Source organism: Dama dama, chromosome 22, assembly GCF_033118175.1.
Source record: "Dama dama isolate Ldn47 chromosome 22, ASM3311817v1, whole genome shotgun sequence".
NCBI classification, from domain to species: domain Eukaryota; kingdom Metazoa; phylum Chordata; class Mammalia; order Artiodactyla; family Cervidae; genus Dama; species Dama dama.
The window spans coordinates 18,734,522-18,795,469 of record NC_083702.1 but is presented as its reverse complement, the minus strand read 5'-3'; the positions used below and the strand labels follow the sequence as shown (position 1 = coordinate 18,795,469).

At 41.9% G+C, this 60,948-nt stretch overlaps 3 protein-coding genes across 3 annotated transcripts; 2 read left to right on the top strand and 1 right to left on the bottom strand.

The window, feature by feature from the left end:
• Positions 1 to 12,250: 12,250 nt before the first annotated feature.
• LOC133043257 (DNA-directed RNA polymerases I and III subunit RPAC2-like) lies at positions 12,251 to 12,757 on the top strand. The gene has a single exon (XM_061124087.1). The coding sequence runs from the start codon at positions 12,339 to 12,341 to the stop codon at positions 12,738 to 12,740; it is 402 nt and encodes a 133-aa protein (XP_060980070.1). The 5' UTR covers positions 12,251 to 12,338; the 3' UTR covers positions 12,741 to 12,757.
• A 10,776-nt stretch (positions 12,758 to 23,533) lies between these two features.
• On the top strand, positions 23,534 to 28,177 carry NANOG (Nanog homeobox). The gene is made up of 4 exons (XM_061124085.1): positions 23,534 to 23,669; positions 25,949 to 26,211; positions 27,530 to 27,616; positions 27,764 to 28,177. The coding sequence occupies exons 1-4, from the start codon at positions 23,534 to 23,536 to the stop codon at positions 28,175 to 28,177; spliced, it is 900 nt and encodes a 299-aa protein (XP_060980068.1).
• Positions 28,178 to 47,255: 19,078 nt separating this feature from the next.
• SLC2A3 (solute carrier family 2 member 3) lies at positions 47,256 to 60,121 on the bottom strand. Its single transcript, XM_061124875.1, has 10 exons — positions 59,943 to 60,121; positions 57,879 to 57,971; positions 57,167 to 57,327; positions 56,381 to 56,621; positions 55,535 to 55,697; positions 55,077 to 55,264; positions 51,983 to 52,087; positions 51,531 to 51,632; positions 50,752 to 50,955; positions 47,256 to 49,968 (listed from the first exon to the last, which is right to left on the bottom strand). Exons 1-10 carry the CDS (start codon positions 59,955 to 59,957, stop codon positions 49,756 to 49,758), a joined length of 1,485 nt encoding a protein of 494 aa, XP_060980858.1. The 5' UTR covers positions 59,958 to 60,121; the 3' UTR covers positions 47,256 to 49,755.
• Positions 60,122 to 60,948: the final 827 nt, after the last annotated feature.

Genomic DNA, 60,948 nt, shown 5'->3' with positions numbered 1-60,948 from the left:
ACAGAGTCCCTGGTGTACAACTCTTACCCATATAAACCATTATCCTTATTTCTGGATGAATCACCTCCCAACCCTTTTTTTTTCTTTTTTTTTGCAGATAAATCGATGGTTTTGTACAAAGAGGAAGATATACAAAAAAGAAATACACTGGAGGGCATACAAAACAAAACAGAAGAGGTAAGGATGTCTGACATGTAGAACATAAAATGGAAAAAATACATTGACCTCTGGAGACACATTGTGTTCCCACAGTTGTTGAATATCCCATCAACTTTCTGTCCTATTTTTCAGTCCCCTCGACACACATAAATACACCTGTGGTCATGCCACCATTTATCATGTAATCACATTACCAGACACAGAATGGCAGCCATTGGATTTTTATTGACTAAGTAATTTTGTCTTTTCTTTGTTTCTTAGACGTTGAATACATTTGGTGCTCGTCTTTCCTCTCTGTTGTTTGGAAAAAATCTCATGTGATGGGAAGGAAGATAAAGATAAAAACAACATCAACACTTTTAAAATTGTTGGGAAAGAATGTGAGGACTTTCTGGATGGTGCAGTGGATAAGAACCCACCTGCTAATGCAGGGGAAAAGGGTCCATCGCTGGTCTGGGAGGATTCCACATGCCAGGGAGCAACTAAGCCGGTGAGCCACAACTACTGAGCCAGGACTCTAGAGCCTGACCGTTGCAACTACTGAGCCCGGGCACCACAAGGACTGAAGCCTGCCCACCTTAGAGCCAGTACATCGCAACTACTGAGGCTGCGTGCTGCAACCACTGAAGTCTGTGCGCCTGGAGCTTTGCCCTGAAACAAGAGAAGCCACTGCAATAAGAAGCCCGGGCACCACAGCGAGAGCAGCCCTGCTCTCCAAACCCAGGGAAAGCCTGCCGGCAGCATCGAAGACCCAGTGCAATTGAAAACAATTAAACTTTTTAATTAAAAATAAAAAATGTGATTTCATCAACAAGTACCAGTTCCTAAATGTCTGAGCCTGAATTTGTACTTTCATCTCTCTGGTAGAAATGCTGTGTTTTAACATTTTACCTGATCACAAGTTCAAACAACATTTCCCAGAACCTTCCATTAACCCTCAAGCTCTAAATCACAAATTCGAATGGTTTTCTCAGGTACAGATTTAAATCTTACTTCTGGACACTGCCTTGTCAACAAATATATTTAGAGAAAAATGGGAGGAAGGTGAGAAAAATTATCTGATAGAAAACAAACTTATAGTTACCAAATGGTAAAGTGGGTGGGAGCTTGGAATTAGCAGATGCAAACTACTAGAAATGAAATGAATAAATGAGAAGGTCCTGCTGTAGAGTACAGGGAACTATATTATATCCAGTATTATAGGTTATATTCAGTCACCTATAATAAACCATAGTAGAGGAGTATGAAAAAGTGTATATATATATAAACATATTCAGCTGTATAGCTATATGATTCTGCTATACATACACACATATGTATAACTGAATCACTTTGCTGTACAACAGAAACACAACAATGTAAATCAACTATATTTCAATTTAAAAAATACTTTTGGAAAATAAGTCTTGGGAATTCGCTGGCAGTCTAGGGGTTAGAACTCAGCACTTGCACTGCCGGGCCGGGGTTCAATCTCCCAGCAGGGAACTGAGATCCTGCAAGCCATGGCGCATGACCAAATAAAACAAAAAAGAAGGAAAAAAGAAAAAAGACTCTTGTTTTTATATGGAAATATAAATTTCTAGGCACAGCAAACAGCAAATGCAAAGGCTGAAACTGCAACCATGCTAGGTTCATTTACTGAAAAGCAAGCCAAGCAGAAGGGATGGAGGTAAATGAGAAGGGAAGGGTTAAGACATAAGAAATGGAGCAAGGGGCCAAATCCTTTAGAAGTTTACAAATCTCTGGCTTTTCCTCTGTAAGATATTGAAAGCCACTGTCAAGGTTTCAGTCATGGCATGATATTGTGTAATCTACATTTTAAAAGAACTACTCTGCTCGATTGGAAATAGACCATGGGATGGGAAGATGAGATAGAACCAGACACCAGGAAATCTTTCTAGTTTAGAGGTAAAGGTGGTCAGAAGTTGAAGAATTTGGGGTATATTTTGAAGAAAGCAAAGTAGATTTTCTGACAGATTGAGTTTAGACTAGAAGAAAAAGAGAGGCATCCCAGATGCCAAGATTTCTGACCCCATCAACTGGACGAATGGATCTGGCTTTAGTAAAATGGGAAGGACTTACAGGGTCAGGGGTCAGGAGGGCATCAGGGTTGAGGTAGGGAGTTTCATGTTTGACTTAAAATACCTGATAGACATCCAATCAGAGATACTGAATGGGAAATTTGGATATATAACTCTGGAGATTCAAATCCTAACCTAATCACTGTGTGGGTGGTAACAAAATCATTATGATTAGATTTTTGTGCCTGGACAATATACATAGGAACTCAGAGATATAGAGATGTAGTTTTGAGATACACAGTAGGTCCTCAGTCAGGAGATACACAGTAGGTCCTCAGTCAGAGATAGGGAGAGAGGAGTAATAAGAATCAAAGAAAACTTGGAATGTGCATCGACACAGAAAGAATCTCAGAAAAGGATTGTGTCCTGGGAGCCCTGAGAAGAAGGCCTTTCAAGGTGGACAGAGCTTTATTGATTATGATTTATGGAAATTCTGTGTTATAGATACCAAAAATTTGTCATTTTATGTTACATGCATTTTCTGTAGATTTATGGCTTTTCTTTCCATGAAATCTTTGAATAGCAGTTCTCAATTTTTATATAAATTTTATCAATCTTTTCTAGCAGCATTTATTAAATAACTCATTACTTCCCCCTCTGATCTTTAATTCTCCATTCTCTCGCTCTCTCTCTCTCACACACACACACACACACACTCTTATATACATTCACTTAATACTTATTAAGATATTTACTGAACTTCTTTCTATATAATTGACATGATTCTAGGTGCCAGATGAGCGAAGTGGACAAAAGTCTTGCTATCATGGCATTTTCATGATTGAGGTGTCCATGGGGAATATGTAAATCATTTGTCCAGTTTCTTAATTTTCAAGTTATCCTGGGCAATTATTATTTATCCCTATATTTTGGTGTCATATTAGCAACCTACGTTAGAATAAGTGGTCAGCACAGAAAATCAAGCCATAAAAAATGTTATACTGCTTTTGGAGTCTTCATTTTCCTGTGAAGAATCCCATATGTAAAATCATTAATAAAGTGAAATACTTTTCTCTTTTTAATCTGTTTTGTGTCAGCTTAATTCTTGAGCCCAGTCAGGGACCACATAAGAGTAGAGGTGAAGTTTTGCATTCCCTACAGCTCCTTTACAGATAAAAGAACTAGAAAATCAGGTTAAATGAACTTGGCCACGATCTAAATGGCTCTGGGATTCAAACCCTGGTCTGGTTAACCTCAAAGCTAAAACTTGCCTTTCCAAGTTCCCCCAAGCCATACCACACTGTCTATAATTTGCCGAAGCAAGGATGGAAGAATGAAATGAAGCTGAATTTAGCAAAATCCTAAAAATGCTAGCTATCTACTGTGACCATAGAATCGTCATCTTTTTTAGCTATAACCTTTGACATTTTGGAGAACACCCTGCCATTCTTAAGATTTTTAAAAATCTTAAAGGAAGATAATGCCTTTAAAAGCAGTGAGTATGAAACAAATCACGTGTTCAAAGAGTAGGTATAAAATACAAAAAAAAAAAAAAAAAGAGTAGGTATAAAATACAAGTAGAGAAAAAAAATACAAGGGGGAAAAAGGGGTAGGAAAAAGGGAAGCAATCTAGAACAGATGAGAACATGGGTGAAATGGGCATCCTTAAAATGAAATAGACCAACTGTGACAATCAAGAGCAGCCTTGGGAGGCATTATGACCAAATGTAACGTGGTATCCTGGGCAGTATTCTGGAAGAAAAAAGAAAATAGAGGTGAGCCCTCCTGACCCTGAGATCGGGCAACAGAAAGTCGGAACCTAGACGCTGGAAGCCCTGCTTCCTGCCCACGGTGGCCGGTGAGATACCAGCATGGTGCACCGCTCTGCCGGGCTCAGAGGAGCCTGCAATTCAGAGCCCATGCAGAGCTGCCTGCCCTGGTATGGAGGCTGCGTCTTTGCCTAGATGGCGTTAGCTCCTGAGGACGGATGGATGGGCACCTACCTTGAAAGTGAAAGTTGCTGAGTGGCGTCTGACTCTTTGCGACCCCATGGTCTATACAGCCCATGGAATTCTCCAGACCAGAATACTGGAGTGGGTAACCTTTCCCTTCTCCAGCACCTACCTTAAGTACTTAAAAGTGATGGATTTAGATACAGGAGATGCCACTCAAGAGTATAGCATTCTTTGTTTTCCAGGGACTCATAGAGAACAACACTGGCATAGTTTGCCAACCTCTGGTCTAAGGAAATAACCCAAAAATATAAATATATAGCCAATGAATGGTATGTTATGTATTCATTAAAAGTTCTAGGAAAATAAATAAATAAATAAAAGTTCTAGGAATCAGTGAACTAAAATGGACTGGAATGGGTAAATTTAACTCAGATGACAATTATATCTACTACTATGGGCAGGAATCCCTTAGAAGAAATGGAGTAGCCATCATAGTCAAGAAAAGAGTCCAAAATGCAGTACTTGGATACAATCTCAAAACCAACTGAATGATCTCTGTTCATTTCCAAGGCAAACCATTCAATATCACAGTAATCCAAGTCTATGCCCCAACCAGTAACGGAGAAGAAGCTGAAGTTGAACGGTTTTATGAAGGTTTACAAGACCTTTTAGAAATAACACCCCCCCAAAAAAATGTCCTTTTCATTATAGGGGACTGGGATGCAAACGTAGGAGGTCAAGAAACACCTGGAGTAACAGGCAAATTTGGCCTTGGAATACAGAATGAAGCAGGTCAAAGGCTAATAGAGTTTTTCCAAGAGATCTCACTGGTCATAGCAAACACCTTCTTCCAACAACACAAGAGAAGACTTTACACAGGGACATCACCAGATGGTCAACACCGAAATCAGATTGATTATATTCTTTGCAGCCAAAAATGGAGAAGCTCCATACAGTCAGCAAAAACAAGACCAGGAGCTGTGACTCAGATCATGAACTCCTTATTGCCAAATTCAGACTTAAATTGAAGAAAGTGGGGAAAACCACTAGACCATTAACATATGACCTAAATCAAATCCCTTATGACTATACAGTGGAAGTGAGAAATAGATTTAAGGGACTAGATCTGATAGACAGAGTGCCTGATGAACTATGCACAGAGGTTCATGACATTGTACAGGAGACATGGATCAAGACCATTCCCAAGAAAAAGAAATGCAAAAAAGCAAAATGGCTGTCTGAGGAGGCCTTAGAAATAGCTGTGAAAAGAAGAGAAGTGAAAAGGAAAGGAGAAAAGGGAAGATATACCCATCTGAATCCAGAGTTCCAGAGAATAGCAATGAGAGATAAGAAAGCCTTCCTCAGTGATCAATGCAAAGAAATAGAGGAAAACAATAGAATGGGAAAGACTAGAGACCTCTTCAAGAAAATTAGAAATACCAAGGGAACATTTCATGCAAAGATAGGCTCAACAGAAATGGTAGGGACCTAACAGAAGCAGAAGATACTAAGAAGAGGTGGCAAGAATACACAGAAGAACTGTACAAAAAAGATCTTCATGATCCAGATAATCATAGTGGTGTGATCACTCACCTAGAGCCAGACATCCTGAAATGTGAAGTCAAGTGGGCTTAGGAACCATCACTATGAACAAAGCTAGAGGAGGTGATGGAATTTCAGTTGAGCTATTTCAAATCCTAAAAGATGATGCTGTGAAAGTGCTGCACTCAGTATGCCAGCAAATTTGGAAAACTCAGCAGTGGCCACAGGACTGGAAAAGGTCAGTTTTCATTCCAATTCCAAAGAAAGGCAATGCCAAAGAATGCTCAAACTACCACACAACTGCACTCATCTCACATGCTAGTAAAGTAGTGCTCCAAATTCTCCAAGCCAGGCTTCAGCAATACATAAACCGTGAACTTCCAAATGTTCAAGCTGGATTCAGAAAAGGCAGAAGAACCAGAGATCAAATTGCCAACATCCACTGGATCATTGAAAAAGCAAGAGAGTTCCAGAAAAAACATCTATTTCTGCTTTATTGACTATGCCAAAGCCTTTGACTATGTGGATCACAATAAGCTGTGGAAAATTCTGAAAGAGATGGGCATACCAGACCACCTGACCTGCCTCTTGAGAAACCTATATGCAGATCAGGAAGCAACAGTTAGAACTGGACATGGAACAACAGACTGGTTCCAAATAGGAAAAGGAGTACGTCAAGGCTGTGTATTGTCACCCTGCTTGTTTAACTCATATGCAGAGTACATCATGAGAAACACTGGGCTGAAGGAAGCACAAGCTGGAATCAAGATTGCTGGAAGAAATATCAATAACCTCAGATATGCAGATGACACCACCCTTAGGGCAGAAAGTGAAGAAAAACTAAAGAGCCTCTTGATGAAAGTGAAAGAAGAGAGTCAAAAAGTTGGCTTAAAAAAAAAAAGTTGGCTTAAAGTTCAACATTCATAAAACTAAGATCACAGCATCTGGTCCCATCACTTCATGGGACATAGATGGGGAAACAGTGGCTGACTTTATTTTTTGGGGCTCCAAAATCACTGCAGATGGTGATTGCAGCCATGAAATTAAAAGACCCTTACTCCTTGGAAGGAAATTTATGACGAATCTAGACAGCGTATTAAAAAGCAAAGACATTACTTTGTCAACAAATGTCCGTCTAGTCAAGGCTATGATTTTTCCAGTGGTCATGTATGGATGTGAGAATTGGACTATAAAGAAAGAAAGCTGAGCACCAAAGAATTGATGCTTTTTAACCGTGGTGTTAGAGAAGACTCTTGAGAGTCCCTTGGACTGCAAGGAGATCCAATCAGTCCATCCGAAAGGAGATCAGTCCTGGGTGTTCATTGGAAGGACTGATGTTGAAGCTGAAACTCCAATACTTTGGCCACCTGATAGGAAGAGCTGACTCATTGGAAAAGATCCTGAAATGCTGGGAAAGATTGAGGGCAGGAGGGGAAGGGGACGACAAAGGATGAGATGATTGGATGGCATCACCGACTCAATGGACATGAGTTTGGGTAAACTCTGGGAGTTGGTGATGGACAGGGAGGCCTGGTGTGCTGCGGTTCATGGGGTCACAAAGAGTTGGACACGACTGAACGTCTGAAGTGAACTGAACTGAATGAGTATAATGAAAGACCTGAGAAAATGCTATATTAAATTTAAAAAATAAAGCAAGACACAGAATGTATGAGTGGTATGATCACAGCTGTAAATAACATGCCAAGTATATAATAAAAAGATAAAATAAATTACTAACTATGGCAGGGACGTAAATGAATGACTTTGTCTCTCTTCAATATTTCAATTTACTACTTTAAATTGCATTTATAATAAATGCTTATATTACATTTATAATAAAATGTCTTAAAATGAAAAAGAAAGGGGAATTCCCTGGCAGTCCAGTGGTTAGGACTCTGAGCTCTCACTCCCAAGGGCTCTGGTTGGATCTCTGGTGTGGGAAATAAGATCCCACAGCTGCAGGGCACAGTTCCCCACCCCACCCCACCCCAAAGGTAAAATTTTTAAAAATATGAAGTATGGGTTTTTGTTAATGACAGTGTACCAATGTCAGTTCATTAGTTATGACAATTATACCATACTAATCTAAGATTTAATATTAGGGGGAATTAGATATGGAGTATATGAGAATAATCTGTACCATTTACTTTTCTGTAAATCTTAAACTATTCTATTTAATAAAATAGTTTATTTTTTAAATGTACCCCCAAATAAATAAAATATACCTTGCAAAGTTTTTTATGTTTTTATCAATGTATGTTTGCCTATATCACTCAATATCAAAAGCGAGTTTTTAATGTATTTTTTTTTTAATCAAGAAATAACTTATATAGGCCAGATGAAAGTGAAAATCACTCAGTTGTGTCTGACTCAGGGCAGAATACTGGAGTGGGTAGACTTTCCCTTCTCCAGGGGATCTTCCAGACCAGGGATTGAACCCAGGTCTCCCATATTGCTGGTGGATTCTTTACCAGCTGAGCCACAAGGGAAGCCCATATAGGCCAGATGAAAAGAACTTTGTTAATAATGAACACCAAATTAAACAAACCAAATATGTTAACTGCCACTTTCAACACCTAGGTATTAACTTTGACTTTATTCATAGGTAATATACAAAACAGCTAAATCAATCCAGACTTTACCATAGAAACAGAATCAGTAGGTTATACATCTGTATATAGATATTTATTTCAAGGAATCGGCTATGTGGCTCTGTGGATCCAATAAACCCAAAATCCAGAGAGCAGGCCAGCTGGCTAGAAATTCTCAGACAGGAGCTAAAGCTGCAGTCCAGAAGTAAAATTTTTTCTTCGGGGAAGCCTCTATTTTGTTCAAGGACTTTCTTTTTTTTTGTTCAAGGACTTTCAACTGATTAGCTGAGGCCCACCCAGATTAGTAAGGATAATGTTCTTTTACTTAAAGTCAGTTGATGGTAGATGTTAACGACATCTACAAAAATACTTTCACAACAACACTCAGACTAATGTTTAATTTAATACCTGGGTACTGCTGACTAGCCAGGTTGACACATAAAATTAAGCATCATAGCTCATCCCTTGTGAACATGGCACCCATATACATCTCCTTAAGCCATATTTAACCTACAAATAAAGAAAATAGCAAAGTCTTATTTCTACCTAACATAATAAAACTATTGTGTGTACAACCAAAAATGTGCTCTTTCCCAACAAGATAATACAAAATCTGGGTGATGGTCACTTTTCTTGATATGAAAGTCACTCAGTCATGTCTGACTATTTGTGAGGCCATGGACTATACAGTCCATGGAATTCTCTAGACCAGAATACTGGAGTGGGTAGCCTTTCCCTTCTCCAGGGGATCTTCCCAACCCAGAGATCGAACCCAGTTCTCCCACATTGCAGGTGGATTCTTTACCAGCTGAGCCACCAGGGAAACCCAAGAATACTGGAGTGGGTAGCCTACCCCCTCTGCAGCAGATCTTCCTGACCCAGGTATCAAAGCAGGGTCTCCTGCATTGCAGGCAGATTCTTTACCAACTGAGCTATCAGAGATCTCCTTGATACACTGTATCTTAAATACACTGATGTAAGTTAATTATTATCTATACATCTTATGTTAGCTGGTACAGGGATCAGAGAAGGATGCAAACAAAAGGATTTGCTACACACACACACACACACTTACAACTCTTATGGAATGAATTATGTTCTCCTCAAATTCAACTACCTCCATTCTTTTTTTTTTTTTTTTTTTTACGTACCTCCATTCTTGACATGTCTCTTTAAGGATGGAAATAGATTTCAAATGTGCAATAGAAGATAAAAATCTGTGGCTGCCAGAGTACATGTAATCTAGTTAGTACACTGACAGAAGTAATAGTTATTTTTGTTCATGGAATGGTTCATTGATACTGAAAGTGAAAGTGTTAGTCACTTAGTCATGTCCGACTATTTGCGACCCCACGGACTATAGCCCACCAGGCTTCTCTGTCCATGGAATTCTCCAGGCAAGAGTACTGGAGTAGTTGGCCATTCTCTTTCTCCAGGGGATCTTCCCTACCCAGGGATCAAACCCCAGACTCCTGCATTGGCAGGTGGGTTCTTTACCACTACGCTACCTGGAAAGCCCACTGGGAAGCATGCATAATCCACTTCTTTATTCCAGCACCTGACCCTTCAGAGATGCTTCATAGTATTCGCTGAGTGAATGAATTCATGGACTTCCCAAAACAGAGCATGCGCTAGTCTATGCTCAATTGCTTCAGTCGTGTTTGACTCTTTGTGACCCCATGGACTGCAGCCCACCAGGCTCCTCAGACCATGGGATTCTCCAGGTGAGAACCCTGAAATGAGTAGTCATGCTTTTCTCCAGGGGATCTTTCTGACCCAGGGATGGGACCCATGTCTCCTGTATCTCCTGGCAAGGCAGGCGGATTCTTTATCACTGAGCCACCAGGGAAGCCCCAAAATATAGCACACAGAGAGAAAAAAATAATAGTTAACACTGACTGAGCACTTACAACATATACCTCTGGAGGTGGGGCAAGGGAATTTCCCCCTCTCATGCTCTTGAGTTCTTGTAATATGTATACAAAGAATACGTGTAATATGTATTCTTGTAATACTTATAATATGTATTACAAGTTCTTGTAATACTAATAATGCTTTTTCTTAAAAAAAAAAAGAAAAAAGTAAATTTTAATAGTGACTATCTCATAGAAATAGGACCTAAGAGGTGGTCAAAGCAAGCAGCGTTTATACTTTTAAACCAAGAAACAATAGATTTACAAAGAATTGACAGGACCAAGAAACTCTAACTTTGGAGTAAACTAGTGAAAAATCTAAACAGAGTTAGAGCCTAGGGTAATAAATTAAAGAAGCAACAAGTTTTGCTTACCCAGACTTCTTGGCCAGAATTCGCTGTCACTGGGGATAAAGGTGGACTTCTCCCTCCACACGGGGGAGTCCCTGTTTCACAGAAGAGATCTATTTCCTGCTTTCAGGGAGACAAGAGAGGAGAGTCAGAGTACCCCTCTTGCATTGATCAGTTCAGTCGCTCAGTTGTGTTGACTCTTTGTGACCCCATGGACTCAGCACATCAGACTCCCCCGTCCACCACCAACTCCCAGAGCTTGCTCAAACTCATGTCCATTGTGTGGATGATGCTATCCAACCATTTCATCCTCTGTCGTCTCCTTCTCTTCCTGCCTTCACTCTTTCCCAGCACCAGGGTCTTTTTCAATGAGTCAGTTCTTCCCAACAGGTGGCCAAAGTATTGGAGTTTCAGCTTCAGCATCAGACCTTCCAATGAACACTCAGGACTGATTTCCTTTAGGATGGACTGGTTGGATCTCCTTGCAGTGCAAGGGACTCTCAAGAGTCTTCTCCAACACCACAGTTTTCTTCGGCGCTCAGCTTTCTTTATAGTACAACTTTCACATCCATACATGATTACTGGAATAACCATAGCTTTGGCTAGATGGACCTTTGCCAGCTATCTGCAGTGATTTTGGAGCCCAAGAAAAGGAAGTCTGTAGTTTTTTTCTCTGCCTTTTCTAAATCCAGCTTGAACATCTGGAAGTTCTCAATTCACCTACTGTTGAAGCCTAGCTTGGAGAATTGTGAGCATTACTTTGCTAGCGTGGGAGATAAGTGCAATTGTGCAGTAGTTTGAACATTCTTTGGCATTGCATTTCTTTGGAATTGGAATGAAAACTGACCTTTTCCAGTCCTGTGGCCACTGCTGAGTTTTCCAAGTTTGCTGGCATATTGAGTGCAACACAAAGATCCTGTCTTAAGCAGCTTTAATTCAAAATAACCAATGTGCCATTCAGGTACATTTTAGAGGCAGCCCACCCTGGGACCCAACACACCTGTCTGATCAGTTTCTGTATATTATGTCCTTTTTTTCATGTACCTTCATGAAATTGAGGCAGAGAAATGTGAAACTACTGGTTATGTAATAGAGTCACAGACATAGAAAACAGACATGGTCACTAAACAGGGCTAATGTTTGGGATTAATATATACACGCTGTGCTGTTCTGTGTTTAGCTGCTCAGTCATGTCGGACTCTTTGCGACCCCATGGACTGCAGCTCACCAGACTCCTCTGTCCATGGGATTCTCCAGGCAAGAATATTGGAGTGGGTTGCCATGCCCTCCTCCAGGGGATCTTCCCCATCCAGGGATCAAACCCAGGTCTCCCACATTGCAGGCGGATTCCCTACTGACTGAGCCACTAGGGAAGCCCAAGAATACTGGAGTGGGTAGCCTATCCCTTCTCCAGTGGATCTTCCTGACCCTGGAATCGAACTGGGGTCTCCTGCATTGCAGGCAGACTCTTTATCAGTTGAGCTACCAGGGAAGCCTACTATATATAAAACAGATAAACAACAAGGTCCTACTGTATACCACAGGGAGCTATATTCAATATCTTATAAAAATCCATAATGGAAAAGAATGTGAAAAAGGACAGATATATATGTAAAACTGAATCACTTTGCCATACACCTGAAACTAACACATTATAAATTAACTATACATCACTAAAAAAAGAAAAGTTAAAAAAAAAAAAAAGCTTCGCCCGCCTGCCTGCCTGCCGCGCCCGCACGTTTCGAGGCATGGGGCAGAGCCTCCGGCCCGCCCGCGCCACCTGAGGATCCCGGAAGCCGCCCCCGCCATGGAAGAGGACCAGGAGCTGGAGAGAAAAATGTCTGGAGTGAAGACCTCAATGGCTGAAGGCGAGAGGAAGACAGCCCTGGAGATGGTCCAGGCGGCTGGGCCAGATAGACACTGTGTGACATTTGTGTTGCACGAGGAGGACCATACCCTAGGAAATTCTCTCCGGTACATGATCATGAAGAACCCGGAAGTGGAATTCTGTGGTTACACTACAACCCATCCTTCAGAGAGCAAAATTAACTTGCGCATACAGACCCGAGGTGCCCTCCCCGCGGTCCAGCCCTTTCAGAGAGGCCTGACTGAGCTCATGAATGTCTGCCAGCATGTGCTTGACAAGTTCGAGGCCAGCATAAAGGAATATAAAGATCAAGAGGCCAGCAGAAACGAAGCCACATTCTAGTCCCTCACACACCATACAGGGAGAACTGAGTCTAGGATATTCTGTATGTGCTCTTGGCGAAACCCAGAAGTAAAACATTGTGGTGACAGCACAATGTGACCTGCAGAAGGGCCTGCTTCTAGTTCATAACTCATCTTAGCTGTTGGAGTCCCTGCAAGAAACTGTATTCTGCTAATAAATTCCCTCTTATACTTAAAAAAAAAAAAAAAAAAAAAAAGCTTCCTTAAATTTGAATTCTTTCCCCACATCCTGCTATTTGCCTTAGCTTTGACTTCTCTCTTTCTGGGATTGAATTTATTTACTCCTGGGAGGCAGGAATCTCTTGTTCCCTTTTCCTCTCATCTCTATATAATATTGGAATACCCTTGTGTCTTGAAATATTCTAAGTACAATATTTAGGTGTAGTGTTATTAGGGTTAACAGCTTTATTTCATCCCAACACCAGTCAACTAGAGCAACAACTAAGGTGGTTGTTTCTTTTACTCCACACTCCCTCCACCATCACCATCATCACCACCACCACCATCACTTTACTCCTTCCACAAAGACCTACTTTTCTAACTTCTTCCTCTTTCTCTAAAACCTACTGAGAAACTGAGAAGCTTCTTCTCTTCTGGGCCAATAATATGGCCAAGTTCCAGAGCAACTGTATACATTTGCTAAACTTTGGTAGACATTCCTGTAGATTCCTCCTTTCCCTGGGGGCTAGACCTAATCTGGATGGAAAAAAAGGAAAAAAATCCATTTCTACTATAGGTGAAGGATCCCCTGAGGGTAGGGCGGAAAGGGGATTATGCCGTCAATAGTGTTGCATAGGGTCAGGATTCTGACAATTCAACTTGATGGTTTACCCTTTAGAACTTGACACTAGGAGACTTTACAGTTTGGGAGACAGAGTATTTTAGTCCTTACGTATCAAAACCCTTTAGTGAGAGCAAGATCTGACAAATCCGAATCAGAACCCCAAGGAAGAAATTTGATTTGTTTTGCTTTGTTTTTTGAGAGTTCTCTTAATTCTCCAGCTTTCTGAATACCAGTGTTATAGCCACTGGAACTGATTTATTAACTTAATAAATATGTGTTGTATATGCTCAGTTGTGTCTGACTCTGTGACCCCATGGACTCTGTCCATGGGATTCTCCAGGCAAGAATACTGGAGTGGGTTGCCATTTCCTTTAGGGGATCTTCCCGACCCAGGGATCAAACCCAGGTCTCCCGCGTTGCAGGCATATTCTTTAAATATTAACTGAGATTTTCCCCTACTGCCAAGCACTGTGTTCTAAGCCAGTGCTCCTCAAACTCTAGAGCACACAAAAATCAGAGATTCTTTTCTTTTCTTTTTTTAAAAATTTTTTCAGAGATTCTTAAAAGACAGATTCCTGGGCTCCACTCCCAGATTCTGATCCAGTAAATCTGGGTAAAACCCAGTTCAAGAATTTGCTTTTCTTACAAGCTCCCAGGTGATGCTGAAGTGATCTGAAAGCAGGGCCGTTCTCTGACTAGTATTGCACTAGGCTATAGTAACAAAGCAGACTCTCAATGAGTTATTATTCCAGCCAGAATCCAAATACAAAAAAAAAAAAAAAACTGTAACTAAAATGCAAAATGTTGGGAGTCTCCTAGTGGTCCAGTGGTTGACTCCAAACCTCCAATGAAGGGGACGCAGGTTCAATCCTTGGTCAGGGAACTAAGACCCCCAAAAGCCTTGCAACACAGACTACTTACCCCCCACCAAAATGTTTTTAAATTAAAAAATAAATGCAGAGACAACTGCCATGGGAGGAGTTAGGTACAGAAGAGGGACACCTAAGTCACCGAGAGAAAGGATATTATAGCAGGTGACACCTGATCTGCATCTTGAAAAACTAAAAATGCAGCCAAGCAAAGAGAGAGGAGAAAAGCATCAGGACCGAAAGGACTGGTTGGGGAAAGCAACCTGCCAAAGCTGAAGAGGCAGGCAGAGAGCAGGCTGTGGTCTTCTTTAGAGAAGAGTTCAGCCAAAGGAGATTATGGTTGATTTGAAGGGCAATCACTCCGGCACACAGTGGGTTCCACCTATGTAAGGTTAACTGGAGGTCTGTGGAGGTCTGGGCAAGAGATGATGCCTGAATGAGGGCAAACGGGGTGGTACTGGACATCCAGGCTTCCCAGGTGGCTCAGTGGTAAAGAATCCACCTGTCGAGCAGAAGACGGGGCTTCAATCCCTGGGTCAGAAAGATTCCCTGGAGAAGGAAACGGTAAGCCAGTCTAGCATTCTTGCCTGGAAAATCCCATGGACGGGGACCCTGGTGGGCTACAGTCCACAGGATCCCAAAGGGTCGGACAAGACCTAGCAAACAAACAACAAGAACACCAAACATCCAAGGGACAGACTAGTGAAGTATTAGGAGACAAAATGATCACAAAAGTTAATATTAATTATATAAAGGTTCAGATATTGGAAAAAGGTGTCAGTGACATGTCACCTATTTTCCTGCTAGGTGAATCTTTTATTGGATGTCCAAGCTTGTTTTCATGGTAAGGTCACTGATGAAACAAAATTGGCCATGAGGAACTTACTAAAGTTGGATGACAGGTACTTTTTGAGGGCTTATCATATTGTCTACTAAGTAAGAAGCTTCTTTGTGGGGTGGGTGGATAAAAGTGTGTTAATGCTCTTATAATAGGCAAAGTCAGTGGAGAACATACTGTGAAATTCCATTAGTAGCCTCTGAAATGGCAGTTTGGCTGGTTGTGTGGTTTATTTTTACAACACAAGCAATTTAAGAGTAATCTATCTCTCAGAGGACCTAGAAAGAGCTAATTTGTTGCAAATTAAAGTCAGCTCTTTCCCAAGAGTTCCAGGCTCATGTAATTCATTTTAGGGAACCTGAGGCCAAGAGCATTGTTGTTTGTTTGTTTTTTTAAGTGCTATTTTGTATTTCACATTGAAGGGCAATTTAATATTTAAATGTTAGGAAATGGCTCTACCTTCTATTTACTTACAAAGTTCTAGATCTTTTGAAACCCACTCCTTCATCAACAAACAATGATTGAGAGCATCCCTACTATTGCCCTTGACTGTTCTATAACAGTACTTCTCAAACAACCACTTGTCAAAGATACACCTGAAGAACTTTTAAACACAGATTCACAGGTTCCAGTCACCCGCACCAGAGAGTCATACTCAGCAATTCTGTGGTAAAGCCCATCCACTTATGTCCCTAATAACTCCCAGGAGATACTGATGATGCTGGCTTGTGGACCACACTCTTCTAGGGCTGGAAATACTACACTAAACAAAACAGACAAAAATTAAAATAATGCCCTCACAAAATTTATCTTTTAGTGGTAATGGGGAACAGAAGATGGTGATAGGTGGATACAATAGAAAAAATATATATTATGCAACATGATGAGAAGTGCTAAGAAGAAAAGTAGAGAAGGACTGGGAAGAGGAGGCATTACTGAAGAGGAAAATTAAAGATTTAAAGGAAGGGAGAGATCAAGTTGGTTGTAATTCTGGGGAGGGGGTGGCGCGGGGAAGGGCAGGGAACTGATCAGAGAGAAAAGTAAGGACACAAAAGCCCTGATTCTAGAGGTTTCCTGGCTCATTCCAGGATCAGCAGGGAGGCCAGCTTCACGGAGATGATGGAAAACACAAGGACACAAGACAGAAGTCAAGTATACGGCCAGAAGAGAGCTTCTGTAATTCAGTGTACTGACTTGTTACTCTGAATGTGCGAAAACTAAAGGAGGGTTGTGAGCAAAGGAATAGCTTCAAGTGATATGTCTTTAAAATTTTTTTTCAAAGATGAGTTGAGAGGCTATTGGCCTAATCCAAGCAATATAGATGGTGGTTTGGTGAGGACCATAGCCTTGGAGATACTTAGAAAAGGTCAAGTGCAGCCCTATGTCTCTCTCTTTTTAAGAAAAAAGCATTTATGTTTGTCTGTGCTGGGTCTCAGTAGCTGTACAGGCTTTTCTCTAATTGCGGCGAGGGGCTACTCTCTAGCTGTGGTGTTCAAGCTTCTCACTGTGCTGGCTTCTCTTGTGGAGCACAGACTCTAGCGTGCATAGGCTTTCAGTAGATGCGGCTCCTGGGCTCTAGAGCACAAGCTCAGTAGTTGTGATGCACCGGATTAGTTGCTCCGTGGCACGTGGGATCATCCTGGATCAGGGATCAACCCTATGTCCCCTGCATTGGCAGGCGGATTCTTTACCACTGAGCCACCAAAGGAAGCCCTGAGCTTTCTCTTTTCCCAGAGGACACAGGACACAGGTAATTTCAAGCCCCCAGCTCTTTTATGACATGAACAGTAACAAAATAAATACATGTTCTTTGTTTAAAAAAATAACCATTTCTTGCTATCCATTGATTTTCTATGCCCTAGTCTGTATGATGATCAAAAACAGTGGGAAAAGGAAACATGGAGAGAAAAAAAATTAGAAGAAAGAAATAATTGGGATTCTGGGCTGGTTCACAAAGATCCCTGGAGAAGGAAATGGCTACCTACTCCAGTATTTTTGCCTGAGAAATCCCACAGACACAGACGAGCTGACAGGCTACAGTCCAAAGGGTCAGACTTAACTTAATGACTAAAACAATGACAAATTGGATTCTGCTAAATTTTGATGGTATTCATCAACAAAGATGGCCTTAGAATTTTGCCCTAAGCAACCAGAAAGATGGAATTCTTATATACCAAGATGGAGAAGACTATAAGAGGAGCCTGTGTAGGAAGGAACATTGAAAGATTGGTTTGGGAAATATTAATTTTGTGATGCCTACTAGAACTTCAAGTGGAGACGTTAAGAAGGGAGTCGGATATAAGAGACTTAAGGCTCGGAAACATATCTGGGATAAAGACATACATGTGAAAAACAAAAGCATATAGATGGTATTTAAAGTCATAAGATAGAATTATCTGGCAGTCCCGTGGTTAAGACTGTACACTTTCACTGCCCAGGGTGAGTGTTCAATCCCTACTGAGTGAACTAAGATTCCACAAGCCATGTGACCGAAAAAAAAGTTATAAGATAGGCTGAAATAACTAGCAGTGACTATAGGTAGAGATTTCAGAACTAAATTTGCTGTGTGCTTTGCTTAGTCTTTCAGTTGTGTCCAACTCTTTGTGACCTCATGGACTATAGCCCACCAGGCTCCTCTTGTCTATGCAGATTCTCCAGGCAAGAATAACTGGAGTGAGTTGCCATGCCCTCGCCCAAGGGATCTTCCCAACCCAGGGATCAAACCCAGTCTCAGGCATTGCAGGAGGTTTCTTTACTGTCTGAGCCACCAGGGAAGCCGGAGAACGAAACTTGGGTACATCCTAATTTTTAGATATAGGAGTGAGGAAGAACCAGAAAGGAGACAGAATCACCAGGTTAGTAAGAGGAACACCAGGAAAGTGCAAACTAATAAGAGGAGGGGATTTAATTCAAAACTCAGTTTTGTTTTTTTCTTTTACTATTCCTGTGATCACTTTTCACCTCTTAGGTTTCTCAATTCTAATTTCCAAAGACCTATTAAACATCTCCATCTGTATTTATTTATTAAAAGCACAAAGCTTGAGCATATACTGCACATCAGATGCTGGGCTAGATGCTAATCAAGGTGCCTACAACACAGACACAACAGTGCCTTATACACAGCAAGAGCTCACTTGTACTCTTTCTGCCATCTTCCAGAATCACCTTAACGGTGCCCACACATGTCCTGGCTGATGCTCTCAAGAGTATCAACAATGCTGAAAAGAGAGGCAAACACCAGGCTGTGCTCCAAAGTCCTTGTCATATTTCTAACTGTGATGATGAAGCATGGTTTTATACAGGCGAGTTTTAAATCATTGAGGACCACAAGGCTGGGAAAACTGTTGTGAACCTCACAGGCAGGCTAAATAAGTGCGGCGTGATCAGTCCCAGATTGGATGTAAACGATCTGGAAAAATAGCAGAATAACCTGCTCTTGTCCTGTTGGTTTGGTTTCATTGTACTGACAACCTCAGCAGGTATCAGGGACCGTAAAGAAGTAAGATGAAAACACATAGGAGGGAAAATCCTTGGACTCTTTGTCCAAGAATGTAATATACATACAATACAATACAATACAGCTGACTTGTTGGGAAAAACCCTGATGCTGGGAAAGATGGAAGGCAAAAGGATGAGACAGTTGGACAACATCACTGATTCAATGGACATGAACTTGGGCAAACTCTAGGAGATGGTGAGGGACACAGAGGCCTGGCATGCTGCAGTCCATGGGGTTCCAAAGAGTTGGACACAACTTAGTGACTGAACAACAATACATATGCATGCAAATAAAGTGCCTCAGAGGACAAAAAAATAGAACTCACTATAGATGAGTTCCAGTCATTTTCTCTCACAACCCCTTCCACTGCACCCTGCCTATGAGCCATGTTAAGTGACTGTACTGGAATCCATCATTTTCCCTAATGCCTTTGCCCAAATTGTGTATTTACTGGAATTCCCTTCCTTAGTCTCTCAACATTTTCCTATCTCAATTCAACTTAAGATCCTCTAAGAAGTCTTCTCTGACTCCCTTCCTCGACTCTACCTTCCTTGTTTATTCACCCCCAGTATCTCTTGTCTACATCCTGGTGCTGTTTGGTTGATTTGTTTTCAATCTTTATCACACATTTAATCTACTCTATGAAATGGTTAGCTCCTCAAAAGTAGAGATCATATTTACTTACTTGTTTCCTCTCAGGCTCATGCTAGGCACCTCTTTTACTATGAGCTGAAACAGCAACAAATAAATATTTCCTGGCCAATCAACTGTTAAATCACTAAATGTATACACATGTATGTACACTGACAGGAAACTGTTACTAATAGAATGGGCTTATTAGGCAGAGTGAAACAATGTGAAGAGGAAAGAAATAGTAACAAAAATTTACATGAGAATTAAAAAAAAAAAAGTGAAGGCTTACCAGTTTGGGCATACTCAAGCAAACTCAAGTGGACAAAGGGGTGAAGCCTAAAAGCAATAATATATTAATAATATATTCAATAGTTCCACCAGTAATAAATCAGCAGTGCATTGAATAATTCCACGTTTGATGTATATGCCATGCCTGAGATTTGAGGGGAGGTAAAGTCTGTATTAACACTTGTGATGGAACTTCCTTGGTGGTCCAGTGGCTAAGACTCCACACTCCCAGTGCAGGGGGCTGGGAGTTCAACCTCTGGTCAGGGAACTAGATCCCACATGCCGCAACTAAAACCCGCCACAGCCAAGTAACTAAGATAAATATATATTAAAAAAAATACTTGTGATGACTGTTAGTGTTAGTCACTCAGACGTATTCGACTCTTTTGCAACCCCATGGACTGTAGCCCACCAGGCTTCTCTGTCCATGGGATTTCCCAGGTAAGAATATCGGAGTGGGTTGCCATTCCCTTATCCTTGGCAAATCAACAAAACCCAATGAAAAGTTAACAGGACCAGCTCTCCTAAAAGGCTGTGTAGCCCAAAGTACATTTCTTTCTTTCTTTTTTAAAAAATTTATTTTATGGGCTGTGCCAGGTCTTAGTTGCAGCATTTGGGATTAGTTCTCTGACCAGGGATTGAACACAGACCTCCTGCATTGGGAGTGTGAAGTCTTAGCCACTGGACCATCAGGGAAGTCCCACAAAGTGCACTTCTTGTCTATAAATAAGGAATAAATCATAGCCGTAAAATATTTCTCCTTTCTAGTATTTAGCTTTTTTTTCCCCTTCTCCTTCCCAGATGTTGCTCTTAGAACTATCAAATTTAATTTAAAATCATGATTTCACTGACCATTTTTGCATTTGGGGCTCTGGACTCCAGCACATTATCACATACCCTTCCTCCACCCACACAGCCCACCCCAACAAACCCACGGTCTCTGACAGCTTCCGAGGCATTCTCAGCCTCATTCAAATTGCTTTCCAGGTCAAGGAATGTAGTAAGCCTACCTTCCAGCTATCAGCCCCCTGCCCTTTGGTCTTTCTCTCCGGAGGCTCTTCCTTTAGACACAATGGGACACAGGTAGGGGGATGGGGTGAATTCATCTCAGGCTTTCATTCAAAGACCCCCACCAGCAAAGAACAAAACTTCGCGTACCAGCAGTTTAGAGAGCTGCAGGCAAACCAACGTACCTGGTGGCCTTGACTGCCCTCAACTACCAAACAGTGCTAATTGAGAGCCTGGAAGTCTAGTTTTCCCCCATTTAAACTTACTTTCCCCTTTTTATTGAAATGTAATTGATATATTAATACAATATCGTACTAGTTCAAAGTGTACAATGTAATAACTTGATATACATATGTGTTGCAAATACATCACTGACTCAATGCACATGAGTTTGGGTGGGCTCCGGGAGCTGGTGTTAGACAGGGAGGCCTGGCGTGCTGTAGCTCATGGGGTCACAAAGAGTCGGACACGACTGAGTGACTGAACTGATTGACTGATGTGTTGCAAAATGATCACCACAATAATAAGTTTAGATAACATCCATCACCTCACATTCTCCCCACCCCCCCCACTTTGGCCATGCTGCGGGGCATTTGGGATCTCAGTTCCCCGACTGCGGATGGAACACACGCCCCCAGCAGTGGAAGCACACAGTCTTAAACACTGGACTGCTAGGGAAGTCCCTGACATTCCTTTTTTTTTTTTTTTTAAAGAAATTATCTTCTATTTCTAATGAGACAGAAGCTCTCTGCCTGAAACACAATGTATTCCACCCACCCTCTCCTTGAGGCCTCTCTTCCAGACTCTTTTTCCCTCCAGGATGGTGGTCCAAGAAAACAAAGATTACACAGAATTTCATCCCCTTGTTTGGACCCAGCAATAATCCTACTCTTGCAAGTTGGCATCTTTGTATTGAGTCAAACTCAGCTCGTGTGGGAGCTAAGCCAGCAGGTGGAGACCTGAGCGGCAGAGTGGATGGGAGGATTAGTCAAGAATTGTATTTTAGAAAAACATATAATTGCAATTTGCCAAGGGTTTACTTTTAGATTTGGGAGATTGGAAACGAAGAAATCTTAAGATTCTTGAATGCTGAATTTGGGAATGAGAAGGAAAATTGAAGGCGCAGATGGTTATCTTTTGTCCATAAATATGTTAGTGCTGGAATTCAACTCTAAAAACTGCTTCTTTGGGAAATAAACCAAAAGAAGAAGAAGAAAGAGGATGGTGTGGGGTTTAAGGACCAGACAGGATTTCCATGCCAGAGAAGGAAAAGCTATTCAAAGAAAGAGCCAGATGAAGCAAAAAAAGGCAAGATAAAGATGACTGCTTAGGAAGGAGAAATAGTCAGGAGGGCAAATGTTGGTTCTAAAATAAATCTATCACATTTGCTCTGGCAAGTCTGTTCCAAGAATATCAATTGCCTAGGTAATGTTCTTTTTTCCTTGTTTCCAATGCAGGAGACACAGGAGACCCAGGTTCCCTACCTGGGTTGGGAAGATCCCCTGGAGGAGGAAATGGCAATCCACTCCAGTATTCTTGCCTGGGAAATCCCATGGACAGAGACGCCTGATGGGCTACAGTCCCTGGGGTTGCACGGAGCGGGACAGGACTGAACAAGGAACACTTTCACTTTTCTTTTCACAGGTCAATAAATTTTATTATTTTACATCTAGTAATGTCCCAGGTAAAGAAGGTGGTGCTTTCATTCTATCATGCAACTGGATGCAACATCATGTTCACTGGATTAGAACAAAAATCTCATCAAGTATTGTCAGACTTAGAGGTCATGGGCATAGGGTCCTGAAAGAATTTCTATTAACAGCCATGGGTATAGATCATGGACATGTCAAATGTTACCAGCATTTTAATTTCCTTGATTCTTACAATAACACAGAGAAGGTACACATAAGGTACTTTTGCCCTTGTTTGTAGATGAGGAAACCAAGACTTAGTAAAGTGGCTAAGCCAAGCACTTACGTGTTTATGTGTTTTTAAAAACCAATTAAAAATCCTCCACAGTCATGGTTTATGTTTGATGACTAACCAGGCTCCCAGGATCCTAGGTCTGCAGGTCCTTTCCTCTGGCTTTTGCCCTGCTGAAAAGACTTGGTGGTTTTTCTGAAAGCCAAAAACCAAGACAGAAGTTAGGTGGGGGTTGAAAACAAGTACCAATTTCTAACATCAGCTGATGCCTTAACATTCCATGTGTTTTACTGTGACCTTAGAGTGAACCGATGAGGAAAATGGAGTTAGTTGCAGTTTTTGCCATAAACTAGCCTGATTTCGAGACCCTAAGGGGGTCTCAAATCAAGGGAATTAATTGTCCCAGTGAGAGTTTCAATCACCTTAGGTGGCCACAGGAATCGGAGGTGCATCTTTGACTTTTAAAAGGTGGAAATAAGGTGAAGCTAGGAGTACCTCATTGCTGGATTCATTGTGTTTCCCATTTCCGAGGTCCTAGTTTTCCAGTTCCCCACCGGCTCTGGGTTACTCTGCAACTCTCTTTTGCATTACAATGGCCTTGGTGAGACTGGCAGACGGGATTAACTGGGAATTCGCAAGGGTGTGTGTGGGCGTGGGGTTGCCAGGAGGGGCGGGGCCAAGTATGGTTGAGCCTTACTTATAAATGTAGCGCCTCTAATTTTTTTTTTCATTTTCCTAGATTGGACTGGTTGGCTCTTATCTTGCAGGTGACTCCTTTCATTCCGTCTTTTTTTTTTTTAAGTAAATACTTTCACACCTGGAGATCGTCACCTTTCTCTAAGTTCTTCTACCTAGATTCTTCAGCCTGGACTTTTCCTAGCATCTAGCATCTAGCTCTTAGGCTTTTTCCCATCTTCTTCAACTCAACAACATGAGTGTGGATCCAGCTTGTCCCCAAAGCCTGCTTGGCTCCGAAGCGTCCAACTCTAGGGAATCTTCACCCATGCCTGAAGAAAGTTACGCATCCTTGCAAATGTCATCTGCTGACACCCTCGACACGGACACTGGTAAGAAAATACTGAATCCTTGAGGGGCTAAGTTCCTTCAGGGAAAGAGAAAGAAGAAAGGGACTGAAGGTCATTTGTCTCCCTCTTGAGCCCATCAATATAAGCCGGTGTCATTATCTGTTAATCCTCTCGACACCTCTTTTCCAACGATAATCTGATGGGGTCGTGCGCTTTCCCTGGTGTCTCAGGCGTCAGGACCTGTGGACCGAGAGACGGGGGACCCGGGAGGAGCAGTTCAAATGTATACGGTGTATTTGAGAGTTTACGTGCACAGGCAAACACGATGTGATACACTGATGTGTAAAATCTTAGCGTCATGCGTAGCACCCGGTATCAGTAAATGTTACTGCTAAGCTAGAAGTCAGAACATCACCGCTTGGTATGGGTTAGCATCACCTTTTTGGTCTATTCAAGGTGTGCTAGAGATGGCATCATTAATGATCCGAAACGCACCTTTTGGAAATATTTCACCTTTCTACTATACAAGTAGCTGTCGTGTCTTCTCCTAACCTGTGGATGTTTGGATATTACTGGGTAGTTTGTAAGCAAGCATCTGGTATGCTCAGGCCTCCTAAATTCAGGGGAAGTAAGTGTTCACCTCACCTTATGGTGGATGGTTGCAGAAGGTTTAATAAGGCTGCCTAAGTGGGTAAGAGCTCAGATCTGAAATCCAGTTTGGCTTCAAAATCTATGCTCTCGGGTACTCTTTCTGCCCGCTTCTGATGCCTATGTCAGAAGCTTTCTCTATCTCCTTTATACTTTAATAAAAACTTAATATATGTGTATATATATATATATCTATGCTCTAGTACTTAAGCTTCTAACTGGTAACTGTGAATGTAAGAGATGCTCAGAATACTGTAAAGACAGCACCACCTTTTTTGGGAAATCAATTTGGCAGTCATTATTAAAAATAAAAAGGTACACTAGCCATTTGCCCAGGAATGTGATTTTTAACATTTATGGTGTAAGACGGCCAAAGAACTATTTATGATTACAACTGTAGGACTCGGTTGTGGAGAAGGGAATAATTAAACAGAACAACTGCTGTGTTTGAGGCAAGATGCCCCAACTGAGATATTTGAGTGTTGGATTTTAATGTGAACCCCATTTACCTAAATTTTGTGTTAGTATCCTTTTATATTTCACATGTTGAAAATACAGCACTTAATACAAGCAAGTGGACATGTCCTCCTAGCAACCTAACTGCACATTTGTAGCCGTGCATCCGCATTGGAAGAGCACAGAGTCTTAACCACTGGAGCACCAGGGAATCCTAGACAATTTTTAAGACACACCTCACCTCTAGTCATGAATTGAAGACTTTCCTACTTGTGAAATTGTGATCTTTTTTTTTAGTTGTTGCTGTTTAAGGGCCTATTTATTCCATGACAAGCGTAGAAGTCAAGTTGAGCACTGGGAATACCTCTGTACAAATAAATCTAATACAGGAAATAAAGTCTCAGTTACAAAGTCAATAATATATGTCAAGCCCTGTGCTAGACAATTTTTGTCTGTTACCTTGTTTTGTTACTTCTAAATTTTGTCTGTTGCATCATACTAATCAATGGAAGACCTCCATGAGATATACAACATGGGAAAGATAACAAATATTTTACAATTATACATGGAGTATAACCTTTACAAATTGTAAATAACTATATTGTACACCTGCAATTTACATATTATACAGCAAGCATATTTCATTTAAAAAAAAACCAAACAAACTTATGATAAGCTCAGCCCAATTGCCAAACCAAACAACAACAAAAAAAACTCCATGAGGAAGGGATAATCCTGGAAATGAGACCACAGAGCTAACCAAGGTCTGGGTTACAGTAGGAGTTTATTGGAATTCACATTTTCAATAGGAGTTTATTGGAATTCACATTTTCTGACAGTCCTGGTATTAAGACTGGGTAGTAAACTGTTAATTCTATAGGGTCCCCAAGAATCTGGATCATCTGTTTTATCAGAGGTTTGAGTCCCCCTTTGCTTCCCACCCAGGACAGGGGAAACTGGTGAGCTGCAGTCCACGGGGTCACAGTCTGGACAGGCCTTAGCCACTGAACAAAAACTGCTTCCCAGCAACACGTGATATTAACCATGTCTATTACATGTAAAATGTTTTTTGTGCAAACTTGGCAGAGTGTTCAGGATCACTCAAGAATAAAGTTATTACCTACTATCTCACTCTGAGGACTTTTAGTAGTGCTTTGAAAACAATGTATTTTTAATATTTGAAATTTTAGAGAAAAGTGTTGTTTTATTCCCAACAGTCTCTCCTCTTCCTTCCTCCATGGATCTGCTTATTCAGGACAGTCCTGATTCTTCCACAAGCCCTAGAGTGAAACCACTGCCTCCGTCTGCTGAGGAGAGCACAGAGAAGGAAGAGAACATCCCAGTCAAGAAACAAAAGATCAGAACTGTGTTCTCACAGACCCAGTTGTGTGTGCTCAATGACAGATTTCAGAGGCAGAAATACCTCAGCCTCCAGCAAATGCAAGAACTTTCCAACATCTTGAACCTCAGCTACAAGCAGGTACAGTTGTTTTGTTGTCTGTGCAATAAGAAATAAAAAATAAGGGATTTCCCTGGTGGTCCAGTGGCTAAGACTCAGCACTGCCAATGAAGGGGGCCTGGGTTCTATCCCTGGTCAGGGAACTAGATCCCACATGTCACAACTAAGATCCACCACAGCCAAATAAATTTTTTGAAAAATAAAAGAATGTTTATGCACCCCTACAAATAAGTCAATTTTTAATAATGAAAATGGAATCTTTCTGTAATGTGTTTTGTGACCATCTTTCTTTCACTAAATATCTATTGCAAATGTGTCATAATTTATTAAACCATTTCCCTTGTTAAACAAGCCAAAATTGTGAAAACATTTCCAATTTTTCCTTAAACAAAGGAAAAATACACTCCTATCATCTTGAGTTAGAAGAGTCTTAGCCAACCACTGGTTCTCATTAAAATTAAAGTTGCATGTTTTATCTGTATACATCTGATTACTGATGAAGTTAGTCATTTTTCGTATATTTATTGGTTAGTTTATTCAGGCAAATGGTTTTCTAACTCTGGTACCATACTTGGAAAGTCCTCTATCAAATGATCTTTATGTATAGTTGTCCTTGTGAAGTATGTTTCATAATTCTTGAATTAAAATACCATTATATTAAATGAAAATGTGCTAATATGAAAGAAGGGGCTTATTATTGCAAACAAGTTACTTTTAACTGTGACTAATGAACAGTATGGGTAGACATTTAAATGGGAACCTCCTAGTTGGTAGCCATACTCACAGTGTATCTAACTGGTTAAGTTTATTAAACATAAGTTTACTAAAAAAGCCAATTGACTTGAAAGGCTTGAAATTCACTCACAGATTCAAGATCAAGTTTGAGATAGTGTAGTTATCAGAAAAAAAACCAAATCTTAATATTCTTTGATTCCCACTATCAACACATCCTGCATTACTAATATTTTATTTTTAAATTTATTTGTGGGTTTTTGGGGGGTTTTTTAATGGACTTCCCTGGTGGATCAGACAGTAAAGTGTCTGCCTACAATGCAGAAGACCCGGATTCAATCCCTGGATCGGGAAGATCTCCTGGAGAAGGAAATGGAAACCCACTCCAGTATTCTTGCCTGGAAAATCCCATGGACAGGGGAGCCTGGTAGGCTATAGTCCATGGGGTAGTAAAGAGTTGGATACGATTGAACGACTTGACTTTTGGCCATGTAGCACATGGGATCTTAGTTCCCTGACTAGAGATTGAACCCACGCCTCCTGCACTGGAATATCGGAGGTCCCTACTAATACCCTAAATTTTTTCTGGTTGTCTTTTCCTTGTCAGGTGAAGACCTGGTTCCAGAACCAGAGAATGAAATGTAAGAAATGGCAGAAAAACAACTGGCCAAGGAATAGCAATGGCATGCCTCAGGTAATGACAGAAAATTTAAATTTTTCTGCTTTTTTCCTAACAAAGACTTTTTTGTTCTGTCTGTTGCTGCAGCATGCAATCCCAACCATGGGCAATTCTGAACTTCCAAGTACTTTTTCAGTTAATTCATTCTTCTTTTTTCAAAAGGGCCCAGCAGCAGCAGAATACCCGGGCTTCTATTCCTACCACCAAGGGTATTTGAACTCTCCTGGAAACCTGCCCATGTGGGGTAACCAGACCTGGAATAACCCCACGTGGACCAACCAGAGCTGGAACAGTCAGTCTTGGAGCAACCACCCCTGGAACAATCAGGCCTGGAGCCCCCAAGCCTGGAATAACCAGCCTTGGAACGATCAGTTCAACAACTACATGGAGGAATTCCTGCAGCCTGGGATCCAGCTCCAGCAGAATTCTCCTGTCTGTGATCTGGAGGCCACCCTGGGAACTGCTGGGGAAAATTATAATGTACTACAGCAAACTGTCAAGTATTTTAGTTCCCAGCAGCAAATCACGGATTTATTCCCAAACTACCCTCTCAACATACAGCCTGAAGATTTGTAACGGCTCTTTGTGACGGCTGTTGTATGCAATCTTAACCTGAGCAGAGACTGTATATTCTCTAGAATTTCTCTCGTTTTAGAATTCTGTACCGCTTCCCCTTAGGAAGCTGCTTTTCACTATATCTTCTGTGTCAATTGGAAGGGAGGATAATGAGTCCAATAAGAGGTTTCAGAAGCATTGTACAACATGACAAAAGGTGTCTGGCTATAGATAACCCGATTATAGTATTTTGGATATAATATATAATATTTTCGAAACTTTTAGGATCTAGAATCTAACTTCAAGCACAGGGAGCAAAAGTACAAAGACATATGATGAGGATTATTCATATTTTCTGGGATGGGAAGGCTTTACTTGGTAAGAATCTCAGTCCTTAAGATGAAGGGTGCTTTACTGATTTCCTCCACCCCTTTTAGCTATTTTACTACAGCCCCTAATTTGTTCATCACTATTTTTGGAGAACGATGTTTTGTATTTTGCCACATCATAGTAGTGCCAGTTTGGCGGGTTTGTTGTTTAAGTACAAATAAATAAAAAATAGCCATTTTACATTTAGTTGTCTCTCCTCGATTTCACGCAGTGATTCAAAGGGTTAAAAATCTGACTAAACATGGAAAACTTTTTTTTTTTTTTTAATTTATTTGGCTGTGTTGGGTCTTAGTTGTGGCATGTGGGATCTAGTTCCATGACCAGAAACTGAATCCAAGTCCTCCTGCCTTGGTAGCTGGCAGTCTTAGCCACTGGACCATCAGGGAGGTCAACATGGGAATATTTTTTGATATGGAAGGGAATAAACTAATCTCTAGGCATCCAGGAAACTAGAAGTGAGTAAAGGAAAGGTAACCAGATACACAATATTAGGTGATGGATTAATTAAACCTGAACAAACTTAACTTTCTTTCTGTGTAATATTGAAACCATAAAATCTGTGGTTTACAGTTAAAGAAGAATGCCACGTCTGGAAGATCTGGAGCAAAGGTTTGTAAAGAAGCGAAGTGGTGGGCAATGGAGGGAGTGAGGGAGCTCTCCTGTAGCACAGGACAGGGTCTGTGACTGCTCTTCTGCCAGAAACAACTGTTAGGGTTCAGCTTAATCTTATTTATTCTTATTTTTTATGTGAAATTCAGAATGATTCTTTAAAATCAATAAAAGTTATTTAGAGTATAGCTGCTTTACAATGTTGCTTCTGCTGTACTAGCAAGGTGAATCAGCTCTATATATGTCCCCCCCCACTTTTTTTTCTTTTTGCATTTCCTTCCTATTTAGGTTACCACAGAGCATTGATGGGAATAACCAGAGTGGTTTTCTTCTTTTCCTCGTGGTTCCCCTAGTTTTCCAATTTTTATCTATTCATACTGTCCAACCCAATTAGTTTAGACATTTGACTAAAAGAGGAAGTCAGTGAAAATTTCTATCAATACCAAAGTTCAGTGCTATATTCTTTTTGACTGGCAGATCTGTGGATTTTGTGCCAAGCAGCATATTTAACCGAGTAGATAATGGAAATAGAAAGCACTGATTGATTGTATCATCAGTCACTTTAATATTTACAAAATTCTTGGCTCTAAACAAGTGCACAAGATGAACTGACAAATTTGAAAAAAGCACTAAATGATGAACCAGAACCTGGAAAATGGGAAAATAGTTACTGTAAAGTGTTATTGGGGGTGGGAGGAGGCTCAAGAGGGAGGGGATATATGTATACACATAGCTTATTCATGTTGTACAAAAACACAACATTGTAACTTTGTTATATTCCAAGTAAAGTGGTAGAACCCAGGAAACACTAAATTTAGTTTTCCAGTACTGAGATGAACCACTGTTACAATTTTTTTTTTTACACAACTTTGTTCTTTGGATTAAGTGTAGCTATAAAACATTGGGAATAGGTAAGGAACAGCTAATTTAGGAAGATTTATTAGTGCCAGAAAGGATAGGAGCACCTATTATGTTTAAAACATCATGTTAGATAATGGAGAAGAAGGGAAGCAAGACTGGAGGAAAAGGGGGAAGCAGAAAATAGATCAAATTTTGATGATCACTAAATGGCAACCCACTCCAGTGTTCTTGCCTGGAGAATCCCATGGATGGAGGAGCTTGGTAGGCTACAGTCCACGGGGTCGCAAAGAGTCAGACACGACTGAGCCACTTCACTAGCTTTTGAAAATCAGCCATTTTACAGAAATGCCATTCATCTATTTAAAGACTGGAGCTTTTGGTTGCAAAACTCATTGCAAGAATCATTAAAAACTAAGCAATAGAGAAATACATAATGAAGTGAGTCTAGTAAACAATATTAACAAGATAGCATATATTTCTACAGGTGTTTTAGTATATGTAATATGGGTGGTTTCTATATGTTGATTTTAATAGACTTATTCCATTGTAAGAGGATTATACCATACATTCTCTGCTGAAAGACTTTTATCCACTTTACATTTTTCAGCCTCTTTGCACGTCAAAATTGAGAGATCTGAGGTAATTTAGATAAATAATAAAAATTGACAATTACATTCAAGAACAGAGTCCCTATTTTCCTTATTAAACATAGTAGTTAGCGTTGAGATGGTTTCTTCCTCAAATGTTCTCTCAAAATATTTCTGTTAATGAAAAGTGAAATTCAAGTTAGTCGAACCAGGGAAAGATTTTAAGTTTTTTGGTGTTTCCTAATATCTCAGTGTGACTTTGTCATTTCCTTAAAAAAGAAAGATTGTTACTTAACTTTAACTCTGACATCTTTCCTGACATTTTCATGCATACACCTGACATAAACATAACTCACTTTTCCTATCCAGATAAATTATATGCATTTTCTGCAACTCACTTTTTCTAACTAAAAATAAAAATCTCCATATCAATGAATTTAAATGCTGTATTGACACATACTAAATACTGCAATACATATTGCAAATACATTAATTTGCTTCCGTTTTGGTCATTTGCCATTACAAATCAAGTTGCTATTAACAACAGCAGTTTAAAGACTTTAAATGTTTGCTTTGGGTCATAGGATTACCAAGAATATAAACTAGTATAACAGAAGGAGACAGGCAAAAAAGGAGATTATTAAGTCACCTGCCAGCCTCTCCCATCTTTCCACATCCCTTCTCTTTAGAAAATCTTGATCTCTCCATCCTCCTCCCTAAAGGAGGTGGATGTCACTTCCAATGTCATTTTACTGCATTATATTCTAGCTTTGTCTTGATTTTCAGCTTGCCTCTCCATTTCAGTTCATGCCTGAACGAGAAGCACACCGGGCTGAATTTGCCTAAGTCTTCTGAATTCCACAGCCTGGATTCAAAGCCCAAGAGTGGGAGGAATAGAGGCCTTGCTTACTGAATTTCAAGCACCCAATTCTCAGGGTAAAGGACAAATATCATCCTGTTAGGAATAATCCTACTATTCAGAAAACTTGGTGTCTAGGGTGGGGTGGGGGGAGGTGGGAAGCCATGATTTGAGACCCAAAGGTAATGGCAGACAACCGCCAGACGGGGCAGGAAAGGGGGAGGGCCCTCAGTAAATACTGCTGGCCCCCCGGGGCCCAAGGAGCTGCCTAAAGTGGGAGATAAAGGGAATTTGTTAAATAAAGAAGCAGTTGGGGCCGACAAAAGCTTCTGGCACAGGAAGTGAGTCCGACTGTGGAGACCGAAATGTAGGCATTTGAATAGATGCCTTGGTGTGAGGCTGAGGTGAAACCAGACTGAAAGCAACAGCAGCTGGTGGCGAGCTCTACCTTAAGGGGTTCCCGGTTTCTGGGTGTTTGACGTGGCCTGGGAGAAAGTGTCCTTGAGAATTTAAAAAGGTTAAAAGCTTGGGAAATGAATGCAAAGTAGCTCTACCTCCAAAGTATAACGACCAAGCAAGGTATTGAAAAGAAAAATCTCACAGATGAAATCAAGATGCTAGAAGCCTATTGAATGAATTAAACTGGGACAGGCTCATGCACTTAGGGTCTCAAGGGGGAATTATAGAAAGGTTGACAGTGTTCATACAACCCGTGTCTTGGGTGCAAGATGTGACAGGGACTAAGGATGTGGTCAGACTGAATTAGGGCCACAGCTTTGCAGAAAAAAATGTAGCTGGACACAGTCACCCAGGCTTTCTCCATGGGGACATTGAGGGCAGGTACTCCTGGCCATAAGTATAGCTTTTAGCTTGATGAGCAGCTGTGGAATTTATTTTCACCACTTGGGTAGAATACAAGTGGCGTTGGAATGGGTGTTACCAATGGACCACCAATTTAAAAGCTATGGATGGTGGCACAATCTGATCAGAGAATTGTGCACAAGTTGATCACAAATCCTGTGATCCCCCTCCGTCACCTGGCTTTTAAAAGTGCTTCTCCGAAACCCTCTGGGGAGCTTCTGACTCTTTAGGGCATGAGGAACCTGTCTCCTTGCATGGCTTTGCAATAAACCTTTCTCTGCTCCAGAAAATAAGTACATAGGTAAAAGCTATGGATGTTGGATGCCTCTGGTACATAAGGATATTTAGTGTTGGACTAAATGAGAGTACTGATGCCTCTTGCTCCTCTGGTCCCATTCTGTGTTCTGTGTACCTGTACTCTGCCTATCCAAATCAGTCATACTTACTTAGCTACACTTAATGTGCTATATAGGGATTCCCAGGTGGCTCAGCGGTAAAGAATCCACCTGCCAATGCAGGCGACGCAAGAGACTCAAGTTAAATCCCAAGGTCGGGGAGGTCCCCTGAAGCAGGAAAGGGCAACCCAGTCCACTATTCTTGCCTGGAATACCACGAACAGAGGAACCTGGCAGGCTACAGTCCACAGAGTCGCAAAGAGTTAGACATGACTGAGCACTCATGCACACATAGGTTACATAAATTACATTTGTTTTCCACTGTCAAAGTGAACATTCTCAGACAATACAGTAAATGCACTTTATACTTGATGAGTCACCCAATTCCTGCCCTTCTGCAATTCCTTCATTCATTCTTAGCTTCCCCCAGATCCTAGTTCTCATTTTTCAGGTCTCTTATCCGTCCTCAGTCACTTGACCCTACAGTCATACTTAACATTCCCCAAATTGTGTAAGACTTGGTGGATTCCTTCAGTGTTGTCTGATAAACCATTAAACACAAGTGCAGTCATTCCCACAGATTCCCTGATCAATTTCTATCTCATTAAGTCAATAAAAATGGTTCCCTTTATCTATTGAGACTACCCTCTATAGAGAAAAAGCCCTTGTGTAAATATCTGCTGTATCAGTCTTTGTCAGGATAAGAGAAAAATGACTATTATTCCTAACTCCATGACTGGCTCTGTGCTGTGCCTTTCCTTATGCTGTTTGCAATTTCCAAAAAACTGTGAAAAAATCAAGTTTCAACTTGGAAGAAAATACTTATAAATGTATTTCACACTTATGCTGGCTCATAGCACTATAATCCACCCTATTATCATAGCTAGAAGCCCGATCATTATCCTAGGATATTTTCTTTCACCTACCATATCCAAACAGTTACTCTTTTGGGAGGGTTTTTTAAATTAAATTATACTTTGATTTAACATTGATTTACAATGTTATGTTAGTTTCGGGTATACAGCAAAGTGACTCAATGATATATATATTCTTTTTCAGATTCTTTTCCCTTATAGGTTACTACAAAATATTGAGTAGAGTTCACTGTGCTACACAGCAGGTCCTTGCTGGTTATCTATTTCCTATATAGTAGTGTGTATATGTTAATCCCAGGCTTCCTAGGTGGCACTAGTGGTAAAGAATCCGTCTGTCAATTCAGGAGACATAAGAAACATGGGTTTGATCCCTCGGTGGGAAGATCCCCTGGAGGAGGACATGGCAACCCACTCCAGTATTCTTGCCTGGAGAATCCCCATAGACAGAGGAGCCTGGCAGGCTACAGTCCATGGGGTTGAGAGTCAGACACAACTGAAGTGATTTAGCATGTATGCACACACATATGTTAATCCCAAATTCCTAATTTATCCCTCCCCCTGACTTTCCCCCCCAACCATAAGCTTGTTTTCAATGTCGGTGGGTCTATTTCTGTTTTGTAAATAAGTTAATTTGTATCATTTTTATAGTTCACATATAAGTGCTATCGTAATGGTATTTATCTTTCTGACTTATTTCACTTAGTATGATAATCTCTAGGCCCATCCATTTTGCTGCACAAATAATCACTAGTTAAGTCTATCTCTTTAATATTTTTCAAACCAATTAACAGGTTTCCATATTAGCTGTTACTACTGAAGAACTAGTGGGTAATCAGGTTTTTCCACACTCCCCCAAATATTCATATGAGGAAGAGATTATTAAAATCAATTTTGCACATAAAAAAAGAAGCCAAGAGCCTAAGCAACATATCAAAGATGGTACCCAGTGGGGATGGTCAAAATCTAGACTCAAACCCTTAATTACCTGACTCCAAAGCCCCAGATGTTTCTTTGCTAGACAATTTTCTAATGGAGAGACATAAATATAATGTGGAAAGAGATAGACCAAAAAGCAATATTTAAGGAAGGAAAATTTTAAGGAATTTTCACTTGTTACTACTGGAATTTTTTTAGAGCATATATTATCAGACAAAAATAATAAATATCTCCATTTGGAAAGAACAGGAGTAGCATGTATGGGAATAAATAATTACCAGTAAAAATAACTTTTTTGAAACATGAAAATAGGTCATGTATTTGTCTTATTACCTTTAGAGTAGAATCCTGGAACTCTGGGTTCTAAACCACAGATCAGACAAGACTGCTTTAGGCAAAGCCACCAGAGGTAGCATTATGCTCACTTGGAGGGTCACACCTCCCCCCAGGGGTCCACTACCTGTTCTGGCTCACCAGCTGCCTGCTTTAGAACCTTGGGAAGTTTCTTTCTTATCACCAAATCTTCCAGGACAAGGAAATATTTGTCTAGACTTGTCCCTCAATTGCGTGTGATCTACGTATGATGGTAAAGATACACATAGATATGCATGATGAACTGGGGGAAGGTCCTAAAGGGAACTAACTGGAAACCATGAAAGTGAAAGTGGAGACCATGAGAGGGGGCAAAAGAGGGATCGAGTTCTCTGGTGGCCCAGTGGTTAAGACTCTGCACTTCCAATCAAGGGGATGTGAGTTTGATCTTTGGTCTGGGAATTAAGATTCTACATGCTGTATGACCAAAAAAAAAAAAATTCTTTTTTTTTTAAATTAACAAAAAATGAGAAAGCTTATCAGAGTAAAGGACACTTGTTTGAAAAGTGACTCATAGTAGTGAGTAGTGAAGGAAACACGCAAACATTCTTGGCTGAGAGTGATGAGGTATTGTAATGGACGTACGAATTGCTGAGGACAAGCAGAAATGAGATCTGCTGCTGCTAAGGGTTTTAACTGACAGCATTATCAATCTCCTTCATATTGTTTGAGTGTATCAGCAGCGAGACTGGGGCGGGGGTCCAATAAGAAGTACTGGAAAAAACAGAAGCAAGCCTTCTATTTCAAAATGTCCACGGAGGGAACTCTATTCAGTGTATCAGGTTTCTCCACTCTGAAGTTGTTCTTTTCCCGCCTTTCCCGTATAGTACTTTGGGGAAGGAAGTCAATGTCTACAGCTGTTGTAGCCACCCATTGCGGAAACAAACTCACTCACAAGCACAATGCAGATAGTGGAGTGTGGTTTATTACACAGGGCCCAAGGCAGAATCTCCTCTTAACCAAGGACCCCTACCAGTTTTTGTGAAAACCTTATATACCCTAAGTGTACGTGCCCAAACCCACCTCCCCAAATTTCCTGAAACTAGTCTGAATAAAGGAAAAGAAAGATACAATCAAAGATAACCTGTGATTCATATGCCTTAGGTCTAGGTAGTTAACAGTGGACAATTATCAGTAGGCCTGTGGTCATACCCAAATAAGCATAGTAGAATTTATGGTTCTATTTGGTTACACAGACAATCAGGGTATTCTTTTAGGCGACAGAGAGTCTAGGTACGAGCCCTGGGGCTCTTCCATCAGGGGGTCTGGTCTTCCAGTTGGTATGTCCTTTCCATAGATACTGGGCTCAAAGTCCACAGTCCGGCCCAAGAGGGAGTCCTGCTTTCAAGATGGATCCTGTTCTGTTTCCTCCTTCACTGCCTCACTTAAGGAATGGGGAGTTACGCCTTCCCTCTGCACAAGGTTGAATATTCTCTCCTCCGAAGTGCAAATTCACTGAGAACCTTTGTTTACAATCTTTTTTAGAAGGGTCTTGGAAGATGCAATTAGTAATAGGTAAGACCAGGCTTTTTTTTTTTTTTTTTTTCATTCCCATAGTGTTCACAGGGTTCTCGAGGCAAGAATACTGAAGTAGTTTGCCATTCCCTTCGCCATTTTGTCAGAACTCTCCACCATGGACTGTACGCCTTGGGTGGCCCTTCCTCTTCTACTTTCTGAAAGAGCTTGTGTGAGATCAGCATTATTTCTTCCTTAAATACCTGACAGAATCCATGATGGGAATCTTCTGGACCTGGAGATTTTTGTGGAGTAATTTTTGCTAACTAATTTATTTGACACATGAAAGGTTAATCAGATTTTCTGTAACCTCATGTCTGTTTTGGTAATTTATGCCTTTCAAGAATTTTTTTTTTTCCATTTCATCAAATTGCTGAGTTTTGGTATAAAGGTATTCATACTAACTCTATATTTCCCTTCTGATGTCAGTAGGCTATCCCATTTAAACATTTCCAATATTGATAAATTGTGTTTCCTCTTTTTGTTTCTGTTCGGTCTTCTTATTGATTTATCAAGTTTATTACTCTTCAAAGAACAAATTCTGACTGAATTTTTTTCTCTAGCCTGTTTTCTATTTCATTGATTTCTGTTATTTTCTTACTTCTACTAACTTTGTGTTTGTTTGTCTCTTCGAGTTTTGTAAGGAAAAAACAGGGCTTCCCAGGTGGCCCAATAGAAATATCAACAACCTCAGATATGCAGATCATACCATTCTAATGGAAGAAAGGGAAGAGGAACTAAAGAGCCTCTTGATGAGGGTGAAACAGGAGAGTGAAAAAGCTGGCTTGAAACTCAGACATTCAAAAACTTAAGATTCTGGCATCTGGTCCCATCACTTCAAGGCAAAGAAAAGGGGGGAAAGTGGAAGCAGTGACAGACTTTATTGTTTTGGGCTCCAAAATCACTGCAGCCATGAAATTACAAGACGTTTGCTCCTTGGAAGAAAAGCTATGACAAGCCTGGACAGTGTATTAAAGGCAGAGACATCACTCTGCCGATCAACGTCCTTGCAGTCAAAGCTGAAATTTTTTTTTTTTTTAAAGCTGAAGTTTTTCCAGTGGTCATGCATGGATGTGAGAGTTGGACCATAAAGAGGGCAGAGCATCGAAGAATTGATGCTTTTGAATTGTGTTGCTGGAGAAGACTCTTGAGAGTCCTTTGCACTGCAAGATCAAACCAGTCAATCCTAAAGGAAATCAACCTTGAATTTTCATTGGAAGAAGCTGAAGCTCCAACTGACCACCTGGTGTGAAGACCTGACACGTTGGAAAAGATCCTAATGCTAGGAAAGATTGAAGGCAAAAGGATAAGGGGGTGACAGAGGATGATATGGCTAGGTAGCATCACTGACTAAATGGACATGAATTTGAGCAAATTCCCAGAGACAACAGAGGACAGAGGAGCCTGGCATGTTGCAGTCCATGGGGTCACAAAGAGTCGGACATGACTTAGCAACTCAACAACAAAAAAGGAGAAAAAAGTTTAATTGATTTAAGTCTTTAAAAAAAAATATCTTTCTTTTTAAATATTATGTAGAGCTATACATTTCTCTTAAAGCACTGATTTAGCTGCATTTCACAAATTTTGATATATTGCATTCTTTAATCATCCATTTGGAAATACTTTCCAATTTTCTTTGTGATTTTTTTTATTTTGACATGAACCATTATTTAAAGTGTTTATTGAATTTGTTATAATATTGCTTCGGTTTTATGTTTTGGTTTTTTGACCGCAAGGCATGTGGAATCTTAGCTCCTTCACCAGGAATCGAACCTACACCCCTTGCATTAGAAGGCGAAGTACTAGCTAACAGACCACCAGGGAAGTCCCATGACTTATTTTTTAACCAATAGATTACTTACTTACAAGTCTGTTTTCAAATTCTAAGTACTTTGTGCTTTTCCAGTCATAATGTCATTATTGATTTCTAATTCAATTCTATTATGCTCAAAGAATATATTCTGTAAGAGTTGTGTTTTGAAATTTCTCAAGACCAGTTTTACAGTCCAGTATATTGTTTATCTTAATGACTACTCCATGTGCACTTGAAAATAATGGAATTCTTCAGTCATTGGGTGTAACAAGGTATAAACGCAGCCTGAGTAAAAGTGGCTGGTGATATTATTCAAATTGACTATATACTTGCTGGCTTTTTTTGAATAGCTGCTCAATCTGTTACTGAGCTGTGGTAGTTAAACTTGACATTTTTTTTTACCCAACCGTGAGGTATATGGGATCTTAGTTCCCAAACCAGGGTTTGAACCTGTACACCCTGCAATGCGGGAGACCCAAGTTCGAACCCTGGGTCGGGAAGATTCCCTGGAGAAGGAAATGGCAACCCACTCCAGTACTCTTGTCTGGAAAGTCCAATGGACAGAGGGGCCTGATGGGCTACAGTCCATGGGGTTGCAAAGAGTCTGACATGACTGAGTGACTTCACTTCACTTCACCCTGCATTGGGAGCATGGAGTCTTAACCACTGGGCCCCCAGGGAAGCCCCTAATTGTCTAATGTTCCACACTCATGTCATGAAGCCCCTCTTTTTCTATCTGCCATTAAGCAAACCTTGGAGTATGTCTTCAGTGTATTCATGTATATAAAGGTGTGCCTATACTTTTATTTTTTATTATTTTTTAAACTGCTTTTTTAAAGTTATGGCTACACTGGGTCTTTGTTGCTGCACAGGCTTTTTCTCGTTGCAGTGAGTGGGAGTTGCTCTCTGGTTGTTGTGAATGGGCTTCTTACTGCGGTGGTTTCTCTTGTAGCGGAGCAGGGGTTCTAGGGCCCTTGGGCTTCAGTAGTTGCAGCGGATGAACTTATGTACCCCGTGGCATGTGGAATCTTCCTGAAACGAGGGGTCAAACCTATGTCCTCTGCATTGTCAGGCAGATTCTCAAACACTGGACCACCAGGGAAGTCCTATAATTTTAATTTAAAACTTTGAGTGCTGGTACCTAAGTCATTTCTGATAAGCATTTAACTTACATTTGATACTGTGCTGTGCTTAGTCACTCAGTAGTGTCCAACTCTTTTTGATCCCATGGACTGCAGCCTGCCAGGCTCCTCCGTCCATGGAATTCTCCAGGCCAGAATATCGGAGTGGGTAGCCGTTCCCTTCTCCAGGGGGTTGTCCCAACCCAGGGATCGAACCCAGGTCTCCCACACTGCAGGGGATTCTTTACTGGACTGAATCACCAGGGAAGCCCACCTCCTATGCTACAGTTCTCATAGGTGACAGTGTTTTATTTATACTTAGCTTCTGTGACTTTTGTCCGAAGAAAATTGATGCATTCTTGGATGAATCTGGAGCCACTCAGATGTTGAGGTCAGTGGAGGTGGGGCTCCAGGGTTTGACCAGGCATGCATATGGTCAAAAAGCAAGGTGCCCTACATCTATCAGGTACCACGGAAACTCCCTTTTCAGGAGTTTCCTGAAATTGATCTGTTTTCAGGCAGGGATCACACACTGACCCAGTCTGTCTGCTTACCTATCTTTATGTAGCTTCTTTGTTATTGCTGCTTATTTGGCCCCCAGAAAACTAGTCTACTCTTTTTGGATTTAGAATGGATCTACTTTGTATTAATATAATTAGCCCAAGTGTCAGGATGGGAGTCGACTCCTACCTAGTTCATTGTAAACTATGTATTTTCCTTTCTGCCTAATTTGAAATCGGTGCACCAGAAAAAATAAAATTGGTGAGTTTTGTTCTTGTTTTGGCAAGTTTTCCAACATGTTTATAAAGCTCTAACCAAATTTCAACTCTCAGAGCTTCAATCAGGTAGAATGTACACTATGCTGCTAAGCAAACATGTAGCAATTTAGGAACAAAATGTACTTTAAGAGTAATTAGAGGGACTTCCCTCCTGGTCCAGTGGTTGAGAATCCACCTCCAAGGCAGGGGGTCTGGGTTCCATTCCTGGTCTGGGAAGATTCCACATGCCGTGGAACAACTAAGCGTGTCGGCCACAACTGAGTCTGCAAGTCTAAAACCTGTGCTCCAAAACAAGAGAAGCCACTGCAGTGAGAAGCCAGTGCACCACAACTAAAGAGCAGCCCCACCTGCCACAAATAGAGAAAACTCGTGCTCAGCAACGATGATCTAATGCAGCCAAAAATGAATTAAAAAAAAAAAAAGTCTCCACCTCCATTCTAGGGAACACAGGTTCCATTCCTGATTGGGAGCTAAGATCCCGAATGCCAGGCAGTGTGGCAAAAAAAAAAAAAAAAAAAAAGTCATTAGATGCTTCTTATTATCATGAGCATCCTGTGAACTGCAAGTTAATGAATTGTGGAGTGCAACCCACAGGAAATCCTCCTTGATTCCAGGAAGATTCCAGCAGCTCTCCTTTAACACCTAGGGGGCACACTGCAGTCTTATTTTCAAGGACTCACTTCTATCCCAAGTTCTTCTACAGAATGAGCACAGACTGCAATAGGTTATTTTTCCTGTCTCTTTTCTCTAAAGGAAAAGGCCTCAAATAACTGGCAAACTCCTGCAGAGCAGGGCACCAAATAAAATGGTGAATGGACTCAACTTAAAAATTAAAACTTTTATAGACTATCTTAACTGTTGTGGTCTGAATGTTTGTGTCCTTCCAACTCATATGTTGAAATCCTAATAACCAATGTGATGACATTAGTTTGTTGGGTCCTTTGGGAGCTGATTAGGACATGAGGGTGGACTGCTCACGAATGGGACTAGTGCATTTATAAAAAACAAAACAAAACCCACAGAACAACCTCTATGGAAAGCAATTTAGCCCAATCTACCAAAATTGCAAATATCCATACCCTTTGACCCATCAATCAACTCCCTATTTAGCATATGTACTCGCATGTGTGTGACATGATACACTTACAGAGTTCTTTACTGCTGTACTTTTTGTTGAAATGGCAAAAAATGAGAAACATTTTAAATGCCAATCCATGAGGGGGATGGTTGGATCCATTGTGGTATCCACACTATGATGGAGAACCTAAAAAGACGGAAGACTCTTCTTTAGTTACTAATATGGGGTAATGTCCAAAGCACATTGGGAAATGAGTAAAAGTAAGACATAGAAGAATTACTACCACATAAAAAAACCCCCAAACCTGCAAGAAAGCTCTTGCCCTTTCTGCCGTGAAAGAATACAAAAAGTTTGCAACCCCCAACTCCTACCCCTACCCAAAAAAGAAGTCTGCAAGATGGCCCTTGCCCTCGCTTAACCAAACAGACCCCGGTTCAATTCCTGGGCCGGGAAGATCCCCCTGGAGAAGGGATAGGCTACCCACTCCACTATTCTGGCCTGGAGAATTCCATGGACAGTCCACGGGGTCGCAAAGAGTTGGACATGGCTCAGCGACTTTCACTTTCAATATGAAACAAACAACTCTAATTTCCCCTTCCCCAGTTCCTGGTAACCAACACTCTACTTTGCTTCTGTGAATTTGACTGCTTTAGATACCTCATACAAGTAGACTTACACAGTACTTGTCTCTCTGTGACTGGCTTATTTCACTTAATATCATGGCCTCGAGGTTCGTCCATGCATAAGGATATGTAGGATTTCCGTCCTTTTCCAGCCTGTATAATATTCCCTTGGTGCATACTCTACATTGTGTTTATTCATTCACTCACTGCTGGACGTTTGTGTCGCTTCCACTTCTTGGCTCAATCTCATAATAAAAATGAAGATTTAAAATACAGGACCCCTTTCTCACTTCAGGTTGATAAAGATTAAACTTCTCACAATAAATTATTTTGGTGCTTAAAAAAAAAAAACACAAAAACTGGCACCCTTACACCTTGTTGGGTATTTAACCTTAGTCCAGTTCTTAAGCACTTAACCGACAGGGCACAGTTCCAATTTTAAAGATTCATTCGATTTTTAAAAAGTGAGATCTGAATTTAATCTCTGAAACCGATCCAATTTCGGAGACTCAGTCCATCAATTAAATCACCAAACCCTGAACAATCCAGAAAGGGTAGCTTTCTTCGGCATAAGAAAAGCGGGAAGTACAGGCCTTTGAACGTCTGCTAGTTTCCAAGAATGGCCAGGATTTTAGCCAGAAAAGACTGGAACTGAACCGAACCGAATCCAACAGGTTTCCGAGGCCGCCCGCGCCTGCGCAGTGAAGGCTCGCGGGAGGGCAGCCAGCCCCCCCCCCCCCCCCCCCCCCCCCAGCCACACACACACCCCTCTGATCCCGCGCGGCCAAAAGCCCCGCCTCCTGCAGGCTCCGCGGTTTGGTCCAGCGCAACGCTGCCTCGGGTGAGAGCGGCGCTGGGGAGGCGACGGACGCGGGCGCCGGACAGCTCCTTGGGCTGGAGCGGAGGGAGCTGAGGGAGCAGGGCGGCCACTGCCGGAGGAAGAGGGACCCGGGGCGGGACCCGTAGTTTCAGCGGTGCCGCCGCCACGAGGCCGGGGTCACGGACACTGATGCTGCTAGTGTCGTTGGTGCCGCTCTTCGGGAATCCAAAAGGAAGGCGCGGTAAAGACCCGGAGCGTAGAGCCAGAGCACGTGGGCCGAGGCCTCACCTGCAGCCCCGCCCCGAACGTCATCCCGCGGCTCAGAGGCGGGACTCAGGGCGGCTTCCTCGGCATCTCCTCTGTCTCACTTGCCCGGCTCTAGGGAAGGGCCTTCTGGCCCAGCCTCAGGTGGGACCACCCAGTTGAACCTTGGCCAAACTTCTGCAGTAAACACATTTGGGTCCCCCCACCCCTACCCCCGAGTTCCCCACAAAGGCACGTTTCAACCTGAAATGCATCTGGAATCTGGCGGCTTTGGGAGCTGTGGAAGGAGGCGATTCTGTCCATCAAGGTACCGCTTCAGCTCGCCATCTAACATGAATCCTGCCAGTTGTCAATCTGCTGCCTCAGCTCCAAATTCATCCTTCAAGACCTGTCTTGTGATGCTTGGAATTCTCTATAAACCGTCTCGTTGGCGTGTTGAGCCAGTGAAGTTTTTTCAGAAGATGGTGCTAGGCGGATACTGTATAGGGAAGAGGGCTTCTGCCCGTCAGTGCCTATGCTGTCACTTGAGTCGTGTCTGATTTTTTGCCACCCCATGGACTGTAGCCCACCAGGCTCCTCTGTCCATGGAATTTCCCAGGCAAGAATACTAGAGTGGGTTGTGACATCTTTCTCTAGGGGATCTTCCTGACCCAGTGATTGAACCCAGGTCTCCTGGATCTCCTGCAGGGGGCAGGCAGGTTCTTTACCCGCTGAACCAGCGCAGACCAACAGGGTGGATGACAGAACATCTGATGGTGTCCCAGCCCCAGCCATGCAGGCGGGATGCAAGCTCCCTCAGCCATCTCACAGCAACCCCCACCCCCGGCCCTGAGCAATCAGTCTTCACCAGGCCCCAGTCCTCTCACGTGTTGTTGGCCTCACATCCTCTAAACACTCAGGTATCTGGCCTCCAGCTGTGGAGAGTTTGTCTCCTACTTGCCTGGGGAACGCGCACCAGCGCTGGCCTGCACAATCCTCTGCTAGCAGGTAGACTGTGACTGTGCCTTTTCCAGTGAGCTCTGAACCTCAGCTTTGGGGAGGTGGCCTCCCAAATTTGAACTTCCTTGGATACACTCCTTCAGCCCTGGGATATACTCCTTCAGCCCTGGGATACTATACTGAGTTCTCTTACATCCTTTTTTCATTTGTTATCATAGCTTTTTTTTTTTTTTTTTTAAATTCAACTTTCCCTGTTTAAGTCAATGTGTGGTTTCAGTCTTCTTTATGTTATTTTTTTAATTAACCAATTTATTTATGGCTCTGTTGGGTCTTCATTGCTGCACAGCCTTTTGTCTAATTGCAGCAAGTGGGGGCTATTCTCTAGTTACAGTGCAGACTTCCCATTGAGGTGGCTTCTCTTGTTGCAGAGCACGGGCTCTAGAACACAGGCTCAGTGGTTGTGGCACATGGGCTTTGTTGCTCCAAGGCATGTGGGATCTTCCCGGATCAGGGATTGAACCTGTGTCTCCTGTATTGGCAATTGGATTCTTTACCACTGAGCTGCCAGGAAGCCCTTCTTTATGTTTTTAGTTGTAAAAGTTTTGGTCTTGATAAAAGTCAGATTGATATACTTAATAAAAATTCTATGTCAAGCAGTGTGCTTGGCATAACAAGACAAGGTACTTGCTTTTTTTGAGTTTATTCTCTGCAGAGTGTCACCAAATCCTCATGCACAAATAGACTCAGCATTGCAAAATTATGAGGCAGGATATTTCAAGCACAAGAGAAGTGACAAGAGCCTAAGAGATCATGAACTTATGTATAGGAGAACTGGAAAGACCAGTGGGGCTAGACTTCAGTGAGCAAAGAGAGTACAAGAAATGAAGCTGAAGAAGCCAACTTTTTAGGTAAGGGAAGCAGAACTTAGTGTCAGGATAGTTATAAGAATGAATGAAAGCAAATAGAAAAGTTGCACCAGGGTAATAGGAATAAACTAGGATGTATGGTCACCCAGTTTACAGGCCATAGCAAAGGAGTCTGGATACTATTTTTTTCTTTCTTTTTTTTTTACTGCTCAAACATTTCCATTTCATTTATTTATTTTGGCTGCACCCCTTGGCTTGTGGGATCTGTTCCCCAACCTGGGATCTAACCCAGGCCTCTGCAGTGAAAGCACCGAAGGAATCCAAACCACTAGACACCAGGGAATTCCACATCGCCACCACCACAAAAAAAAACCCCAAAAACCTCCGTTTTTATTTTTTGGGTGTATGGTATGTGGGGATCTTAGTTCCTCGACCAGGGATTGAATCCAAGAACATTGGAAGCTCCAAGTCTTAACCACCGGACCACCAGGAAAGTCCCTAGAAATCTCTTTTTTAAATTTAGCTTTCTGACTCTTAAGTGTTGTGCTTTTCTTTTGCCTTCAACACTTTCATGATTTTCTGCTCCTCAAGAAGGAAATCCTGTTTGATCCTGTCGAGGACACATTTGGCTCCCGTTGACCCACCATTGGTCCTGCTGTCATGCTTTTTCATTTCAGATCACCTCATTAGATCTTCACATCTCATAGCATGAGCCCCCTACCATCTGTAGGCTTTGATGCTTCCCCAACCTTCTTGTAATTCTATCATCAGGAGTCCCAGACAGCCTAGTTTTGTTAGAGGTTGTGCTGTAGGACAGCCAACTATGTAGGTCGAACCCTGGGCCATTCTGAAATCCTCTAGATACCATCCCCTGAAGAGCCTGGATACTATTTTAAGCGTGACTGCTTTAAGTGGAACTGGAAGGCTTTGAACCCTTGTTCTGATTTTGACCCTTGACATGTTCTGATTTTTTTTTTTTAATTATCTTTTGGCCACACCAGGCAGCATATAGGAACTTTGTTCCCCAAGCTGGGATCAAACCCGTGCCCACCTCTCCAGTGGAGGTGTGAATGCCTAACCACTGGACCACCAGTGAAGTCCCAACATGATCTGATTTTAAAAGATCACTCTAGTCATGTGGAGAATGAATTATAAGGAAGCAAAGGTGGAAAAAAGGAGCTAAAGCAACCAGTTTTGGAGAATATGATGCACTCACTGACGGCCAGGTATTCCATCCTTTCATTCTACCCCTAACACACAGAGAACCACAGAGTAAGGTTATGTTGGGAGCAAGGAAGGCTTTATGGAACTCCTGCTTGGCCCTTGTAGAAATAAGAGAGTAGCCTTTCAGATATCTGTAGTAAATGAATGGAAACTGGACAAGGGAGTTTCATAACTACATGAAGGAAAGCATCAAAATGTTGAGCGCCCATCATGGGTATGAGGTGTTTTCTTACATAAGTTAAGAAGTGTTGAATCAGGATGGACCTAGAGATTATCATAGTAAGTGAAGTAAGTCAGACAGAGGAAGACGAATATGTCACTTATATATATGACCTCAAAAAAAAAAAAAAAAAAGATACAAATGAGCTTATTTACAAAACAGAAACAGACTCACAGACTTGAAAAACAAATCTATGGTTAACCAAAGGGTAACCAACATGGGGCGGGGGGAGGGATAAATTAGGAGTTTGCGGTTAACATACACACACTACCATATATAAAATAATCAACAAGGATCTACTGTATAACACAGGAAACTCTACTCAATATTCAGTAGTAACCTATATGGGAAAAGAATCTTAAAAAGAATGAATGTGTGTGTGTAACTGACTCACTTTGCTATACACCTGAAACTAACATGTAAATTAGCTGTTTTTGTTGTTTAGTCCCTAAGTCGTGTCCAACTCTTTGCAAACCCCTGGACTGCAGCACGCCATGCTTTCCTGTCCTTCACTTATCTTCACAAAATCAGCTGTAGCTGAATGTAAAATAGAAATTTAAAAAAAAAAAAAAACACTGAATCAAATGGAGAGGTAGCAGGGACCCTGCCCATGGAGGGGTTGTGTTAAGCCAGGGTAGTAATTGATTGGAAGCTATTGAATTTTTCAGCAGTACAGTGATAGAAACATGTATGTTACATGTGTATACATATATATAGATGTGATATAAATGTATCTGTGTGATATATATACAATGTGCTTGCTCAATTGTGTCCAACTCTGATTCCATGGACTGTGGCCTACCAGGATCCTCTGTCCGTGGGATTTTCCAGGCAAAATACTTGAGTGGGTTGCTGTTTCCTATTCCAGGGAATATCTTCCCCTCCCAGGAATTGAAACTGCGTCTTACATCTCCTGCACTGCAGGCAGGTTCTTTACTGCTGAGCCATTGGAAAAACATATAATACACATATATTATGTGTATATATATGAATACCATGACATTAATGTAGGATGAATTTCAGAAATCAAAGACTGGAGGAGAAAGGAAATAGAAAAGAGCATAAGAGAAAAATCAGAAAAATTCTCACCGGTGAAAGCAAGCAACATAATTTATTAAGTATGCAAGGCAATGCACTAAGGCTTTTCCATTTCATCTGCGCATAAATGAGTATGGCTATTTTCATTTGTACAAAACTCTTGTATAAGAAACTTATTTAGGTTACAACAAGTACTAAGCAGCCACACAGTGTTTAAAGCTGACTTGTTACAGAGGAAGGTCCCCCCACCCCCGCCCCCCGACACACAAAAAACCAAGCCTGTGATGTTATATATGTACATTCAGAATTTTATTTCAAAACAAAGAACCGTAGTAACAATAATAGAAAAAATCCATTTGGAAATCATCCACAACCTGGTCACTGAGAACTGGGAAAAATTCCATGCTGCACCCCTGCCAACCCACTGGTCTAAGGAGTTGGAGCAGAGGTGCAGTTGGAGGCCAGTCCCCTGTCACGGCAAAGCCCTGTCCCAAGGCTCTGCGAGTTTTGTACCCAAAGCCTCAGCAACCAGAGGGAATGGTAAGAACTTAGAACCAAAATACTGTCATAGACAAGGGTTTGACTGAAGGGCTTGAAATATGTAAGCACCAAAGAGGGAAAGGGAGATCAAGTAACATATGAAGGAGGGATGAAGAGCACAGTCTCCACTTCTATAAATACTGGATGATCCTGGAGGTGGCTGTGGGCTGTGGCAAATGTAATCCCTCCATCTCAGCAAACCCTCTGGCCACCCCAGATCTAGAAGCTTATTGTCCCCTGAAGAATGCCTCCCTCTCCCCCATGACGCCCTTCCAGCACACCCAGGAGGCATCATATCCTGGTCTCACACTCTCTCCTGTCTTCTCCTGCTGTCTGAGTGGGGAGTGAGTCGTCCACTCTGTCTCAACATTTAGGGAGTTCTCTCTATCCTCTCCAACAAGGAAAGGCAGCCAGATGAGATGGAACTCTGAAGTTTCAAAGAAAACCATTGATGCAGATTCCACCCAGCAGAGGCAGTTTTGTTTACATATACACGAGTCTGAACACATTATACCCAATAGGAGCCTTAGGAACCTAACAAGATAACCAGCAACTGCTTCGTGATGGTGCACACACGTTCACGCTCACGTGTGGGCCTTGCCGCATATCCACACAGACTGTCACGTGTGGTCTACAGGAAAGTTCAAGTCCCTCAGGGGGCACCTGACATAACACAATGGCAACATGGTAACAAGGGTAACTTGACATGGTTACAGACATAAACAAGCATGAGATGACCCTCATGTAATAACACATGTCAACTGGATAATAATCGTTCAGGGAAAAGAACCGTCTTCCAGCGCTGAGGTTACAAATTCCAAGTTAGCTATAAACATCTCTAAGTTCTTTTAAAGCTATGGCTTAAAGCAAAATAAAAATCAACATCTAAAATCCTCTAAACAACAAACTGAAGAAATAATGAACCTCTACCAAGAACCAAGATTTTTGGTTGCTCACTTGGGAGGCTCTCCCACCAGATGGGTGATAGGAATTTTTTTTTTTTTTTAAAGTGAGTTCACTACAGAGAAAGAAGCTGCTTGGTCCAGTGAGGGGAGAGAGGATCTGTAGAAAAAACCATCCCTTCTCTGGACTCCATCCAAAATTAGAACCCATAAACCCCTATTAACTAAAATGCCCACCTTAGCAATAATCCTAGATTTCAAGTAATACTACATATAATCTTAAAAGAAGAAAAAAGTTCCAAAGGAAACCAATAGCTTCTTTATATAGGCACATGACTTTTCTGAGAAAGTTGAGAGTTTTTATCTGAAGGATAGAAATTGTTAAGAGGCAAGGCAATGTGCAAACCTCACACACCACATCATGCATTCTCCAATCATGCATGACCTTTCTCCCTAAATCTTTCCCTTCTTATTGCACCTTAACCTCTTCGGTATCCAATCTTCCACCCTATAACCTCTCTTGAAGCACCTCCCTCTAACCTCAATTTCCTTATGCTTTCATTATTTGGTAAAATTACTTTATATTTAAAAAAATAAATATTTATGCAATAAAACCAGAAGATAAAATAAATAAAACTCAAGTTAATTTGCTCAGCAGAGCTGTACAGAAGTGAAGAAGGAGCTCTTATGGAATCCCTCTCTGCCCTCCACTCTTAAGTGTACCTGCTTCCTGGTGAGTCTGAGGCTGGAGGAATGGCACCTTCTAGCCCATTCCCCAGAATGCCTTGAGGCAATTTTAGAACCTAAGGGAGCAGGAACTGGCCAAGTTGTCACATACCAAGCGGCCAATCCCTCCTGAAATGAAGGTAGGTTTACTTGGTCTCTCCTGAGCTGAAGAGAATGTCCAAGAAATGAAAAATTTAAAAGCCATTGAAGACAACGACTAACCCCAGCCTTGGGATCCTCTGAGTGCCCATCGAGTATGTGGATGAGAAAGGAATGGAGTAGCAGCATTCAGAAACAGTCCTGGGTTACAACCTGATGAGGTCTCCCCACTTGCTCAGGGGGAGGTTGCTTTTCGTGACGGGAGGGAGGTGGGTAGGAGGCATGTCTTAGGCATTGGTGTCCTTCGTGGGCTGGATGCTGTTCATCTCCATGATGGGGCCTTTCTCACCGCGGGTTCCTGTCTGCACCTGCCCTTCAAAGGCTCGTGTAATTTCCTCAAAAGTCCTGCCACGGGTCTCAGGAACTTTGAAGAAGGTGAAGACCCAGAAGATAACGAGGAAGGCAGTGAAGACGATGAAAACGTAGGCACCTAAGTAGAACTGGTGAAGAAATACAGAACACAAGAGTCAGTTCCCTCACAATCATATTTCCAATAGCCTTGAAGGCATAACCCCCCTAGACTTCATCAAAGCAGTGCGGTCTCTTCAGAGACTTGCTCATGATTTGATTGGTAACTTCCTAGATTTCTCTGCAATTTTGTGTCATTCCTTTTCCTAGTCATTAAAGTTAGCCATTTCCAAATACCTATTGAGTTTTTAGGACTTGATTAATATCATTATTTTATTTATTTATTTATTTTTGGCTGCACCAGGTCTTTGCTGCTGTGGTTGGGCTTTCTCTAGTTGCTGTGAGTGAGGGCTACTCTTTTTTTTCTTGAGGGCTACTCTTTAGTTTTAGTGTGTGGGCTTCTCTTATTGCGAAGCATGTGGCAGATGAAGTCTTCCCAAACCAGGGATCGAACCCCTGTCTTCTGCTTTGGCAGGTGAATTCTTAACCAAAGGGCCACCAGAAAAGTCCTTTCAATTATTTTTTAAAATCTGGGTTTCTAAAAGATTCACAGAAATTGTAAATACATCCTAGATGTCCACTGCTAGTTCCTTTATTTAACAAATCAACTCTAGGCCATTTTACAATAGGACCTACCTCATCATTAACATCCTATCCTCAGGGAGCCTTTTGGATCAGGCCATTAATGCTACACCAAATGATGGATTTTAAATATTGATTTGGAATCCTAAGGCCTATCGTTGCCATTCTGTTCCTAAGCAGAACTATGTATTAGCTGGTTTCAACATGGGTTGGGTGAGTTTTAAGTTACTTACTGCGGCCGAGGGGAAGAGTAGTCCAACCAAAAAGTTGGAGGTCCAGTTGGAACAACCAGCCACTGCCATGGCAGCTGGGCGGGGTCCCTGGCCAAAGAGTTCAGCCACAATAAACCAGGGAATGGGGCCTGGGCCAATTTCAAAGAAGGCCACGAAGACCAGGATGGCCCCAATACAGATAAAGCTCATCCAGCTATAATGATCCTACAAGAAAGGAACAGAGGAAAGTTAGTATTAAAGACAGCATGACCAGGTAGGCGCCAGCTTCCCACAGATGAGGACTGATGGAATAATGAAAAGTTCTTTCTATCCCATGATATAAAGGCGTTATTGGACCTAGAACCCCTGGGCTTTGTTGTTGTTCTTGTTTTTGCTTTGGCTGCGCTATGCAGAATGTGGGATCTTAGTTTCTGGACCAGGGATTGAACCCTCACTCCCTGTGCTGGAAGGCAGATTCTTAACCACTGGACTGTCAAGAAGTCCTAGCAGCCTTGGGTCTTGGAATCTTAGCAGTATTCTAAGACCATTTCATCAGCCATAAAACCAGATTAATGACCTTAATATCTCTTTAAGAATGAAATGAGACCATGTATTTTACAAGCTATATGTCATATAGCTATAGGGATGACAGCAATTTAATTATCTATCTCTGAAAATCCACTTTTCTTAAAACTGCGCATATTGCTTCTCCCAAAGTTCACTTGTATAATCACCAAACCTCGACGACCCACCCCCTCACCATTCCCCACTCCTCCCTTTCCTTTACAAAGAGTACTCACCTTTAGTAACAAAGAAATCGTCATGAGGATGGAACAAAAAGCCATCCCTCCAAGGCCAATCAGGTGTAGTGTCCTCCTCCCAGCCCTTTCCACCAAGAACACCTAAAAAATGATTTAGAAAAAGTACCCATGAAACAATGTCACTTTCTTTTTCATGAAGACACTAAGAGCTACTGGAAGCTGCCTGACCAGCAGCAGGGTACCTGAGATAGTCATGCTGTCTCTCTTCTAACTCTGAGTCAAGAGCATCTTACACGGTCTCCTCTGTGCTCCCCTTTGCCCATCTGTTCATTCACCCATCATTCAATAGCTCTTTTCCCCCACAGGGAATTAGAACAAAAAAGGTCTAACTAAAAGGCAGCAGTGAGATGGAAGGACACGCCACCTATACTTGAATATGTGTAGCAAGAATTCCCCACCCTGCTTGAAAATGATCAAATCATCTGACTTACAGACACCACGGTGAAGATGGTGTTGACCACACCTGCGCCGATAGTGGCATAGACCGGCTCCTGGACACCTGCATCTTTGAAGATTCCTGTTGAGTAGTAGAACACCTAAAAGGGAACAAAAGGTGCAACTATGAAATACAGTTATGCATAGCAGCTGCACTGAACCCTCAAAAAATCAACTCAAAAGTCCCAGAAGTTCAGGAGTTCCTTCCAGCAATTTGTTGTTGTTGTTCAATCACGGTATCTTTTCTGCAAACAAATGATCTTTTGTAATTTATTTTCTTCTTAGTTGTTTTCAATTCTAGCTACTTAGTTCCAATTTTTTTCCCTCCAAACTATGCTCTTTCTTACTGCTCCATTTAGTCTCTTCCTCAAGTCTGCTTTAGTAACTTAGATAGAATGGCTTAAGTCCTGTTAAGTTTTTCAATTCTGCTTTACTGATAGACTCTTACCCCAACTGTCACCCCCACCGACAATGATAGGCATTGATGGATCAACTTGATAGTGAAGAAGGATAACCTCAGCCTGCTTGTTTTAGAACGTGGGCTGGAATTCCAGGTACTGGATCTTTGCAAGTGTTTTAGTAAATAACACCAGTGATTATTTTAATTGAATGCACACTATTAAATAAGCTACAGTTAATACTATTCTTATTATTTGGTCAACACTGTGCTAATACATAGGGCTGCCACAACTACCATAACTTAAGAGATATGGAAACATTGGACTCAGACCTGAAGATAACAAGGCAACAGGATCTAGGTTGCTCAGGCCCTTAGGCTTGGTTTGGGAGTTTATGATTTCACCCAGAATATCTGCCTCCATGGCAGCCCCTATTCAGCAAGCAAACTTTAAAAAAAAAAAAAAAAAAATTTACTGTGGTACATTCTGTTAGTGACTGTCTGCAGAAACAAGTCTTCAAAGCCCTATAGCCTAAGATAGAAACCATGTATATTTTCCAGAATAAGATTCAGGCTATGCTCTTGGAAACTGAGGTAAGTAGGGTCATCCTCATTAAAAACTGCTGCTCTGGGAGAGAAGCAAGGGTGAGCTAATTAAAACTTGTTTTTTTTTTTTTAAATTCCAAGAATATTTAATAACATAAAGCTTGTAAGGAAAGACATTTGAACAGTTAAAACTAGAGATGAATAATTATGCTAATTCTCTTTCTTATATAAAAGCACACATATCAAAAACCTAACTCAAACATACACACCTCAAGCAAACTTCTTATAATAAAGTCATGCTGCCTGGAACCTTGGAGCCAGGTTACGCTCACCGTTACATCATTTTACCGAAAGCCGGTTTTACTTTGCTGGGTAAACACTGTTCAGCCTCTTACCCTTCTGCCTTTAAGGGAGATTAAAAAACACAGTCTGTTTAAAGGTAGGTTGGAAAAGTGACTTTCACCCACCATTTACTGAAGTGGAGGAGGGAAGGGGGAAGGGTCCTGCCTGCAGAGCACTCATCTATCATCTGTTAACTTTCCCAGGGTGGTCTTTCTCTGATCCTGTTCTGCAGGGATCAGACTTGGAGGCAAGCAGGTACCTGGGGTGCAGAATTAAAGAAGGTGGCCTTCTCAGGACCGTCTTATACCTGGACACCTCCCTCTAGTCCCAGTCTCACTGTTCTGGAAAGTCCTAAATGTACATTTTATTAGTGTTTTTTGAAATGAGGAAATTTGAGACTGAGATCCATCGGAACCACCCAAGAGGACTTTTCAGACTATCTTCCCTCCCAGGTTCTAATATAACAGCCTCTAATCCCTCAGGGGAAGCACAAACATGAGTTTCCTTGTGGTGCATTAGGGAGAGAGGCTAAGGACCAACTTACTATTTTAAGTTATCATGTATTTTTTTGCAAAATTGCCTTGTCATAAAATGGTTTGATCACACTGATCATATTATGATGGCAAATCCTCAGCTCATGAATTGGTACTTAGGTCTGGAGTGTTCTCCATATCCAAATATATCCAAATATATTTTATCTGCAAAAGGACAGAGGTGTAGGAATACCTTCTCTGCTCACACCCAGGACTCAAAAGAAGGAACTAGACTTTTGCACAGAATACTATGGCTACCTGCCCGATGCTAGCTTCCATTTGGCCCCACACGTTAAACAATCACAGTCACTAGTCTAAGTTGTAAAAAATATACACAATGGTAAGACCAGCTCTGTCTGGGTACCCACACACCTCCTAATTGCTCCCTAGGGCTTTGCACTGATTTCAGGTTGTAAAGTCCTGGGAAAAAAACCCCAAGGTATGTTAATTCTCAGATCTGCTTGGATTACATGGCCTATGTTATCATTGATGACATCATCCAAGACAGATCAGAGTTAAAGAGAACTAGATATTTAAAAAATGAGTGGCTGGGAATTCCCTGGTGGTCCAGTGACCAGGACTTCGCAGTTTCACTGTGGTGCCTGGTAACTCCTCACTTCCAATGCAGGGGGCACGGGTTTGATCCCCTGTTGGAGAAGTAAGATCCTGCAAGCTGAGAGGCACAGTCAAAAAAGAAAAAAAGCAGTCCAAAACCGAGGATGAATAAAAATTAGATAAATTGTGATGCTCCATAACGTTAAAAGAAATCTGGACGAGGACAAATGTTCACAACAAGTTCTAAGACTAAGGATGAGAAATTTTTCATTCTCTCATCTTGCCACACAAACGTGTATTATAGACATAACTTTAGAAGATAAATACAAAGGCAAGTCTAAACCTGGATTATGCACATTTTCTGAGAAACCAATACCAGGCAAACATTGTGAGAGACCCTGGGTATGTCAGAAGGTGAGCAGTGGCCAGTGCGATTCGCCTCTGTTCAGGTGTGTTGTTGTTTAGTCACTAAGTCATGTCCGAATCTTAGTGATGCCATGGACTGTAGCCCACCAGGCTCCTCTGTCCATGGGATTTTCCAGGCAAGAATACTGGAGTGGGTTGCCACTTCCTCCTCCAGGGAATCTTCCTGACCTAGGGATCGAACCCTCATTTTCCTGAATTGGCAGGTGATTCTTCACCACTGAGTCTCAGGGAAGCTGGTCAGGTGATTCCAGTGAAATGTGTAGGACACATCTGCCCCAAATGGACACTTACCGCGTTGATCCCAGAGAGCTGCTGGGAGAGCTGGAGCATGATGGAGATAATGATGGGTTGCCGGTAGTTGGGGGCGCGGAAGAGCTCTAGCACTGTGACATGCTTCTCCTGCGACATCCGCATACTCTCATCCTTCATCTCCTGGATGTCCTGAGCCACGTCCTCGGTGCCCCAGAGTTTCTGGAGGACTGGGAAAGAGGAGAGGTCATTGATAAGGTGCTGGCTAATGCCTTACACCCATGAGACAGCTGGGAAAACACCACTCTGAGGAGTCCTGTATCTGGCCTTAACTTGCCTTCTCATCCCTCACCCCATGTGACTTCAGAGTAATCAGACAATTTTCTGCTCAGGTTTTAGAGGGCAGGGAAAGGAGATGACAAGAACCAGATCCAAAACCCTCATCTTAAAACAAACCACAGTCCTGAGGTTCCTATAGTGAAAGCATGAAGGATACTCACTGTCCTTTGCCTTCTCCTCCTCCTTTCTGTTAATGAGCAAGAATCTAGGACTTTCAGGGCAAAATGGAAGGGCAGCACACTGGATGATGGCTGGTAAGATGGTGAAGCCCAGGAGCAGAGGCCAGAGATCTTCAGTCCCCAAGATGACTTTTAGACCAAAGATCTAGAAACCAAAGACAATACTAAAAATTCCATACTTTATAGGCCATATGCTTAGTTGCTCAGTCATGTCTGACTCGTTGTGACTGTTTGGACTGTAGCCCCCCAGGCTCCTCTATCCATGGGATTCTCCAGGCAAGAATACTGGAGTGGGTTGTCATTTCCTCCTCCAGGGGAGCTTCCCAATCCAGGGGTCAAACTGGAGTCTCCTGTGTCTCCTGCATTGCAGGTGGATTCTTTATCCACTGAGCCATCAGGGAAGCCACAAATTGATTAAAAAAAAAAATAGTTCAGAAAATCATCTGGCCTTCTATCACAGGGAAAGATAGCTTTTTCTTTTTCTACCCTAAATGTTTCCTTAGCCATCTATGAGCTCTAATAATATTAATATCTGAAACATATGTAGTTGAATAAGTGCCAGACATTTTTTGTTTGTAAAAATTGAAGCATGGTTGATTTAAGTACCGATGTACAGCAAAGTGATTCAGTTATACAGATATACAGATATATAGTTTGTATATATATATATATATAGTTATACAGAACTTTTAAAAAATATTATTTTCCATTGTGTTTATCATAGAATATTGAATATAGTTCCCTGTGCCACACATTTTTTTTGGTGACTTTATCTGTGTAAATTCATTTAACGAGCCATGAATGAACACTCAATAAGTTCTAGAGTACCTGGGCCACCAGAATTCCGATAACAATGCCCAGCTGGTTGAGAGTGCCAAAGGCGCCCCGCAGGGCAGTAGGGGAGATCTCTCCAATGTACATGGGCACGAATCCTGTGCAGAGTCCACAGAAGAGGCCGATAATCAGTCGACCCAAGATCAGCATTTCAACTGACTGTGCTATTTTGCAGAATCCCATAAGGCAGCCACCAGCTATGGCCAACAGGTTGACAATAAGCATTGAATTGCGCCTGGAAGATTAAACAAAGATAAGGGAAATTTGCAAAACAGTCCACCTCTCCCCTTCTTTCCTAGTCACTCTACCATTCTCCAGGCTCATAAATCTTTTGGTCTAACTTTTCCACTTTCTAGTATCAGAACATATCAGATTGGGATAATCAGGACTAACGGTTCCTACACCTCGGCCTACATAAGACTCACCTAGAGAACTTATTGCAGATTTTCTCCTCTACATCCTAGCTATAGGGTAGGATTTTAGCAAGCACTTTAAGGCCATTTGTTCTCAAAGTTGTCTACAAACTAACAGCATCCATCAGCTAGAAATTTGCTAGAAATTAAAATTGTCCCACTCAACCCCAGACTCATCATTAGGCCTGGATGTGGCTGGGGGGCGGGGGAGGGGGATGGAGACTGGTCTGTGGAATTGGTTTTCCCTTGATGGGAATGTGACATGCTTTCCATTCAAATGCACCGTCACCTCCCTGCTCTAAGCCTCAATGCTTATCTTCAATGCAACCACTATAGCCCCCTTCCTTGCACAGTTTCTGGTCAATACCTGCCAAATCGGTTGACAAAGAGTCCCACGGAGAAGGAACCAATCATACCACCCACGGAGAAGATGGCCACGGACAAGGACCACAGGGATGTGAGGAGCACGCTGGACGGGGGGGTTTCTGACCGCTCTTCCAAAGTGTAATTGAGAAAGTCTTTTATGATCTGCCAATTAAAATGGGTGGTGGGAGAAAAGACCATTACAGTTGGATGAGAAAAGAGACAAACACTCAGGATCTTCCCCTCCCTAAGAGAACAGTGTTCCAGTTACTTTCTAGGTAGAGAGTTGAGGGAATAAATAGATGGCAATGGAAGAGACAGGTAACACTGGAGTTCATGTTACCAGATCTGAAAATAATAACTTAGTTGTCCTGAAAAGGCCAGTAGGTAGTAGTACTGATGTACTTCTGTTCAGGGATGACCTCACACTGCCCCCCCTGTACCCCAACTTTGCAACCAACCTCTAGGGGACAATAAGGGAAGTGTGTCACCAGAGGGTGAGAGGATGAACCGGCCCAGTCCAGGGTGCAGGGGGCCCCTGCCCTGAGCCTCTTGCTTTGATCAATGATTCAATTAGATCCCCACCAATATCATGCCCCATCTCAGTCTTAGCCAAGTGAGCTACCAAGTCTGTCTAAGCATGATAACTCTGGAAACCCTACCTAAAGGGATACTTTCCCCACTCCAAACTTAAACTCTTGTTGCCTGGCACTCACCGCCTCAGGAGCATTGATGACTCCAGTGTTGTAGCCATACTGGAAAGAGCCTATGGTAGCAACTGAGATGGCGAAGATCAGAGGTGCGGTGACCTGGGGGGAGGGTAGAGAAGAACATTCCTTAAAAGCCTTGATCCATGACTGGCTCTTATTAAGGAGAACGCATCATGAAATTTTTGCACCTTGTTTTATGTCCCTGGATATGTTCCAGTGCCTCCCAGTTTATAGTCTCTGGGAACTTGAATTTGTATTCTGCTGCTGTCTAAAAATTGTATAAATCTTAATTAGGTTGAATTGGTTCATAGTGCTTTTCAGGTCTACCACATTCTTCTACTTTTCTGTATATTCACTCTATTAATTTTTGAGTTTGACATTGAAAGTGCCAACTAAAAATCTTGATATATCTACTTAAAAAATTGTAATGTACAGTGGAACTATACGTAACTTTGTTCTGTATTTGCCAAGTCTCCTGTAAATGTGTTATTATACTTTCATAATTTAAAAAAGAGAAATACCATGAAGATAAAATTAAAGAAAATAAAAGAGAAGATGTATGTACTAGAACTCAGCCAGTTGGTGGTATGAAAACAACAACCATTTAGGTAGTGAATAAGGAACACAAAAGAACTGAAGAGCTTATACGGTGATATAGATGAGCATGAAGAGTAAACCTAGGGAAATTCTGGCAAGAAAATTTGAGAAGGGACAAGTTAGGAGAACTGTGGTTAGTCCGTTTGGAAGTATCCTAACAGCTGCCCCAGGCAAATCCCCAGGCAATCACAGAATTGTGCTCAGGGATAGAAAAAACTGTGAGGCAGACTGAAAACCCTTAGGACTGCTGAGAACAGATTATTCTGCGAACAGCTAGAGCCAGTGTAGGCTCACCCGCACCCCAAATTCCACAAAGGCACGAGTGCTAGTGATATGTCGTCATCACCAGGCTGCTTGAAACTCTGGGTCACAGAATCTGCAGGATCCACCCACCGTACCACCGTACCTTTGGTCCCATCTGAAATTCTTCCCGTTCACTTGAAGAGGTACTGCTATCCCCCACCCACCCACCAGGGGGCGAGAAAAAGCTGACTCCCAATCCAAAATGGAGACATTTTGTGAGGGGGCTGTGCTGAAATCAACCCAGTCATCACTCACCTTGTCGGGGATAATTCTAGTAGGTGTGATCTTAATTTCTACCCCAAGAGAGCTCAATTTTTATGCCTGAGAGCTCCCCGCCCCCGAGAACCCTTCTCATCTTAAACTCCTTCCCTTTCAAGTCAGGCAGTGGCAGGCCTGGAGTTAACAGTTCCCCAAATTGACCTTGCCTCCACCGGCATCTAAGTATCCCCGAGGCCCGCAGGGGCAGCGCTTTCTGCTTCATCCACTCCTTTTAGTAGAAACCTCTTATTTTCTCTCATCATTTATACTCCTTGAGGGCCTTCCCACTTTTTCATCCCTTCTCTCATCTTTTATTTTCAGATAAATTACCTTAGTGAAAATGCCTTTCTCCCTACAAATACCGCATCCACAACACACAATAATATATTAATATACTGTGCACTCACAAGCATAGAATTCTCTCTTCAGGTAATCCAGGGAATCCCATAAGTCATAGAACAGATGATGGCTGGGCACCGACCCGGCACTCCCAAAACACCCTCAGGTCTTTTCAAGGTCTAAAGCATCAACACCACCATACCGCCCCCGGTCCCCTGAACACTCAACTTCACATCCTCAAAAGCATGTAATTGTATTAAAGAAAACACACACACACACACACACACACACACACACACACACACTCATGTGTGTTATACAAGCACAACTTCTCCAGGTGACTTTTCCCACCCCAAGAAGGTGAATGGAACTGGGATAAATCCTTTATAGAACATGACATCCGAAAAGAACTGTGGACTGTGGAAGTGCGGCACCGCAGGCTGGGAGAGCAATGGGAAAGGCTTCCAGATTGCTAGGTGACTCCGCGTAACAGCTCAGCCAACGCCGGCACGGCTTGCCTTTCCGAGTGCATCCCAAGCCGGCAAAAGCAGCCAGTAACCGTATCGCTCTTACCTTCGTGGTCCCCATGGCCCCAATTTAATTCTCTTCAATTCTTCGATAAAGATCTAGGAGTGGGACTCCAGAGACCCCTCTTCCAGGCGGCCAAACCTCCAAAATGTCCTCTCTAGGCGGCAAGTTTTCCTCCAGGTTCTCAGTAGCGAGCCTATAGCTCACGCGCCTATATAAGCTTCGGAGAGGGCGGAGCCCGGCAGACAAGCCCCCAGCCCCACCCTACCCGCCTCCAATCTTTGGAGCTCCTCAGACGGGTGGACCTCAAACACGGCCCCCTCCCTAGGCAACACCCCCAACCCCTTTTCGAAACCACATCCTGCCCCCACCCTACTCATTTTTTTTTAAGCCTCTCCTCCTTGTTTCACAGACAAAATACTCCGAGAAACGCTTAGAGGGAGGGCAGATACACTTTATTTTTTGCTCTCGCAAGTGTTCAGAATTGATTCAATCTGTAAAAAGATGAGAACAAAGGCTATCCATATTTGGCAAAGGTCGTTGGATGTAAACAGAAGACATTCATAATCCTATGACTTTATCAGCTGCTCTTTGATTTCAAGCTGTGTCTACAGCCTTGGAGGAGAGGGAAGGACAGTCTGAGAGAAGGAAAGCCAAAGAAGGAAGAATTGGAAGAGGTTTTGGCTCCACTTGTCCTCTGACTTAGCATAGTCTCTCCTGGGAGAAAACCTGAATATCCAGGAGCCAAACCAACTCTTCCTGGGTTCCAGGAAGCAGAGAATCAGCTGGCCTGGGACACAATCCAAACTCCTGTAAATGCCGTTCACCAGCTTCCCACCCAGCTGAATCCTACTCACTCTGCAGCGTTTTGCCCCTAGTCTCATGTTGACGGCATCTAGAGAGAGAACAATTGTAAGGTTCCACGAAACATGTGTTTTATTTGCAGAGTACAAACTGTGTATCAGAAAGAAGTTGGGGATTCATCAGTAGAGAGGATCAAAAAGTCCAGGCCCTCAGCAGTCAACGGTGCTCCCCCTCTTCCACTTAAAAC

Coding starts and splice junctions, on each gene's coding strand:
- NANOG (XM_061124085.1), top strand. CDS start 23,534: ATGAGTGTGGATCCAGCTTGTCCCCAAAGCCTGCTTGGCTCCGAAGCG. Junction 23,670..25,948: donor CACCCTCGACACGGACACTG/GTAAGAAAATAC, acceptor TATTCCCAACAG/TCTCTCCTCTTCCTTCCTCC. Junction 26,212..27,529: donor TGAACCTCAGCTACAAGCAG/GTACAGTTGTTT, acceptor TTTCCTTGTCAG/GTGAAGACCTGGTTCCAGAA.
- LOC133043257 (XM_061124087.1), top strand. CDS start 12,339: ATGGAAGAGGACCAGGAGCTGGAGAGAAAAATGTCTGGAGTGAAGACC.
- SLC2A3 (XM_061124875.1), bottom strand. Junction 56,622..57,166: donor TTTGTCAACCGATTTGGCAG/GTATTGACCAGA, acceptor TTAATCTTCCAG/GCGCAATTCAATGCTTATTG. Junction 49,969..50,751: donor TACTCTTCCCCTCGGCCGCA/GTAAGTAACTTA, acceptor TTTCTTCACCAG/TTCTACTTAGGTGCCTACGT.